Source organism: Coregonus lavaretus (assembly GCF_964263955.1).
Source record: "Coregonus lavaretus genome assembly, chromosome: 18".
Lineage (NCBI taxonomy): Eukaryota > Metazoa > Chordata > Actinopteri > Salmoniformes > Salmonidae > Coregonus > Coregonus lavaretus.
In genome coordinates this window covers 22,331,507-22,403,595 of record NC_140005.1, presented here as the reverse complement: position 1 = coordinate 22,403,595, position 72,089 = coordinate 22,331,507, and the positions used below count along the sequence as shown (strand labels likewise).

At 43.3% G+C, this 72,089-nt stretch overlaps 4 protein-coding genes across 5 annotated transcripts in view; all 4 read left to right on the top strand.

The window, feature by feature from the left end:
- Nucleotides 1–550, top strand: part of LOC311145698 (glutathione-specific gamma-glutamylcyclotransferase 1-like) — a gene marked incomplete at both ends in the record, with an annotated part of 1,502 nt that extends 952 nt beyond the window's left edge. Inside the window, one exon of the mRNA XM_084181959.1 lies at nucleotides 185–550. Within this exon, the coding sequence (XP_084038085.1) occupies nucleotides 185–550 (366 nt within the window). The remainder of the gene's footprint in view (nucleotides 1–184) is intronic.
- Nucleotides 551–26,367: 25,817 nt separating this feature from the next.
- On the top strand, nucleotides 26,368–29,669 carry LOC311145439 (rho-related GTP-binding protein RhoV-like; the record flags this gene model as incomplete). Its single annotated transcript, XM_084181677.1, has 3 exons — nucleotides 26,368–26,530; nucleotides 26,646–26,704; nucleotides 29,289–29,669. 3 exons carry the CDS (start codon nucleotides 26,368–26,370, stop codon nucleotides 29,667–29,669), a joined length of 603 nt encoding a protein of 200 aa, XP_084037803.1.
- Nucleotides 29,670–35,481: 5,812 nt separating this feature from the next.
- On the top strand, nucleotides 35,482–45,448 carry LOC311145496 (zinc finger FYVE domain-containing protein 1-like). The gene is made up of 11 exons (XM_084181749.1): nucleotides 35,482–37,330; nucleotides 37,461–37,965; nucleotides 39,671–39,885; nucleotides 40,104–40,210; nucleotides 40,292–40,400; nucleotides 40,521–40,618; nucleotides 41,891–42,008; nucleotides 42,147–42,317; nucleotides 42,541–42,721; nucleotides 42,895–43,008; nucleotides 43,247–45,448. The coding sequence occupies exons 1-11, from the start codon at nucleotides 36,641–36,643 to the stop codon at nucleotides 43,477–43,479; spliced, it is 2,541 nt and encodes an 846-aa protein (XP_084037875.1). The 5' UTR covers nucleotides 35,482–36,640; the 3' UTR covers nucleotides 43,480–45,448.
- Nucleotides 45,449–45,808: 360 nt separating this feature from the next.
- LOC311145839 (zinc finger protein DPF3-like) lies at nucleotides 45,809–68,285 on the top strand. Of its 2 annotated transcripts, XM_084182165.1 has the most exons (10): nucleotides 45,809–45,877; nucleotides 53,423–53,583; nucleotides 55,951–56,058; nucleotides 61,310–61,434; nucleotides 61,768–61,863; nucleotides 63,278–63,341; nucleotides 65,782–65,907; nucleotides 66,378–66,500; nucleotides 66,611–67,420; nucleotides 67,662–68,284. In XM_084182165.1, exons 1-9 carry the CDS (start codon nucleotides 45,846–45,848, stop codon nucleotides 66,772–66,774), a joined length of 999 nt encoding a protein of 332 aa, XP_084038291.1. In that variant the 5' UTR covers nucleotides 45,809–45,845; the 3' UTR covers nucleotides 66,775–67,420; nucleotides 67,662–68,284. The 2 variants fall into 2 exon arrangements, with proteins under 2 accessions (XP_084038291.1, XP_084038292.1); XM_084182166.1 differs by lacking the exon at nucleotides 55,951–56,058 and having other exon boundaries at nucleotides 67,662–68,285.
- The last annotated feature ends 3,804 nt before the right edge of the window (nucleotides 68,286–72,089 follow it).

Below are 72,089 nucleotides of genomic sequence, written 5' to 3'. Positions count from 1 at the left end.
ATGGGCTTTATAGTAAAGACATGTAATTTAACTTTTACCTTTTAATGTGTCATGAACACAACCAGCCATGATGTTGCTGGTATAGTCCTTCATGTTTATAAATTGAACTTTGTTGACTATTGACTTACTCCTTGAAGTTGAACTTCTCCTGTCCCAGTCTAACATCCATCTCTTCTCACTGCAGGCTTGCACCTGGGGGGTAGCGTATGAGGTCAGCGACTCCCAGATGGAGGAGTCTCTGCAGTACCTGAATGTGAGAGAGGCTGTGCTGGGGGGCTACGTCACCAAGATGGTGGAGTTCACTCCCAGAGAGAAGTGCCAAGGGTCTCTGCTCGCCCTGGTCTACATCGCCACCTCTGACAACCCCACATACCTCGGGCCTGCCACTCCCACAGAGATAGCTGCTCAGATTGCCATCTGCAGAGGCAACACGGGCCACAACATAGAGTACCTCCTCCGCCTGGCTGAGTTCATGAGGCTGTACTGTCCCGAGGTAGAGGATGACCATCTCTTCTCCATAGAGGCAGCCGCCCTGGCCCTGGTCATCTGAACAACCAGGGCCAGGGATACTCACATCAAACCAACGATACGACCACTCAATGCTACGACACGCGCTACCCTACTTGTTAATGTGATCAATGTGAAGACAATAACAATATGAAGACAGTGCGAGTCACTACACCTCATAAAAAAGGGTCAACATGTCATGATCACTGTTTCTGTTGTCCATTGTCTGTGAACGCCCATGACATTGAAATGTTTTAAGCTAAATGAGATTAGAAGTAAGGTAGTAATAGCCACCCTTTGCCTTGATGAAAGCTTTACACACAACCAGCTTCACCTGGAATGCTTTTCCAACAGTCTTGAAGAAGTTGGCAAAGGGTGGCTATTTGAAGAATCTCAAATATAAAATATATTTTGATTTGTTTAACACTTTTTGGTTACTTCATGATTCCATATGTGTTATTTCATAGTTTTGATGTCTTCACTATAAATAGTATATATAAAGAAAAACCCTTGAATGAGTAGGTGTTCTAAAACTTTTAACCGGTAGTGGGGGTTGGGAGCCTGTGGGCACCACGCCCCACGCCTTGCAGGGGCTGCGGAGGTGTATGATACGACATTGCTTTTTACCTGTTTCTGGTCTGACTGGTCTTGTTGTAGAAATCAAATCAAATAAAATATTATTTGTCACATGCGCCGAATACAACAGGTGTAGACCTTACGGTGAAATGCTTACTTACAAGCCCTTAACCAACAATGCAGTTTTAAGAAAAATAAGTGTTAAGTAAACAATAGATAAGTAAAAAAATAAAAGCAGTAAAATAACAGTAAAAATAACAGTAGAACATGCATGGATCATGTGTATCTCAGGATGAGTCTTTGCTTGAGTCATGCAAATACTTATCCTGTGATGAAATAAGATTATTGCATTGCTCAATGTACTGTATATACTGTAGCTGTTTCTATTTTTATATGAAGTCTATTTACCTTTGTTTTGTTGTAAAAGGAACAGGGATTTTTATGGTTTTGTTTTCTAATCAACTGAAATAAATAACATTGAACTTGAGATCTTGCCAAGACCCCTGGTTCTTTCCAATACACAGTGATAAGTAAAAATACTTTAAAGTACTACTTAAGTTTTTTTGGGGTGGTATCTGTAAGCAAAAATGCCCACAGTCATCAAGTTAGGTAAGATATCAATATTTAATATGTTTAAGTGATTAATAAGACTGAACATATTAACTAGATCAAAGGTAATTCAATAATAAATATTATGTTGCACCTTTAACCAATAGCCTAACAAATGAACCACTCTTGAAAAAAAAAATATTTTGAATGTCTTAATTAAGACATCCTCTATATCAAATTTCAGCCAGACTGACCAGTCAGCCCGAGCTGCCTGCACGCCCGACCCCCACCAGTCTAGTCAAGAACTAAACTCTCTCCCAACACAATTTCCTTCCCAGTTCACAGCTATATATTTTTGATTCCCAAGGGAAAGGTTTGGAAACAAAAAACAAAACAAAAAACCCCACATACACCTCAAAAATACATTAACACACACAAACAGCAAATACTCCATATAATTAATCTCATAGGACTAATATAACTGTAGAGCTCTTTTTACTTGCACACAATATAGCTGGGTCACCCAGTCCTGTCCCTAGGGGTCCACCACCCTGCAGCGCCCCAACCCAACATAGCCCACTCAGCTTTAGGATCTTAGTGAAACATTCATTATTGGTTTCGGGTGTTTTAGGCCAAGGCCAGAGTGACAACCCACAAGACGGCAGACCACCAGAGCCAGGACTGAGCAGCCCAGCAGCTAGGGATTGACTCCTTTAGTCATATTGTATTCCATATAAGGCATCCAGACCTTATGAAAGTTGCCCAGTGTACCCTTAATCTTGCAATAAATCAAATCTAGTGATACATGACTTGACATTGTTGGAGGATAACCAACCTTCCAATTAATGGCATTGCATTTCTTAGCCGCTATAAATGCTTGGTTAGACAGTTTCTTCAGATAACAGTCTCCAGCATCAACATTTCCAAGCAAACAAAAACAGGGAGAAGGGGAAATCTGAAGACATGCTGAGACAAAAGAACATACTCTTTGCCAGAATTCAGCCAGCCTTCACAAGACCATAACATATGCAAATATGTCCCCTTTTGTGTTTCTGAGTGCATGTAATACAGCTTCACTGGCGTATAGTATGTTCTATGGATGGCCTTAAACTGCAGTAATATATGTCTGAGTTGATATGAACATGATTTAAACATATCTGTATCCATTCATCATCATATCACCCATATACAAAAATGTATGCACGCATGACTGTAAGTCGCTTTGGATAAAAGCGTCAGCTAAATGGCATATTATTATTATTATTATTATTATCAACAGCTTCTACCAGGTCTTACTCACATGTTTGTGTCATCGGGAAAAGCCTCTATCAACCCTTGATACAGTTTGGAAATCAACTTTGAAGGTTTGTCAGACTGCCTTAAAATAGCATCTGGCTTGTCCAGTGTATGCTGCACAAAGAGAATAAAGTGTTGTATCTGCAAAAATTCACCTCACCTCCATCACAGACTGGTCTTGACTGGTCTTCCCTGGCTCCCTGACCCTGCTGAGACCCCTGTCAACATCTGATCCTCCTCAAATGAGGCATGACAAATAATTACCTTGGTGTACATATACATTATACTATCCAAGAATAGAATCAATGGTTCAATAATTGAAATGACCATTATTCCCAGATCCCAGACTGTAGCTTTAAGCTTAAGCTGCTGTCCTGTAGCTACTAATTCAAGATGGAACTTTGTATCATCACTGATATTGTTAATATAGGCCTACTGCAAAATTCACCTGAGCTCCGTAGACTGGTCTTCTCTGGCTGTCTGACCCTGCTGGGACCCCTGTCACTATCTGATCCTGCTAAGACTTGAGCATAGTGTTGTGTACTGACTGCACTAGAGGGCTGCGGGACCTGCGGGTCCTGACAGAGATCATTGCGGCGTGGTCGCATTTTTCATGCTGCGGCAGGAGCGGGCGGTCAGACAGACGACTTTGGGATGAAAATATTTTTGTTGTCCCACAGATTATTTGGAAACGGTCCTCTTTCTGCTTTGAATGTGTTAGCCTACTTATTGTATTGAAAGCACATATTTTTTTGCATTATTCACACAATTCGCTGCTTCAACTTCAGTAGCCTACCTCTCCTAGTTGGGTGTGAGAGTTCAGGTGCACCTAGTATGTGTGGTCTCATTGAAATAGAGTAGGTTGCCTACATGGGCAGAGAATCAGGTGGCATTTAACTTAAATATGAAATTAACTTAAATTTTATTAGACTGTAGTTTACTACTAAAAATGAAATCATAATTGAAAAGGAAAAGGCACGAAGCACACATAGGTTAGGCCACTATGGTGATTGAGCGTTGTCTCTGCCTGCAAAAAGGTAGGCTATATCCTATAGGCCAATGCAAAATGTAGCAAGTGTCGCTGTCATCATTCTTGCTGCTTCAAGTTCAGTAGCCATACCTGCGAGATCAGGTGCGTGTGTGTTCTCAAAATAGAGTAGGCTATAGCCTATGCATGGGCGGAGAAGCACGGGGCAGTTATCTTTTCAAGGAAATGTACTTCCTAAATAGGCCTATGATTAGGCTATAGTTTACTACATTGCCTAGAAATAGGCCTAAATATTGATCACCCATATCTCAAAGTCTGAAAATCTTCCCACTCCTTAAAGGTAGGCTATAAAAATAGCCCAAGAGAAAGTACAAGTCTCTCCAACTCTGCTCTCTTCAAACTACATTTAGCATATTGGCTGATATAGCCCAGTAATACAATATAAGGGCCATGTGAGAATCTCTGGTAATTTAACCTATTTCTTAAGTTATTTTTGCATATTTGATATTGCCTATATGGCGCAAAATTGCTGTGACCATGGCTGGCAAGTGAGCTGCGTCACATACGCCTAAAATAACATTGCGGGACTGCGGTTGGGTTTGGGACCAGTTCTTGCGGTGGGGTTTGGGACAAGCGGATGGGAGTCAGACAGAAAGCCAGCGGGTGCTGGCAGGAACGGGATGAAGAAATCGGTCCAGCGCAGATCTCTACTGTGCACCATGACAGTGAAGCCTGTAATGTTAGAGCTGTTTATTACAGTGTCAGTGTGAAAAGTAGGGAATTAGCTGGGGAAACTGACAGATCAATAACGTTATATTGCCAAACTGACTAATAAAACTAACATTGCCCTGAAAAACGTCAGAATATCAATCTTCAATCATTTGGCCGATGGTTTCATCATTTGATTCAGGTCTAGTGTGATTGAGGCAAAAAGAATAGCTAACATTAGCCAACATGACCCCCACGTCCCCAGTGAAAGTTGCGCCCCTGTTTAAAACCAAATACTTTTAGACTTTTACTCAAATAGTATTTTACTGGGTGACTTTCACTTTTACTTGAGTCATTTTCTATTAAGGTATTTTTAATTTTACTCAAGTATGACAATTGGGTGCTTGTTCCACCACTGCCAATACAGTAGAAGCATATGCTTGTGGCAGTCTAATGGTAAAGCTTACATAGTGTGCAGATAGAGCTATATAGAGGATTGGGTTTGAGGAAATAACCTGTTTTTCTCTAAGCGCTCCTGATTTTCAACACAGAAAGGCATCCTAATGCCTAAAAGTTTATGAACTCCTGAACATATGTTTCCTGGTTACGTGCCAAACCTCAAACTGTTTTACTCCTGCACACCCTCAAATCCCATGGCCATATACAGCTACACTATACACTCTGTGGTCAACAGTCTAGACTATTCTGTAGCAAAGGGGAGAAACGTGAGGTGCTGTAAACTTTATTTATAGAATTCCAGGAAATAGTAAGCTCACAAGACCACTAGAGTGCCTTTGGACTTTATTCAATCAAACCCGCAATGCACAACTAAATCAGACTGCCCCTGCATGGAGGAAAGGCACATTTTCACTCAAATCAAAATGAGTTTTCCCCACTGAACATGTTCTGTCAGTCACATATTGTTTTAATATATGGTATAGAAACCATGTGTTTTTTATATGTACAGTATATCAAAAATTGAAAAGACCAATGAACAGATTCCCAGATCACAGACTGGCTTTAACATTTGGAGCACAGCATTACTGTCACCAAAACAGATCTGCCCTTTGTCGTATGCACTAGCATTGGGAGGTGTCAGTGGCTATCAGGGTCCTATACAAATACACACCATGCCTGCAGTGTCAGTTAGTAAATCAAATCAAAGTTTATTGGTCGCTTACACAGATTTGCAGATGTTATCGTAGGTGCAGCAAAGTGCTTGTATTGAACAGTGCAGTAATACCTAGCAATACAAAACAATATACAACTAAACCAAAAAGTAAAAATAAAGACATTAAGGGGTTTTCATATATAGTCCTCTTTAATGTGAACTCTAGGGTATAAAAAAAGCTAAAGATCTCAGTTCTCTTTGTATTCTCCTGAGTGGCGCAGTGGTCTAAGGCACTGCATCGCAGTGCTAGCTGTGCCACTAGAGATCCTGGTTCGAATCCAGGCTCTGTCGTAGCTGGCCGCGACTGGGAGACCCATGGGGTGGCGCGCACAATTGGCCCAGCGTCGTCCAGGGTAGGGGAGGGATTTGGCCGGCAGGGGATGTAGCTCAGTTGGTAGAGCATGGCGTTTGCAACGCCAGGGTTGTGGGTTCGATAAAATAATGTATGCACTAACTGTAAGTCGCTCTGGATAAGAGCGTCTGCTAAATGACGTAAATGTATTCACACTGCCCTTGCCTTTGAATGAGGACTCAACTCTTTTGCCAGTTCACTTCAACTATTTTGTGGTCCGAGTCTTCTTTGCATTCACATTGCTATGTTTAGAAAGGAACCAAGATATTTTTCCAACATTCACTCAATGCACTCTGTTTTTTTACAAAGTGCAGGACAAGCCATTCCATCAGAACGTGTTATCGGACAGCTATATATACCTACTTACATTTTGGAAGCGAATAGATTGCATTTAGTTAAAATATGAGACATAATAATTGTAATCAGAAGATACTATTAACATGTAAATACTATTGGTAACCGAATAAATAGCAGAAGAATAACTGCAGATTAAATAATGCTGTCATTGAAAATTGTACACCCACCCACCCTTTAAGAACTATAATTGATTTTGTACCCTATGTTGTGATTCTCACTAAATATATTGTTGTCTTCTCACACTATTCAAACCCCACAAGTGAATAAACAGGTTATGAAGCTCTCTTTATAGATCACATATTACAAACAAATAATCTGAACTAAAAACTCCACACATATTTTGGAATTTCTGTGCATCCTTGACAATCGCTAATCAATATCCCAAAACAGCACACCTTTTTTTCTGCGAACCTGCACATCATCATCTCTCTCCAATGTGAGGGGTTATGGCAGGGGAAACTGTGTTGCAGTAGTCTTGTGTGTGGTGCGGGAATAATGACAAGTGAAGCTGGGGAGCTTTGTGTTCACATTGCCCTTAAAAAGGGAACCAGGAGGCCTCCCGAGTAGCGCAGCGGTCTAAGGCACTGCATTGCAGTGCTGCGGCGTCACTACAGCCTGGGGTTTGATCCCAGCCGGCCGTGACCAGGAGTCCCATAGGGCTGCGCACAATTGGCCCAGCGTCGTCTGGGTTAGGGGAGGGTTTGGCCGGGGGGGCTTTACTTGGCTCATCGCGCTCTAGCGACTCCTTGTGGCGGGCCGTGCACCTGCAGGCTGACTTCCGTTGTCAGTTGAACGGTGTTTCCTCCGACACAAGGTGCGGTTGGCTTCCGTGTTAAGAAGCGCGGTTTGGCGGGTATGTTTCGGAGGACGCATGACTCGACCTTCGCTTTTCCCGAGCCTGTTGGGGAGTTGCAGCAATGAGACAAAATCGTAATCACGAAAAAGGGGGGTAAAAAATTACAACTAAAAACATATAAAATAAAAGGGAACCGGACCAAGGATTTTAAGCGAACTGAACTCAGACCACCTCGAGGGTCTGAGTTATTTTGGAGTTTTCACACTGGACAAAAAATTAAGCAAACCGCACTGAGTTCACAAACATTGTCTGAAAGGGACCAAGTGTGACAACATCCTAAGAAATATCAGAACGAGCAATGTAAGAGTCCAGAATATATATATATATATATATATATATATATATATATATATATATATATATATATATATATATACACTGCGTGTACAAAACATTATGAACACCTGCTCTTTCCATGACATAGACTGACCAGGTGAATCCAGGTGAAAGCTATGATCCCTTATTGATATCACTTGTTAAATCCACTTCAATCAGTGTAGATGAAGGGGAGGAGACAGGTTAAAGAATGATTTTTAAGCCTTGAGACAATTGAGATATGGATTGTGTATGTGTGTGATTCAGAGGGTGAATGGGCAAGACAAAAGATTTAAGTGCCTATGAACGGGGTATGGTAGTAGGTGCCAGGCGAGCCGGTTTGTGTCAAGAACTGCAATGCTGCTGGATTTTTCACACTCAACAGTTTCCCGTGTGTATCAAGAATGGTCCACCACCCAAAGGACATCCAGCCAACTTGACACAACTGTGGGAAGCATAGACCATCATCACGCTTTCGACATACATACACTGAGTGTACAAAACATTAAGAACACCTTCCTAATATTTAAAATCCTTCTTTAACCTGTCTCCTCATAGCTTTCACATGGATTCACCTGTTCAGTCTATGTCATGGAAAGAGCAGGTGTTCTTAATGTTTGTACACTCAGTGTATAATGGTGTGTATAGACCAGTGGAGGTGGCTGAGGGGAGGATGGCTCATAATAATGGCTGGAACGGCGCGAATGGAATGGCATCAAACACATGGAAACCATCATTGATGTATTTGATACCATTCCATTTATTCCGCTCCATCATTACCACGAGCCCATTCTCCCCAATTAAGGTGCTACCAACCGCTGGTACAGACACTATGGACAGTATATCAAATAAAATCAAATTTTATTTGCCACATGCGCCGAATACAACAGGTGTAGACCTTACAGTGAAATGCTTACTTACAAGCCCTTAACCAATAATGGAACGAACTGCAAAAATCTCTGAAGCTGGAGACTCTTATCTCCCTCACTAACTTTAAGCATCAGTTGTCAGAGCAGCTTACCGATCACTGCACCTGTACACAGCCCATCTGTAATTAGCCCACCCAACTACCTCATCCCCATATTGTTATTTATTTTGCTCATTTGCACCCCAGTATTTCTATTTGTACATCATATTCTGCACATCTATCACTCCAGTGTTAATACTAAATTGTAATTATTTTGCACTATGGCCTATTTATTGCCTTACCTCCATAACTTACTACATTTGCGCACACTGTATATAGATTTTCTATTGTGTTATTGACTTTTGTTTTGTTTATTCTATATGTAACTCTGTGTTGTTGTTGTTTTTATCGCACTGCTTTGCTTTATCTTGGCCAGGTCGCAGTTGTAAATGAGAACTTGTTCTCAACTGGCTTACCTGGTCAAATAAAGGTGAAATAAATAAATAAATAAAAATGCAGTTTTTAAGAAAATAAGTAAAAGTTAAGTCAAAAAATAGATAAGTCAAAAAAAATAAAAAAAATAATTAAAGAGCAGCAGTAAAATAAATTAACAGTAGGGAGGCTATATACAGGGGGTACCGCACCAGTTAATCAAGGTAGTTGAGGTAATATGTACATGTGGGTAGAGTTAAAGTGACTATGCATAAATAATAAACAGAGTAGCAGCAGCGTAAAAGAGGGGGTTGGGGTGGGGTGGAGGGGGGCAATGCAAATAGTAGCCATTATTAGCTGTTCAGGAGTCTTATGGCTTGGGGGTACAAGCTGTTAAGAAGCCTTTTGGACCTAGACTTGGCGCTCCGGTACCGCTTGCCGTGCGGTAGCAGAGAGATTTTACTTTCTTTCTACTTGTCTTTGACAATTTTTAGGGCCTTCCTCTGACACCGCCTGGTATAGAGGTCCTGGATGGCAGGAAGCTTGGCCCCAGTGATGTACTGGGCCATACACACTACCCTCTGAATAGAAAAGGTGTGTACAGCAGTAGTTATATAGGGTGGCTGAGGTCCTTGATGATCTTCTTGGCCTTCCTGTGACACTGGGTGCTGTAGATGTCCTGGAGGGCATGCAGTGTGCTAGTACATTATGTTCCTGGGAGAGCCACTACACTGACTCACATGACAAGTGCTGTGTGTGTGTTTAGAGTGAGACACAGGGGGCAGAGGGGGTTCCCATTCCCTGCATGTGGAGTTTGATCACGTTGTGAGAACATGTGCACACCCGACAAAATTAGGTCTCAGCATTACATAAAAATGCATGCTTTTTGGGCTGAGAGCCTTCAGTGGCACATTGGTCCAGATTCCAAGAAAGCCCTCTCTAACTTGGTGAAAGGTTAAAGCCATAAAACAAATATGCTCTCTGCTAGGCAAGGCAAAGGCAGTTAAAATAGTATAAATGAAAGTGTAGGCCTGTATGATGAATTGGACGAATGGAAACTCAGTCAACAGAAGCGTCTGATGAGACCTTATGTGACTGGACCCCTCTGCGGGCCAATAGGCCTACACAATTCAATTAGAGGCCAACAGCATATTCATAACAGAGTATGAAATCCTCTGCACTATTATCAATCATAATGCATAGCTATCTGATGACTCAGGAAACAACAAAGCATGACCTGAAAACCATTTGGGCTCTATTTCAACTAAGTGCAAAATGCCGTTGATTTGACTCATAAATCCACACCATGGTTTTAGGCTGTCTTGAAAATATCCTCTGTAGTCAAAACACTTCGATTGGCTTTGGGAATAAAATAACATCATGATATGGTGGGGGTTAAAACCAGTTTGAAGACCTGGATGTATGTGATACTTCCAGGTTGTTATTGTAAAATAAGTGTCCTCAATAACCTAGGTGTGTACTCAATAACCTACTCCTCTACTGCTACACATGTATGTTCTACTAATGTGTACTTAATAACCTACGAAAGGCAATATAAACCACTACACTAAAGTCTGAGTGGTTGCTTCTAGCATTTTTTTAAACTAGGCAAGACAGTGAAGAACAAATTCTTATTTACAATGACGGCCTACCCCGGCCAATTGTGCGCCGCACTATGGGACTTCCAATCACGGCCAGATTGTGATACAGCCTGGAATCGAACCAGGGTCTGTAGTGACGCCTCTAGCACTGAGAAGCAGTGCCTTGGACCGCTGCGCCACTCGGGAGCCCTACAGTACCTTTAAAGTCAAAACAGGACAGTAATATGGCTAGTACAACAGGAATACAGTACACCATGAATGTGTACATGTACATTCTCATGGACAGTAAACAGAAAGCAACCGCTCTGTTAGATCACTGATTAATCATTACGTGATGTCCAGTTGGTTATCTTGAATTTAATGAACTGTCAAGCTAACACCTCTTAGATGAGCTGATAATAAGTGCTTACCAATCAATAGAGCTCTCACAAAGCCTCCATGAGGGTTCCTTGGAGGCATATAGGAGTGAAAACATGACCCAGGGGTCACTCAATTAGAGCATAGGGGTCAGGCACAGGCCATGTCATCATCCCTGACCATCTCCATTACATTACCACATGGCCTCAGCTCACTGTAAGTGGTCATTTAAGACAAAGTAAAAATGTAATTAAATCAAATGAAACATTTAATTGGTTAATGAGGGGCAGACATTTCTTAGCCTTGCAAAGCCGCCTGATCCCGCAAGCTTACATGAATGTTGCTGCACGGATATCAGCAAGAATCAGTCTTGTATTTACGAAGGCTAAACATTTCTAGCTCTGAAACCTTTGTCTATTTTGTTTTTCAATTGTTTCCCCTCTCACCCTCAATGACTCATGTTCTCCTTTCTGTGGTCATCTGTCATTGTGCTCTTACCTGCATGTGCATTGATTACAAGGAGCATGCGTAAACAATGCTGAGGAAGAACATAGAGCGAAGTCACACATCCTCATGATAATAGCAGTCTGTTGGGAATAGGAGGCACGCTCCAGAAACATTGTTCCTGGCTAATCATCCCCTTAGCCTCCACCTGCATGCTAATGTATACTCTGGCTGAACCCTGACCCTTGACCTTGTGTGGTCAGAAGGAGGTTGAAGATCACCCTGAGAGTGCGTTAAAAGAAAAAGTGATTTGGGCACTAATGGAGTCTGGGCACTTATGAGTTACTGGTCCTCAATACTGGGGGTAATCCCAAACCCCAAGGTCAGGCCTAGAGTCCACTGAGGATCAACTCACTGACCCCATCACAGCCTGGTTCCACTCGACATGAAACCATTACAGACATAAAAGGCTCCATGCAACAGAGAAAAAAGACTTCACACTAATCTAACACTAACAATAGCTAACGGGTTGGCAGTAAATCTGAAACCACATATCAAAGCTAAGTTGTTCATTCAAACTGAAATGCTATATTAACCTTTTAGCTCACAGTTCACTACGTGCCAGAGCACACCATAAAAGGTCTGGGAGTAGCTCTCCTTTGCAACAGGGTCTGAGTCAGAACTTACGTGTTCTGACTTACGTGCCTACGTGTTGATGTTGATGGTCTAGCTACCTGATTCTGCAAACAGAGACAACTACATAATATAACAATCATCCATCATCACATGATGATAAAACCCAAACTTCAATCCATCGCATCTATCATTCCCTACAGAGTGATGTGATTGCTGTGTTCCCCACCTCCATACAGAGCACAGCTAACAACCTCTGGATATTATAATCCAATCTATGGGCACCAGGGCTCTGGGGGCTGGGGCCTGAACCAGGACTGACCTGATTAGCCTCTCAGCCAGAGAGCTGCCCCCTGCTTCATTAGCCCAACCCACCTCTGTGGAATGGCACTTTTACTACTCTTAATTAAATTTCCCTAATCTAATTTTCACTTGGGCGCACCATGGTCCCCCGCGTCTGGTTGAGTGGTGTTTTTGGGGCCTTCTGGTAAACAGCATTGTGAGATCATCTCTGGGAGGACTTCTAGCTTTCACTGAAAGACAGGTGGGGGGGACGAGGGAATCAAATCAATGTGTAGTTATAAAACAGTCTGGAGAGAGGGCTGATTGTGTGTTGGTAAACACTGGCTCTCTGTTTGCATTTCAGCCCACGGTCACCTGCGTGGCAACACAACAAAGACGCCTGGACCATATGGTTCTCTCGCTGAGTGACGCTATCTCGCCCTATCATCAAGATTGCACAATGTTGGTTGTCAACACAAAGCAAACCATACTGACATGGAAAAAGTTTGAGTCTGCTTTTCCAGAACAGGGCTGCTTTGAGAGTTTTAATAGCAGACATCGGACAATGTAACTGATTGGGGGAGGGATGAGCAAACAGCTCCCCCTGTTGGCTGTGCCTGTGTGAGATACAGTAGCAAAGAGACATGAATAGGAGAAAAGAGGATGGGACAAGAAGAGAGGTTGACATAGGAAGTTGGCAGAATATACAATCAGTGTACAAAACATTAAGAACACCCCCTCTTTCCACAACAGACTGACCAGGTGAATCAAATCAAATCAAACGTTATTTGTCACATGCGTCGAATACAACAGGTGTAGACCTTCCAGTGAAATGCTTACTTACAAGCCCTTAACCAACAATGCAGTTTTGAGAAAAATAAGTGTTAAGTAAAAAATTGATAACAAAATATATATATATATAAACAAATTAAAGAACAGCAGTAAAATAACAGTAGCGAGGCTATATACAGGGGTACCGGTACAGAGTCAATATGCGGGGGCACAGGTTAGTCGAGGTAATTGAGGTAATATGTACATGTAGTTAGAGGTAAAGTGACTATGCAAAGATAATAAACAGAGAGTAGCAGCAGCGTAAATAGTCCGGGTAGCCATTTGATTAGCTGTTCATGAGTCTTATGGCTTGGGGGTAGAAGCTGTTAATCCAGGTGAAAGCTATGATCCCTTATTGATGCCACTTGTTAAATCCACTTCAATCAGTGTAGATGAAGGGGAGGAGACAGGTTAAAGAAGGATTTTTAAGCCTTGAGACAATTAAGACATGGATTGTGTGTGTGTGTGCCATTCAGAGGGAAAATGGGCAAGACAAAATATTTAAGTGCCTTTGATCAAGGTATAGTAGTAGATGCCAGGCGCACCGGTTTGTGTCAAGAACTGCAACACTGCTTGGTTATTCCACGCTCAACAGTTTCCTGTGTGTATCAAGAATGGGCCACCACCCAAAGGACATCCAGCCAACTTGACACAACTGTGGGAAGCATTGGAGTCAACATGGGCCAGCATCCCTTTGGAACTCTTTTGACACCTTGTAGAGTCTATGCCCTGACAGATTGAGGCTGTTCATGCTCCTACACATTATTTACAAGCAATAAGTAACGTGTAATAACTGATGTTGCTGTGTGTTTGACTTTCCTTTAATTATTTCCACCAAAGAGCAAAGATCCTTGTTATAGATAGAGACGGCCCTGACATATGCACACTGTGAACACTTATTTACCAAACTCACTTAGCAAATATCAAAAGGCCCTGGATGTTTCCTGCCATTTTTCTGGAGAGTGTTTTCTCTCAAAGAACAGGAAGCAGTGCCGAATTTTCCCACAGACTCACCGAGGTTGGATCTCAATGCCGTTCCACAGCAGTTCCATGTTGTATTTACAGAGGACAATAAAGGAGAAGCTAACTTATTGTGAGAGGGCCTCTGTGCCGGGGCTACTTGGCCTCCTAATTACAGTAAGGAACACAAAAGCCCTTCTAACTGTAACTCTGTCTGCACATTGTTTTATTCATACCATCGTTTCAGTTCATCAACAGCACATTGATTGGTTAGAAAGTGGAATTGATATAGGCCAGCATTCCTCTAATGCAAAAAAGGAAAGGCTTGGGAGTTGGGGAGCTTCTGACAGTTTGTTTCTCCGTAGCTGGCAGCCTTTCCATAGGTAATTTACATGAGGTGGGAAGTATTTGCTGCCTGCCAGGGGCATTGTCCTGGGTCATCTGTCACGTGTCATTGGCTAGTGATCCATCATGCTGTTTTTGAAGATAATGGGGTTGCTTTTTGACCCAACAGTTATAGGAACCGGGCCAGCCCTGGTGTGTTTTTCGAATAATATTTCAGCCAACCTGACAACTACAGCTTGTTGAAACATGTATAAAAAACTATGTGAAAAATGTGGCTTTCACTTTGAGGGTAATGGTTTGGCTTAACACTATGGGTTGTGTGGTGAGCCATGAGTGAAGCATCATTTGTCAGCATTTGTCAGTACTGTTTTGGTCCAACACCATCTTTTCATCACAGGTCAAACAGTGATGCTAGATAATGCTGCTAGGACAAATCCAGCTTTGGAATGTCCCAAAGGGGGCTGTGTGGACTCAGGAAACCTCACTTCACTTACGCTTTGAAATAACTGCCCCCCTTTGGGACAACTTGATACAATCTTGTATTAACTCAAATCAGCCGGTTTTCTATATAGATTTCCCTTTGATGTTCTGTGTTTGTGCTTGGGTTCCTTAATCTTCTGCCCATTCTCAGTCTCTGGAACCTTCTGATTCAGGTTCCTGATGCTTGCCATGACTTTCATTCTTCACTTTTACCTATCTGAAAAAACTGAGAGCCATGTCTGTGTCCAATGTTATCAGTTCTGTGAGCTAACGTGTGCTTGTTACAGACAAGACTGGTCTAAAGTACACTATATATACAAAAGTATGTGGACACCTCTACAAATTAGTGGATTCAGCTATTTCAGCCACACCCGTTGCTGACAGGTGTATAAAATCGAGCACACCGCCATGCAATCTCCGTAGACAAACACTGGCAGTAGAATGGCCCATACTGAAAAGCTCAGTGACTTTCAACATGGCACCGTCATGGGATGCCACATTTCCAACAAGTCAGTTTGTCATATTTCTGCCCTGCTAGAGCTGCCCTGGTCAACTGTAAGTGCTGTTATTGTGAAGTGGAAACGTCTAGGAGCAACAAAGGCTCAGCCACGAAGTGTTAGGCCACACAAGCTCACAGAACGGGACCGACGAGTGCTGAAGTGCGTAGCGGCTAAAAATCGTCTGTCCTCAGTTGCAACACTCACAACCGACTTCCAAACTGCCTCTGGAAGCAACGTCAGCACAAGAACTGTTCGTTGGGAGCTTCATGAAATGGGTTTCCATGGCCGAGCAGCCGCACACAAGCCTAAGATCACCATGCGCAATGCCAAGCGTCGGCTGGAGTGGTGTAAAGCTTGCCGCCATTGGACTCTGGAGCAGTGGAAACGCGTTCTCTGGATTGATGAATCACGCTTCACCATCTGGCAGTCCGACGGACGAATCTGGGTTTTCTGGGTTTGGCGGATGCCAGGAGAACGCTATCTGCCTGAATGCATAGTGCCAACTGTAAAGTTTGGTGGAGGAGGAATAATGGTCTGGGGCTGTTTTTCATGGTTCAGGCTAGGCCCCTTAGCTCCAGTGAAGGGAAATCTTAACGCTACAGCATACAATGACATTCTAGATGATTCTGTGCTTCCAACCTTGTGCCAATAGTTTGGGGAAGGCCCTTTCCTGTTTCAGCATGACAATGCCCCCATGCACAAAGCGAGGTCCATACAGAAATGGTTGGACGAGACTGGTGTGGAAGAACTTGACTGGCTGAATGGAAGCAAGTCCCTGCAGCAATGTTCCAACATCCCAGAAGAGTGGAGGCTTTTATAGCAGCAAAGGGTGGACCAACTACATATTAATGCCCATGATTTTAGAATGATATGTTCGACCAGCAGGTGTCCACATACTTTTGTTCATGTAGTGTATATAATATATCACCATCACAGCCCCAGAGCCCAAGGTGTCACCGTCATTTCCCTCTCTAGGTCCAAGGCCAAGACAAATATTCCTGACTCATTCTTGTTGAATTATAGGGAGCCATTTCCTGAAGTGATTAATGAAATCAGTCATCACTGCATGGCAGGAATCAATTATGCATATTATGTGTTTGTTTGGAGTTCTTTATTCCTTTGAAAAGGGCATGTTTTACAGTTTGAAGTTAATCAGCAAATCTTGCCAGATTTTTCCTTCTTTTTTATTGATGCTATCATGCTTCAAAAGACCACATGTTGGAGCTTGGACTGATCTGATAGGGACAAACATAGATGTTTCAAAGGCCAAAATGTCCAAGGCACTAATGTTGAGGCACTAATTCCATGAAAGACTATGGTCCCATGTGGATTTGTCATTATATTGTGGATTTGTCATCATATTGAGGCTAATGTCACAACATTACTTTAATAAACCCCTTTTTTAAACCAAGGTCACTCTCCCTCCAAATGCTGATATATACAAATGGCAATCTGACATGATGGGGTATGGTGGAGGGAAATATTAACCACATAAGGGAAGTGGAAGACTGAATAAAATTTTCTGGCACCAGGGGCCCTCTATTCTCCAGAGCTGACAGGCAGACAGACAGGGGTGGGATAGGGGATTCCTGGGGGATCGCAAAAAGAGCCGGACAGTCTGACCCACTGGGAGACAGGGATAAAGCCACACGGTCTGGATTTCCAACATAGGAAAAGTCAAGTGGAATTACATGGTCAGGCATGCATTATGGGGACAAATGCTGTGGTGGTGACAGGTAAGGACTATAGGCGCTTTCATGTATGAAACTGGTTCCTTCCTTAGTGTGGTTCCAAGAAATACAATTGTGTTTTATAATGGGCTGTACCACAAAAGCTCAGCTGAGTAGCACAATACAACCTTTAATGTGACTAGCACAGCAGACAGAGCAAACACCATCCTTGTTAGACTTGTGGTTGGAGAGGCGCTGACAGACTGAGGGAAGAGATTCAACTTCCTTTAGCTAGGAGAAGGAGCGCTCCAGCTGATCCAGCTGACCCATGGGCCCAGGGTTCGATTGGAGAGACGCTCTGAAGGTGTCATGTTCCAGGACATGGTAGGCTTGAGCTGGGAGACGCACCAACAGGAGGGAAACCAAGCCCCAGGACCCACTGAAGAAAAGACTAGAGTTACACCCCCTCAGCCCCCCCAAAAACTCACACCTCTCCACTCCCAATGTGCTGACAGAGGACTGACAATGTTGCGGTCCAGAGATACTATGCCTAACGTGGTTTTGTTTTATTTGTCCAGATACAGTTTCTTCTGTACAACAGTAGAGTATGTCTGAAGGGTGATGAGTCGTTTTTCATGAGCCCTCACTGGAAGCATATTAAGCAAGCGATACAACGTTTGAAACCTAACTCCACCAGCCTTAATCTATTACTGATGAGGCTAGCTATGATATGGACCAAGCATGTATGCAAATGAGTAGTTCATCCACTGACCTTGACTAAATATCCTATGGCCATCCAACAGGCAGTGATGAACATGAATCTTACTATCAGTTTTTGACCCTTTGTTTTGGAGCAGTGGTACTTGTCATCGGGGACAGACCTCCCGTGGCTTTCTTTTGAGGTCAAAGTGGGATTAGGGCTCCCCCTCCTCTTGGACCCCTACCAAGGCTTAATGGAGCAGGAATGAATGGATTGAAGGACGGATGGATGGATAGATACTGTAGATAAGTACATTAATGATCTGAGGATACATGCAGGGTTGGGTGACCCCCAAATCAGGGTGCACACAACACTAAATACTTCCTCCAGACAACACGAAGGGAGGAATAGGAATCGTACTCTGGTGTGTGTGATTTACTGTGAGTAGTTTCTGCCACCTCTGCCATAACTGGCAACAAGTCAAAAATGTGAGCAACAGGGGAGATTCACAGAGGGCTAAATGACTAAAATGTAAATGTAAATGTCTGAATTCCCATGAATCCACCCTGTTAATGAAGGAGCTATAGGCCAGGGAGGTGACCTGGGAAAGGGCTGTATCCTGTCTCCAGGGGGGGTGCAGAGACAGACTAAACCACTCTGGCCCTGTCAACATCTGGTTCCTCTCTGCCTAACCATACACGTAATAGGCCTGAGTAACCTACAGATAGAGACCAACAGAACTGCCTTTTTATATAATCTGGCTCTAAATATTCAGAACTAAATCAGAATTGTTTACTATTAAAGTCTACCTTGAGTTTGGGAATGAAAAGTCCTGCCAGGATCAAACACCCCTGGAGCAGCGCTATAGACTACAACACCCCTCCACTCACCCCCCTTGTTAGAAAGACACTAATGAAACACACAGAGAATCTCACTGTTGATAGACTGCCGATAGGTACTTAACACAGTGCAGTGGGAGGTCATTCCTTCTCTTGCTAGAGCAAAAGCATGCCGACCCGGTAGCGACAAACCTAACGATTGTACTTGTAGAATCACAATTCTCATCAGTGCACAACAACATGACTTTGAGCCAATCAAAGAGCACAACAAAAAATAGGGTATTTTTCCCTTACATCCGCAGATGAGCCAGTCACACTTCATACGCAATGTAGGCTATGGGATGGTAGCTAGCTAGGACGCAGTGCACACAACACTAAATACTTCCTCCAAGCTAGCTAACCACTGTAGCCATAATAATTCAATCACAATGGATTGCTAGCTAGCTAAACATTTGGCTATGGGCTGGAACTGGCAGTATGGGATTATGGAGAGTGAATTCAATTGTTTTTTCGTCATCTTGCTAGGTAGTTATCTAGCTGTGGCTATCTGGCTAGTATCAACAAGGGCTTTATACAAAATATCAACATTAGTGCAGATAGCTTGGAATCTATTCTAGACAACACTACTGCCACCTGGTTTGGAGCATTTTAACAAGACTAAGTGGCTGACGACTTCCAAGAGGAAAGAGGATCCGTAAAAGCATCATCACAGGGGGTCCCAGAGAAAGCTGTAACCTATCTCATTTGATGAAGGCATGCTCTGCAAATACTCAACTGATAGCGCAGGCTTGAAGGGAGCAGTTGCTTTCACTGGAAGATTATTCAGGAAAACATACCCCACATATGCAAAGAGCTTATTTTCTACCCCATTTGACCCTATCTATGCCAGTGGCTCGTTGATCTCCAGTTTACGATATATAATCCTTTAACACCTCTCACAGATTTTCTGTTGTGCTCCAATTCGGTCTAAGACATGAACTTCAGTTACTGTGTTTACTCTTTAACAGATGTTAAAGAATTGGTTCAGATGTATTTGGGTTGACTGACTGTTATATATATTCTGTAAAGCTGCTTCACAGACCAAAGGCCACAGCTTGGATAGCCTGTGAATGGAGCCCTGTACGCTAGTGCACTGTAGGCTCTGTTGTGGTGACCTGCAGATATCCATTCAGAGACCATTACTAAGCAGATTACTCCTCCAAATCTGTGTCAGGATATAGTTCTCATGTCTGGTGATGCTGATACAGAGATGTGGAATACTAATGGATTGCTATGTTTATTAACCACACAGGAGGAGTACAGTAAAGGTCAGTACAGTGCATCAAAAACATGTTTACAGTAACTGAGGCGTGGGAACTATAAAGACTAAGTAGCTGTGCAGTACAATGAAGCCTTCCAGTCAGATGATCCTGAAAACCGAGTGCTGCTGACCCCTACAGCACAGGTCAGGACATGCAGCAAATAGCAATAAATAGGTAGAGACTCCATTCATTTAATAACTGTTCTTTCACACTAACTGCATGCAAGTTATATAATCACACTAAGCATGCGGCCGGGTCAAACATTTTAAGAGCAGCTATTGAAGAAAAGGGAAATTGGAAATCCAACTATAACGGTCTGTTTCCTGTGTATGGCAGTGTTACCTTGGATGTGGGAACGAGTCCTGTGAATCATGGTGCCAAAGTGCAGTATGGGGACTGGTGATACCATGAAGACAGGGTCCAGATGTTGTCCTTCTACGGAGGGGGAATACATTCCCTATCACTCACACTGCAGGTGGGAGAAAGAGAGGGGGAGAGAATGAGAGAGAGAGGAACAACGGCAAACAGGAAGTAGGGGATTTACAACACAATGCTCCCAGAATTTCCTGCAGGCTTCAACAGATAAGGAAGTCCATCTAATTTTATATTTTCCCCCTAAATATATTCCCACTGTCCCAAGTCACATCTTGTGTTTTCTGCACAGTAGGCCTATACTAGGACATTGTGGTGAAATAACTTCACAAATACATAATTGTGTCCCTCAGGCTGAAAAGCCATCATAGATATTAATTTGAACAATGTACATTCAAAATATTTGTGATTAATTAACCAACTCTTCCTTATTAATAGATAAGAGCGACTTACAGTTAGTATGCATGCAATCATTCTCTCGATGAAAGACTACAATTCACATTTCTTAGTATTTTGATTTACCTGATTCACAGAAATTGCTAAATGAGTAAAATGTAAATGTAGTAAAATGTAATGCACAACCTTGAAGGCTCTAAAACACTGGGCACACACAGGTGTAGCCTAATATATCAGATGGTGATAGCTAGGTATTACAGTCTGAAACAAAGCAATACAACTGTTTGGAAATGTTCCTCCCACAACCTCTGCAAGACAGAATGTTCAATAAAATTACATTTGAACTACCGGTTGTCTGGGCGGTTGGTCCTTATGCAGCTGGAAGTTTGAGACAAAATATCCACAGGAAATCATTATTAAACCGACTTTTTAAAATGCTAGTGTAACCGGTGTGAAATGGCTAGCTAGTTAGCGGTGCGCACTAGTAGTGTTTCAATCGGTGACGTCACTCGCTCTGAGACCTTGAAGTAGTTGTTTCCCTTGCTCTGCAAGGGCCGCGGCTTTTGTGGAGCGACGGGTAACGGTGCTTCGAGTGTGACTGTTGTCAATGTGTGCAGAGGGTCCCTGGTTCAAGCCCAGGTAGGTGCGAGGAGAGGGACGGAAGCAACACTGTTACACTAGTACTGAGATTTCCATCACCTTGCACATGTTCAAGACCATGTAAACACCTGCAAGAGCTTGGTTAGTATGCATGCATCAGGTCTTGTATTTATGCTGAACAAAAATATAAACGCAACAAGTGCTGGTCCCATGTTTCATGAGCTGAAATAAAAGATCCCAGAAATGTTCCATATGCACAAAAAGCTTATTTCGCTCAAATTTTGTGCACACATTTCTTTGAATCCCTGTTAGTGAGAATTGTATCCTTTGTCAAGATAATCCATCCACCTGACAGGTTTGGCATATCAAGAAGCTGATTAAACAGCATTATCGTTACACAGGTGCACCTTGTGCTGGGGACAATAAAAGGCCACTCTAAAATGTGCAGTTTTGGCACACAACACAATGCCACAGATGTCTCAAGTTTTGAGCGAGCGTGCAATTGGCATGCTGACTGCAGGAATGTCCACCAGAGCTCTTGCTAGAGAATTTAATGTTAATTTCTCTACCATAAGCCGCCTCCAACGTCATTTTAGAGAATTTGGCAGTACGTCCAACCGGCCTCACAACCGCAGCCCACGTGTAACCACGCCAGCCCAGGACCTCCACATCCGGCTTCTTCACCTGCTGGATCGTTTTGGGGGGGGGGGGGGGGGATTTGTATTTCGGTCTGTAATAAAGTCATTTTGTGGGGAAAAACTAATTCTGATTGGCTGGGCCTGGCTCCCAAATGGGTGGACCTATGCCCTCCCAGGCCCACCCATAGCTGCGCCCCTGCCCAGTCACGTGAAATTCATAGATTAGGGCCTATTGAATTTATTTCAATTGAATGATTTCCTTATATGAACTGTAACTCAGCTAAATCTTTGAAATTGTTGCATGTTGTGTTTATATTTTTGTTCAGTATATGTTGTGTGCGTGTGCCTCAGGTGATGAACAGACAAACCATGAGAGCCACACACAGACATCCACGTTTTGAAGTTGCTTTTCTGTGGATATTCTGTCTCAAATTTAAGGACGAACTCAGTGGACAACCGGCAAAATTCAAATTAAGTTTATTCAACATTCTGACTTGTAAAGGGACTGTTTGGAATTCTGTAATCAATGTTAGAGACGAGTGTAGAGGCATGTCCATTCCACACTCAGATTCGTAGAGGCTAACGCAGGTGATCCTCTGTGTATCTGACTAGTAGGAAATCACACCAGAGAAAATTCCACCACTGAAATGGAACTTAGAACATGCTGCTGTAGCAGAGGATCCTGCTCCTGCATCTGATAGCTGAGCTGAGCAAAGAGCAACTATCCAGCTGTTGACAGAGCCACAATGCCCACTCAACTGAGCTATTTCAGAGGACAATCAGACCTGGGAGAGGAGAGGAAGCCACAGGCAGGTCTGGAATCACAGAGGGAGCTGGCCACACACACAGGGCTGGAGAGGCAGATATTGTGGCTGACAGTGGAACAACACTGCCTCCTAAAGAGAGGGTTCACAGTCACACATTATAGGCCTACATGAAGTAAATGGTATTGTTTATTAGTTATTAGTAACAGGGCATTACACAGCAGCTAAAGTACACCATTCTGGATACCTTTATCTTGGAAGGGAGAACATGCCTATAGGCCTATTGTAACAACACATGTTCATTGGTACTGGCCATTATTTCTGGATTACCTTATACATTGTAACAGTATAAATACAGATAGTTATAGGCCTACCACAGTAGGAACATTTCAAAAGTTGTTGACATTTTGATCACCATCTTGAATGGTGCAATCGAGCGATGTGAGTGCATTTCCAGTAAACTTTTAAACAGCATTTACTGGTCACTTAAAAAGTTGAATATGCTTAGGCTTGCATTGCAGTAAACCTGTAGGCCTATGTGGTGATTCTGACCTTGGTTGTCTAGGTTGTTGTTTTGATAGTTTTTTCATTACCTGTGTGGAATTTCATACAGTAGTGAAGTGGGAATTCAGCAACTCTTTTTTATTCTTAAAAGTAAAATCAACACATTTTGGACCAATTAGCATTCATTAGTGTATTAAATGTAATATACTTCTTCTTTGGTATCATGGCGTTCGCACATTTTGTTTGTGCATGCCGCCACCTACTGTGTGGTAGTGTGTGGTCAATCACGTTACATTTTGTGATACCAAATTAAAAAGGAAGGGGGAAAAGGAAATATTGCACTATCAACTAACCCTTACCCTCCACCTATATACCACTAGTTCATAAAAAAACACCACCCCATTCCACTACTTTGACCCCGACGGCCTGGGAGGATGGGCCTCTTTCATTCAACACACCTTGTAACTCTTCTGCAGTAAAACCTTGTACACCCAAGTACTTCTCGGCAGCTGCCATCACATCTATTTTCTGTGATTTACGTTACAGTTGATAACCATGGCAATGAATGCTAAGAAGACAACTTTACTGAAGCACAAATTCGTATCACTCTATTTTGGCCTAGTCCTACTACTCACCCTTGACCCATCATCCTCTACTCTCTTCAATGCCTCAGCATACAATACCTTCTGGCAACCACAACCTGTCTCTCACACACTGGGCACTTCTGATCCCCAGAAACATGGGCACCCCCACAATTGACCGTTTTTTCCACCGATACTACACATTCCTTTGTCCCATGCCCTCCTGCACACTTCTCCCATCTCAGAATCTCCCTCCTACACACTGCTGCAACATGACCAAAGCTTGGCATCTGAAACACCTTGGTTGGTTAGGCACAAAAGCTCTCGCTGGATAACTGATATCCTAACATGACTTTATAATAATATGCCATTTAGCAGCTTTTATCCAAAGCGACTTACAGTAATGTGTGCATACATTTTTACGTATGGGTGGTCCCGGGGATCGAACCCACTACCCTGGCATTACAAGCACCATGCTCTACCAATTGAGCTACAGAGGTAAAGACCCTGCTTCAAAACTCAAAAGGACAGAGAAAGTATTTTCAGTTTCACCACACTCGCCACCGGATCTGAGTCGCACCAAACAGTGGGCGTCACAGACACAGGGAATTTTCTATTTCAGTTGCTCCAACTCAACAATTAACACCACCACAGTAATCTCTCCTTTCAAAGGTGCCCTGCTCCGAGAGCAAATACAATTCACAGGTCATGTCCCTAGTCATGAGACGTGAAGTGCCCGCTCCCTCTGGATGGAAGAAACACAGAAAATCACCACAAGTCCACTTCGAGCTACCTTCACCGATTTAACAGTACCCAACTTCTTTTCTACCCAGCCTGAGACTACATATGGATCAGCCAAAAGGCAGCGATCCACTTTCTCCAAAATGTTCACTCCCACTGGGCCTGAATCATCCTTTGCATGACCATCGGGGCGAGGCTCGGACTCAGAGGTCTTCACCACACCTGCCACCACAGGTAATTCATCCTCACTCTTGTCAGGTTCAATTTCTGAGCCATCAGAGATAACAGAATGCGGTTTGTACTTGGCGCCATTCTTGCACTCAGCTCTTTTCCTTCTTACTCGCTGTCCATTACCACGTCTATCCGTTCACTACGCTCTTGCCGCGCCTTCATCCGCTGTATTGCTTGCAGAGCACACACTGATGGAGTTTCTCCAAAACCCAACTTCTGTTCCTTAGCCCAATTTACAAGTCTGGCTATCTCTGGCAACTCTTCTCTTCTATCGTTACCAGCTCACCATCTTGATTCAGCTTACTGCTACATTTAGTATAGAGACTTGAAGGAGGCTTTTATGTATTTCAAATTCCCCTTGGTGTTCAGGAACCCAATCACAATTGGGTTCCTGAATTGGAATACAAGACAAAACATGATGTGATTGGGAAATGAGTTCACCTAACCTTGCAACTAATTTACCAACCTTGCAACTAATTTACCAATCACAGCATAGTTTGTTTTGTATTTCTATTGTGATTGGTCCCTGAACCCACAGAACATCATTTTGAAATATAATAAAAACCTCCTTCATTTTTTGCTCTGTAAACCTTGAGGAAGGTCCAAAACAAGAGAGGCGCTTATCAATGGGGATCCATAATAAATACAAATACATTTACGTCATTTAGCAGACGCTCTTATCCAGAGCAACTTACAGTTAGTGAGTGCATACATTTTTTTATTTTTCATACTGGCCCCCTGTGGGAATCAAACCCACAACCCTGGCGTTGCAAACGCCATGCTCTACCAACTGAGCTACATCCCTGCTGGCCATTCCCTCCCCTACCCTGGACGACGCTGGGCCAATTGTGCGCCGCCCCATGGGTCTCCCGGTCACGGCCAGCTACGACAGAGCCTGGATTCGAACCAGAGCCTGGATTCGAACCAGGATCTCTAGTGGCACAGCTAGCACTGCGATGCAGTGCCTTAGACCAGTTTACTGCTCACTTCAGTTTACTGCTCAATTCATGCATCTTGGTTGGAGTGGTAGATAGGTAGCCCTTCCCTTTGCACTGAAATCAGTGGAGGCTGGTGGGAGGAGCTATAGAAGGAAGGGCTCGTTGTAATGACTGGAAAGGATTCAATGGAATGGAGTCAAACATGGTTTACATACATGTATGTTTGTTGTGTTTGATACCGTTCCATTGACTCCATTCCAGACATTACAATGACCCCGTCATCCTATAGTTCCTTCCGCCAGCCTCCACTGACTGAAATGCATACAGTAGCCAGGCCATCGATCTTCAATGGCCCATTTTTGGGCATTTTGTCAACTGGCTGACGGCCGCTGTGGGAGTTACTATGCAAATTCAAGCATGTGAAAATAAGTTCGTGTTGAATTGAGGGCTATAACTTGATTGGGTGGCATTGTTCGTTCAAACTGGAGGTGGCAAAGTACCTGCTAAATTTGTTTCCTCCATGTGCATTTTGATGTCCGTTTGCCGACACTGTAGCAATTGATGAAACAGTGCGCACTCACTTTGATTTAAACTTTTGCTGAAATGCCACCAGATAGGTGAAGTGAACGCAGTATCAGAGATAAGATGACGCTGTCCCCCGATGTTTTCCAAGAAAAGCACCAGGACCCAGTCATTAGTTGTATGTTGGTTGGTTATGGTGCTGTGGGGAAAGCCAGTATGATCATAGGTTATATATCCAATGGATATCCAAATGAATACCGTCAGATGGCCTTTGATGTCTTCACTGGTGAGTTAGCATCTTCTGCATCCTTTACTTACTGTAGGCTACAGTAACAATTTTCCTTTGGGCGAGTGAAAGGGGGTTTGATACTGCATGTGATGAATTGTGCTCTATCCTACAGGTTTGGTTCGAGTAGATGGGATTCCAGTACAAATCCAGTTGATGGACACAGCAGGACAGATAACTAGGCCTATAGCCTATACATAGATGTATAAATATAACCATGATGACACTTTATTTTTTACATTATCAATAATGCACGAGTAGGCCTACAAAATACAATATGGCAACAAATGTATTTGTCACGCCCTGGCTCGGGGGACTCTTAAATGTTGAGCCAGGGTGTGCAGTTTCTGTTACATTTTCTATGTTTTCGTTCTAGATCGTTTAGATCTATGTTGGCCAGGGTGGTTCCCAATCAGAGGCAGCTGTAGCTCGTTGTCTCTGATTGGGGACAATACTTAGGCAGCCTGTTTTCACTAGTTTAGTGTGGGATCTTGTTCCGTAGGGTGTTGTGTATAACCTAGGACTTCACGTATCGTTTGGTTTATTGTTTTGGTTCGTGTGTGTACACAAATAAAGAATGTACGCTTATCACGCTGCGCCTTGGTCCGCTTCATCTGTCGACGATCGTGACAGAAGATCCCACCACCAGAGGACCAAGCAGCGTGCCCAGGAGGAGAAGTTGGCGATGTCCCAGGTGGGAGAATGGTGGTCTTGGGAGGACACATTCGCGGGCAGAGGGCCATGGGCAAAAGTAAATGCCCAGGCAGGAGAGGAGAAACGGCGCCAACCGTGCCGACGTCGGACACGCGAGAGGCACCCCCAAGACATTTTTTTGGGGGGGCACACGGCGTGGACGACGGGGCTGCTGGAGGCAGCTACAGGACGAATCGGCGGACTAGGAGAGGAGGCCACCAGGTTTGGGGGGCTGGAAGGGTGGTTGGCGGAGCCTAGAGGTAGAGCAGAGCCAACTCCCCGTACTCAGGCTAGGCAGCGTGAGACTGGGCAGGTTCCGTGTTATGCGGAGCCACGTACTGTGCCGCGAGTGTTTCGGCACAGTCCTGTACGTCCTGTGCTAGCACCACGCACTTGTCGTGCTAAGGTGGGCATGCAGCCAGGACAGAGTGTGCCGGCTCAACGCTCGTGGCCTCCAGTACCCCTCCTCGGTCCCGGATATCCTGCGCCAGTGCCACGTGCTGTAGTGCCAGTACGAGTGCACAGCCCTGTACGTCCTGTGCTGATGCCTCACACAGATTGTGTGGAAATAGGCATTCAGCCAGGACGGGTTGTGTCAGCTCTCCGCTCCAGACCTCCAGTCCGTCTCCACAGTCCAGCCCGGCCTGTTCCTGTCCCTCGCACCAAGCCTGTGGTGCGCGTCGTCAGCCCGGTCCGGCCTGTTCCTGCTCCCCGCACCAAGCCTGTGGTGCACGTCACCAGCCCGGTCCAGCCTGTTCCTGCTCCCCGCACCAAGCCAGTGGTGCGCGTCGCCAGCCCGGTCCGGCCTGTTCCTGTCCCTCACACCAACCTGTGGTGCGCGTCGCCAGCCCGGTCCGGCCTGTTCCTGCTCCCCGCACCAAGCCTGTGGTGCGCGTCGCCAGCCCGGTCCGGCCTGTTCCTGCTCCCCGCACCAAGCCTGTGGTGCGCGTCGCCAGCCCGGTCCGGCCTGTTCCTGCTCCCCGCACCAAGCCTGTGGTGTGCGTCGCCAGCCCGGTCCGGCCTGTTCCTGCTCCCCGCACCAAGCCTGTGGTGCGCGTCGCCAGCCCGGTCCGGCCTGTTCCTGTCCCTCGCACCAGGCCTGTGGTGCGCGTCGTCAGCCCGGTCCGGCCTGTTCCTGCCCCTCGCACCAAGCCAGTGGTGCGCGTCGCCAGCCCGGTCCGGCCTGTTCCTGCTCCCCGCACCAAGCCAATGGTGCGCGTCGTCAGCCCGGTCCGGCCCCTTCCTGTCCCTCGCACCAAGCCAGTGGTGCGCGTCGCCAGCCCGGTCCAGCCCGTTCCTGCTCCCCGCACTAAGCCAGTGGTGCGCGTCGTCAGCCCGGTCCGGCCCGTTCCTGCTCCCCGCACCAAGCCAGTGGTGCGCGTCGTCAGCCCGGTCCGGCCCGTTCCTGCTCCCCGCACCAAGCCAGTGGTGCACGTCGTCAGTCCGGCACGGTCCGTGCCTGTTCCACCGGTGCCCTGTCACGCCCTGGCTCGGGGGACTCTTAAATGGTGTGGAGTTTCTGTTACATTTTCTATGTTTTCGTTCTAGATCGTTTAGATCTATGTTGGCCAGGGTGGTTCCCAATCAGAGGCAGCTGTAGCTTGTTGTCTCTGATTGGGGACCATACTTAGGCAGCCTGTTTTCACTAGTTTAGTGTGGGATCTTGTTCCGTAGGGTTTTGTGTATAACCTAGGACTTCACGTATCGTTTGGTTTATTGTTTTGGTTCGTGTGTGTACACAAATAAAGAATGTACGCTTATCTGTCGACGATCGTGACAGTATTAAATGTTGGCTACAGTGACTATGTAGTGAATACAGATGTAGGATCAGTATGTTATGTTTACAAATGCTTCTGAAGTTTCTAATTTCCACTTTGAAATTTCAGACTTGATTTTCCCTTGCAAAAAATGTATCAACCCGTACAAAAATGTCCATGAATTATAATCCACATAATTCACATTTCCTGTTGCTGCAGAATTATTTTCCTGCTGTATCATTCTGGCTCAAATTAAGATCCTACATCTGTACAGTGAATTCATCTGTCCTTTCCTTGTTTTTTTGCAGGAGGAGTTTGATCATTTTCACTCCATGTGTTACAATCAAATAGATGTCTTAATTCTTTGCTTCAGTATTGTCAACCCAGTGTCTTTCCAGAACACCACTTCAAAATGGATCCCCCAGATCCGCACCTTCAATCCTGCTTCACCCATAATTCTAGTAGGGACACAGTTGGCCCTCCGGCATGATGTTAACATCCTTATCCATCTGGACCAGCTGAGGGACAAGCCGGTGGTGAACTCCCAGGCCAGGGGGCTGGTAGAGAAGATCAGAACCCACGACTACGTGGAGTGTTCTGCACTGACCCAGAAGAACCTCAAAGAAGCATTTGGCCTGTCAGAAAGCAAAGAAGCTCAATCTCTTGGATCATGCAAAGACTTTCTCTAGTGGCAGGTGGAATAAGTTATTCTGCTTCATCTGACCAAATGGCAACACTACCTCAAATATAAACGCAACATGCAACAATTTCAAAGATTTTACTGAGTTACAGTTCATATAAGGAAATTAGTCAATGGAAATACATTAATTAGGCCCTAATCTATGGATTTCACATGACTGGGCAGGGGTGCAGCCATGGGTGGGCCTTGGAGGGCATAGGCCCACCCAATTGGCAGCCAGGCCCACCCACTCGGGAGCCAGGCCCAGCCAATCAGATCCCGCAGGTGAAGAAGCCAGTTGTGGAGGTCCTGGGCTGGCATGGTTACACGTGGTCTGTGGTTGTGAGGCCAGTTGGACGTACTGCCAAATTCTCTAAAACGACGTTGGAGGCAGCTTATGGTAGAAAAATGAACATTCAAATATCTGGCAAGAGCTCTGGTGGACATTCCTGCAGTCAGCATGCCAATTGCACGCTCCCTTAAAACTTGAGAAATCAAATCAAATCACATTTTATTGGTCACATACACATATTTAGCAGATGATCTTGCGGGTGTAGCGAAATGCTTGTGTTCCTAGCTCCAACAGTGCAGTAGTATCTAACAATTCACAACAATACACAAATCTAAAAGTATAAGAATGGAATTAAGAAATATATCAATATTAGGATGAGCAACGTCGGAGTGGCATTGACTAAAATACAGTAGAATAGAATACAGCATATACATATGAGATGAGTAAAGCAGTATGTAAACATTATTAAAGTAACTAGTGTTCCATTATTAAAGTGGAAAGCGATTCCATGTCGATATCTGTGGCAATGTGTTATGTGACAATACTGCACATTTTAAAGTGACCTTTTATTGTCCCAAGCAAAAGGTGCACCTGTGTAATGATCATGCTGTGTAATCAGCTTCTTGATATGCCAAACCTGTCAGGTGGATGGATTATCTTGGCAAAGGATAATTGCTCACTAACAGGGATGTAAACAAATTTGTGCACAACATTTGAGATAAATAAGCTTTTTGTGCGTATGGAACATTTCTGGGATTTTCTATTTCAGCTCATGAAACATGGGACCAACACTTTACATGTTGCGTTTATATTTTTGTTCAGTGTAGGACATGATAGTATTCTGGCGTTGAATACTAGGGGGTTGCACTAGCAGCTATGTGGAATGGATTATGCACCTTGAAAACTGGAACTAGATGAAGAGTTGCATGGATTACAAAGGGTTACAGAATATTCTGAACAAAAGTCGTCATATATTGTGCCTATTGAAGCTCAAAAGCCAAAGGTTCACCCATCAACCTGTGACAGCCTTCCACCATTGTCTGAAGTGTGGCAAGTCTTTTTTATTCACAGGATGGGTTCAGCTAGCATTGTATTGCAGTTTGTGTCACAGCCTATTTGAGACCTGACAATCACTTTTCTCTCACAGAGACACTATGCATGGTCAAGTATTTTGTTCCTAAACTCTATAAAATGTGAATATCTTCTAGCCATATATTTCTGTGCTTCTTGTGGAAGCCACATGTTTTTAACCGATGTTTGCTTTGTCATTTTATGTCACGTTTACTTGTCTCTTTACAAATCTCTTACGTTTTCTGTTTTTTTTAAATGTTTATTTTAATGAATTACACTACCAGTCAAAAGTTTGGACACACCTACTCATTCAAGGGTTTTTCTTTATTTTTACTATTTTCTACATTGTAGAATAATTGTGAAGACATCAAAACTATGAAATAACAGTCATGTAGTAACCAATTTTTTTTTAAACAAATCTAAATATATTTTATATTTGAGATTCTTCAAAGTAGCCACCCTTTGCCTTGATGACAGCTTTGCACCCTCTTGGCATTCTCTCAACCAGCTTCATGAGGAATGCTTTTCCAACAGTCTTGAAGGAGTTCCCACATATGCTGAGCACTTGTTGGCTGCTTTTCCTTCACTCTGCGGTCCGACTCATCCCAAACCATCTCAATTGGGTTGAGGTCGGGGGATTGTGGAGGCCAGGTCATCTGATGCAGCACTCCATCACTCTCCTTCTTGGTAAAATAGCCCTTACACAGCCTGGAGGTGTGTTGGGTCATTGTCCTGTTGAAAAAACAATGATAGTCCCACTAAGCCCAAACCAGATGGGATGGCGCATCGCTGCAGAATGCTGTGGTAGCCATGCTGGTTAAGTGTGCCTTGAATTCTAAATAAATCACAGACCGTGTCACCAGCAAAGCCCCCCACACCATAACACCTCCTCCTCCATGCTTTACGGTGGGAACTACACATGCGGAGATCATCTGTTCACCCACACCGCGTCTCACAAAGACACAGCGGTTGGAACCAAAAATCTCCAATTTGGACTCCAGACCAAAGGACACATTTCCACCAGTCTAATGTCCATTGCTCGTGTTTCTTGGCCCAAGCAGGTCTCTTCTTATTATTGGTGTCCTTTAGTAATGGTTTCTTTGCAGCAATTCGACCATAAAGGCCTGATTCACACAGTCCCCTCTGAACAGTTGATGTTGAGATGTGTCTGTTACTTGAACTCTGTGAAGCATTTATTTGGGCTGCAATTTCTGAGGCTGGTAACTCTATTGAACGTATCCTCTGCAGCAGAGGTAACTCTGGGTCTTCCATTCCTGTGACGGTCCTCATGAGAGCCAGTTTCATCATAGCGCTTGATGGCTTTTGCGATTGCACTTGAAGAAACTTTCAAAGTTCTTGACATTTTCTGTATTGACTGACCTTCATGTCTTAAAGTAATGATGGACTGTCGTATCTCTGAATGTGTATTTCCCACCGTAAAGCATGGAGGAGGAGGTGTTATGGTGTGGGGGTGCTTTGCTGGTGACACTGTCTGTGATTTATTTAGAATTCAAGGCACACTTAACCAGCATGGCTACCACAACATTCTGCAGCGATATGCCATCCCATCTGGTTTGGGCTTAGTGGGACTATCATTTGTTTTTCAACAGGACAATGACCCAACACACCTCCAGGCTGTGTAAGGGCTATTTTACCAAAAAGGAGAGTGATGGAGTGCTGCATCAGATGACCTGGCCTCCACAATCCCCCGACCTCAACCCAATTGAGATGGTTTGGGATGAGTCGGACCGCAGAGTGAAGGAAAAGCAGCCAACAAGTGCTCAGCATTTGTGGGAACTCCTTCAAGACTGTTGGAAAAGCATTCCAGGTGAAGCTGGTAGAGAGAATGCCAAGAGTGTGCAAAGCTGTCATCAAGGCGTAGGGTGGCTATTTGAAGAATCTCAAATATAAAAAATATTTTGATTTGTTTAACACTTTTTTGGTTACCACATGATTCCATATGTGTTATTTCATAGTTTTGATGTCTTCACTATTATTCTACAATGTAAAAAATAGTAAAAATAAAGAAAAACCCTTGAATGGGTAGGTGTGTCCAAACTTTTGACTGGTAGTGTAGAAGTAAAGAAATGTGTGAAAATGACAGATTGCAGAATGCATTCTCATTGACTAGAGAATCATCTGGTATAGATCAGATGTTGACCCTCAGAGTAGTTGTAGAAAAAATTATATTCATTAATGCATTTGGACCTTATATTCCGGTAGGCGGTACTCCATAATTTAATATTATCTTGTGAGTTTTTTGGTAAGGTCTGTTGATCACTGAGGGAGGCCAACAGCCAGGGAGGCCAACAGTCAGGGAGGTAAATCCTCTGAAAATAATAGAGGGAAAGACTGAGAGCTGAGAATACTCGCACCACAGGGTTTTGTTACTCAGCTCAAAGACAAGGGACTATGGTCACCTGCTGTCAAATTGAGGCTCCAATTTACAAGACAAAGACCATTTAAATTAGTAACTAGATTTTTTTTTTACCTCTCCATTAGAAATGTTCCCTTTGCTTTTGTTATAATAGCAAATTGGTTTAAGCCTTGGAAAGAGGAAAGTCATAATGGATATAAATCTATTGCTGAGTACTACATCCATGTCCACAGTCATTGGGTATTGGAAACCTTAAACTTTGCATAAGAAAGAGGAGAACACTGTTTTTAAGTGTACGATAAATCAATGGTAAAATGTAAAGGCCTACATGTGATATAAAGGAGACAACAATTTAAAAACGGATTATACTATATAGTGTGCATACAGGCCCTAATGCCTGAAGCCCTAATCCTCTGAATTTTGTATTTCCTGGGCCTGCTGTGTTGGAGACTTCTTCTCATTTATCCAATCTCTGGAGCCTGTCAAACTAGCCTAGATCCTACTATCCCAGCACACTGCTGAGATCTGCTGAGCTTCTTCTAAACAGTTTTCTGTTCAATAAAGTAATCTGCCAATTCCTAAACCACTTCAAAGAGACCATTAACATTTATAAAGTGGGGTGAATCCCTGCTTTCTCTCCCAGGTGGTAATTAGCATTCTGATTACTATGGTTTCCTCACAAAGGCTTTTCTAGTGGACAACATAATGTGGTGACTAAACACTGTATCTGCACAAGGAAAAACTATTATTTGGAATATTAGTTACCAGTAAATATATATTCGATTATGGGAGATACACTGCCCACACATCTGTTCTCTTTTAGGACATGTTGCACACAAATCCAAATTATTCTGGTGGAATTTACTTGAAGGAGTGGTAAAAGAGAATAATCTTCCAAATGTCACTGTGCTGAAATTCCCATTTCCAGGATAAACAAATAAACTATTAAAAACAGCAAATCAAATGACACCTCCATATAAGAAAGAAAATACAGCCTACTTTATTGTGGAGGGCAGGGATCATCAACTACTGTAGATTCAGCCGCGCGCTGTTTTTTCTTTCATTTTCTTGAGCTGAGGCTCACGGGCTGGGACATAATTACACATACTTTGTAGACTGCAAATTAACCGCAAGAAGCCCAGACAGATACAGTATATTTGACTAAAACATAATCATTTCAAACTTTGCTTACATTTGTATACGATCACATATATCTCTTTATCATGGGTGGGAATACTTCGGAACAGATTACCAAAATTAAAATCACTTGGAGCTGATTTGCTAGTGTTTTTACAGTCTTATGCCCAACAATGTAAACATAAAAAACACTTGTGGGGCAAGCAAAGGATGAAGACATCAAATAAAATCAATCATCTACTGGCCGACAGTTGTGGAACCCTGGTGTAGGGAAACACGGGTACTAAGGTTAAGTACATTGAGATTGAGACCCTGTTTTAGACATTTTGCATAATAATTTGTCACATTCACACCACCACAATTACATTGTGTCCACTTAAGGACATTTTCATTCTGGGAAGGTCTCATATCAAACCCACTGACATGATCAAACCATAGAGAAATAGGAATTTGTTGTCAGGTAGTCGTTTACCCAAGGATTCGAACTATGAGTTATATACTGCCCTCTACTGGTGTACTGAATCTTAAAAAGCTGAGCTTTCAGTTGTTTAAAGAATACTACAAATTGTATAGAAAATCTATATTTGGTAATTCTGTCAGGAAAACAAATTATTCATAATGATCAAATTCAAAGTCTTGCAATATTAGTGGTAGTTTCAGAGTTCCCTTTCACAATTTCATCACACAATCAAATCAGGTTGTACAATCCAATATCTTTCTGATAAAATGTCAAATTTTACTAGACAATCCATCATCCATGTCTGTGTGTGTCTTTATGTAGAAGTACACATAATATCAAAGACAATTTGATAGATTTCTGACTACAACGTCTACTTTTTTTATTCAAAACAACTGCATTTCCCAGCATGCGTCCTCGTTTGCCTTTATAATCTGATCAGCTGATCTGACCTGGCTAGGAACAACAACAATCATAGCGCACAGAAATCCGCCAGAGAAGGGGGCTGATGAACAAAACAATGACAAAGCTAGGAAGGATTTCAATGCAATAATATATTTTAAAGACTCCCGAAACGGATTGTGCTATTTTTCTTCGTATGCTTTCTTTTATTGTTGACCGACCCGCTGTTATCCTAGCATTCGGCTATGATATTATTGACAACCGAGTTTACCAAAACTGTCTAGCTTGGATAACACAGAGCTAGCTAGATAGCCAGCTAACGTTAGCTGTTTCAGACAGGGGCGATTGTGATTTGTTGTGTAAACATAATCTTTGTCGATTTTGTCCATCGGAACTCGTTATAGTTTGTGTCACATTGACATTGGAATAACGTTATTTTAAACTAGCTAACTACGTTTGTTGGCTAACTATTGTTTAAATGTCAAGCTACAGGCAGCTAACTTACTAGCTAGCTTTTTTAGGCAGCTGTCAGCTAGGTCATTTTATTTTCGAGTTAGGTAGCAATTAGGAAACTAGCTAACAAGGGAAGTGATTTATTTTTTATTCTAAACAGCTGGCTAGTTCTTCCAACTGTGGTTTGAAGTTGGTGCCAGTTTGCACATATTCACGTTAGTGTAGCTAGCTATATGTTTCAGGGAAGTTGTCTTGCCAAACACTTGTTTTATTGCATACATTGAGTTTCCAGCTATACTTTGCTGACCTTATTGTAACGTATCTATTCTGGCAGCGTTTTACTGTTCATGAAGCCAGTTATAAAGGTAATGTATTTTATTGTCAAGAGCAGGTTGACTTAAAATAGCCAGAACAAACATATTCAACCAGATTGCCTCACTGTACTATATTTGCAATTTGTCACATATTGACATTATTTTTGTAATATATGAAATGCTGCAGTAATTGTTTGCTAATAAGCTGTACATTTTTTTGTGGTGGATCCTGAATCTTTAGAGGTCAATTGGAGCACATGCAACCCTGTTAAGTCTACTTACATAAAGTTGTCTATGTTCAAGGTGTTGTGCAGGTGTAGCCTATAAAGCATACCATATTTAACACTAAAGTCATGTGTGTTATCACTAAAACTACTTGATTGATATTTATTCACTCTGCTTTTGGGACTATTTGACGTTATAGTCAAATTACTCCAGCTAGCATAAAACTGTGTTCAGATTTGACTTGTGAGAAAAAATGAGTGGCCATGGTTCATCATCAGAAAAGGAAATTAACACCAGTCTAATTTGTCAAGAGAACTATGCTTGTGGGGGCTCAGAAGAGGCTGCTTTTGAATGTGACAAATGTAGAAGCTTGCAGTGTGTTCGCTGTGAGAAGGAACTCCATAGTCAAGAGTGCCTGCAGAACCATGAACGGGTCGAGATCGGCCCAGGGCATGTACCCTACTGTGACAACTGCAAAGGAGGGAAGGAAGGGACAGTGAATGGCCGCCGCCACAGGTCTGTTGTCCGCTGCCAGAACTGCAAAGTCAACTTGTGCCAACAGTGTCGGAGAAGCACCCATAATGGAGGTAACAAGAAGAAGCACCAACTCACCGCCTATCCTCCTCCACCCAAAACTGCAGAGCTCAACTCAACCCCTCCACACAAATCTACAGAGGACAACTCAAATCCTCCACCAAAACCTGTACATGTCAACTCAACCCCTCCACCCAAACCTGCAGAGATCAACTCAACCCTTCCACCTAAACCTGTTGAGGTCAAATTAACCCCTCCACCCAAACCTCCACAGGTTAATTCAACCCCTCCACTCAAACCTGCAGAGATGAACTTAAGCTCAGTGGTTGATGAGGCAGAAGTCCAGAAGGCAAAACTTCTGGAGAAAGTCTGCAGTTTTCTTCTGGTTGATGTGAATGAGGAGATGCAGGTGGGTAGTTAAGGGACTAAAAAAGGCCTTTTGAGTTTATGCATTCTGTCAGTTTTGTTTCCAAACTAAATTGAGTTTTGTGAAATGGAATTACCTCTCATCTGCCAACTCTACTCTTTTTTTTCTGCAGATAAAGGACGAAGGTGCGTTTGTGAAGGAATTGAACTGCAAGCCTGACAAGCTGATCAAGGTGGTGTCAATCTTTGGCAACACAGGAGAGGGTAAATCCCACACTCTGAACCACACTTTCTTCATGGGCAGGGAGGTGTTCAAGACCTCCCCCACACAGGAGTCCTGCACAGTGGGGGTGTGGGCGGCATTCGATCCCATCCACAAGGTGGTGGTCATCGACACAGAGGGCCTGCTGGGTAACAGCTCCAACCAGGGCCAAAGAACACGCCTCCTGCTCAAGGTGCTAGCTATCTCCGACCTCATAATCTACCGTACCCACGCCGACCGCCTCCATGACGACCTCTTCAAGTTTCTGTGCGACGCGTCGGACGCCTACCTGAAGCATTTCACCAAGGAGCTGAAGGCCACTACGGCCCGCTGTGGCCTGGACGTGCCTCTGTCCACCCTGGGCCCGGCCGTCATCATCTTCCATGAGACCGTCCACACCAAGCTGCTGGGCTCAGGTCAGTGCTGAGAAATACTGTAGTCAACACTTACCATAGTGTACTGTACACAAATCGAAGATTGTTACTTGCTGCACTCATCAGTCTCATTGTTATTTCACCTTCCTTGACAGAGTGGAAACATTAGGGATACAGTAGATTCATGTATATGAGTGCTGCTATAGAAGATCATAAAACATGTAATTTGGTGATTACGGGTGCAGAATCTCTACTCACCCCTCTCTCCCTTTGACACGCTAAGACTAGTAATTGTCATTCCAACAGAGCTGTTTTGAAACAGTGTGAGCAGGTAACTGGCCAGTCAAGCAGTTTGAGTAATCTAGAGACCTTTTCCTTTTAAAGTATGTGGCTGTTGAACTGTAAAAAAATATTTTCTATCCCTTAAAATATACTGAACAAAAATATAAACGCAACAATTTCAAAGATTTTACTGAGTTACAGTTCATATAAGGAAATCAGTCAATTGAAATAAATAAATTAGGCCCTAATCTATGGATTTCACATGACTGGGAATACAAATATGCATCTGTTGGTCACAGATACAGTACCTTAAAAAAAAAAAGGTAGGGGCGTGGATCAGAAAACCAGTTTGCCTCGAGCAGCGCGACACATCACTTTTGCATAGAGTTGATCAGGCTGTTGAATGTGGCCTGTGGAATGTTGTCCCACTCCTCTTCAATGGGTGTGTGAATTTGCTGGATATTGGCGGGAACTGGAACACGCTGTTGTGCATGTAGATCCAGAGCATCCCAAACATGCTCAATGGGTGACATGTCTGGTGAGTATGCAGGCCATGGAAGAACTGGGACATTTTCAGCTTCCAGGAATTGTGTATAGGTCCTTGCGACATGGGGCAGTGCGTTATCATGCAACATGAGGTGATGGCGGCGGATGAATGGCACGACAATGGGCCTCAGGATCTCGTCACGGTATCTCTGTGCATTCAAATTGCCATCGTTAAAAAGCATTTGTGTTCGTTGTCCGTAGCTTATGCCTGCCCATACCATAACCCCACCACCACCATGGGGCACTCTGTTCACAACGGTGACATCAGCAAACAGCTCACCCACATGACGCCATACACGTGGTCTACAGTTGTGAAGCCGGTTGGATGTACGTTGGAGGCGTTTTGTGGTAGAGAAATGAACATTCAATTCTCTGGCAATAGTTCTGGAGTCAGCGTGCCAATTCCACGCTCCCTCAAAACTTGAGACATTTGTGGCATTGTGTTGTGTGACAACATTTTAGTGGCCTTTTATTGTCCCCAGTACAAGGTGCACCTGTGTAATGATCATGCTGTTTAATCAGCTTCTTGATATGCCACACCTGTCAGGTGGATGGATTATCTTGGCAAAGGAGAAATGCTCACTAACATGGATGTAAACAAATTTGGCCACAACATTTGAGAAATAAGCTTTTTGTGCATATGGAACATTTCTGGGATCTTTTATTTCAGCTCATGAAACATGGGACCATCACTTTACATGTTGCGTTTCTATTTTTGTTCAGTGTATGTTTCTTGTCTTTAGAGTAGAATTTGACTTCTTTTACTTAGATTTTTCTTTTTGTGTAAGGCACCTTCCATCTCCGTTTTGATTGATCAATGTAATCTGAAGTGAAATGTCCTTTTTATGAAGGGTTATATACCAACTCCAAGTTAAGTCTGTCTTCTCATCCTGTTCTTTGTTCTCTCTCATTATAACAGACAACTCATCAGAGTCTGTAGATCGGATGCTACTTGAGCGTTTCAGGAAGCTGGGCCGTTTCCCAGAGGCCTTCAGCTCCATCCAGTACCGAGGCACGCGTACCTGTAGCCCCCCAACAGACTTTGGTGGCCTGCAGCGTACCCTGGAGCAGCTGCTGGACAACAACGCCACCCGCTCCCCTCGCTCCCCAGTCGTCATCTTCAAAGCCTTGCAGGTAGTATACATGCTTATAACTCAGTCAGTAGTCACCTGGCTCCAGAACAGTTTCAAACAGGCTCACATTTACATAAGGCAAACTGAAACAAGAACAGGATGTTTTAGCAAGTTACAAACATTGCTATTCAATAGTGACAGGTTTACTTTCACACTGTTTGAACAATCTAGTCAGACTATGTGTATGTCATTTCTGATGTGTTGTTTCTCTCTGTCTAGGCCCTGAGTGAGCGCTTCAATGGGGAGATTTCTGATGAGCTCATAGCCCAAAATTGCTTCTTCCCCGATGAGTACTTCACCTGCTCCTGCCTCTGCCTCAGTTGCGGGTAATTTATTTAATTTTCTCCATCTCATGCCACTGACTACAGCGAGGGTTTTAACAAGTCACATTGTTGTTGCCATTTTAGCTCTGGCTGCAAGAACAGCATGAACCACCTTGGGGAGGGGGTGTGTCATGAGGCCAAACACCGCTGCCGTTACTCACCCCAATACGACAATCGCATCTACACCTGCAAGGTTAGTCCTGTGGATATCCACCTAAATCTTGTACTACCTGAACCCAATGTTGCCATACGACATTCTGAAGATCTCTGACTCTGTATCAGGTTGACCGCAATGCCTCTGTTGTCCCGCTAGGCCTGTTACGAAGGGGGAAAGGAGGTGGTGGTTGTTCCCAAGACCTCTGCGTCCTCAGACTCTCCATGGCTGGGCCTTGCCAGATACGCCTGGTCAGGGTGAGTGACACTAGAGGTCATGGGTTGGGGTTGGATTTCTACCAGTGTCTCTAATTTTAAGTCATGGTGCTTTTTGATCTAGAATCACCAATCCATTCATTGCTAACCCTTAGCCGTTTACTAGCTTATCTGGTGCACTCCAGATATGTCTCCAGATATGTAGTTGTTTGTCTTGAGGTACATTGCATTCGTAAAGTATTCAGACCCCTTCCCTTTCTACACATTTTGTTACATTACAGCCTTATTCTAAAATGGATTAAATTAAACATTTTCCTCATCAATCTACACACAATATCCCATAATTACAAAGTGAAAAAACAAAACAGAAATACCTTATTTACACAAGTATTCAGACCCTTTGCTATGAGACTCGAAATTGAGCTCAGGTGCATCCTGTTTCCATTGATCTTCCTTGAGATGTTTCTACAACTTGTTTGGAGTCCACCTGTGGTAAATTCAATTGATTGGACATGATTTGGAAAGGCACACACCTGTCTATATAAGGTCCCACAGTTGACAGTGCATGTCAGAGCAAAAACCAAGCCATGAGGTCGAAGGAATTGCCCGTAGAGCTCCGAGACAGGATTGTGTCGAGGCACAGATCTGGGGAAGGGTACCAAAAAATGTCTGCAGCATTGAATGTCCCCAAGAACACTGTGGCCTCCATCATTCTTAAATGGAAGAAGTTTGGAACCACCAAGACTCTTCCTAGAGCTGGCCGCACTGCCAAACTGAGCAATCGGGGGGAGAAGGGCCTTGGTCAGGGAGGTGACCAAGAACCCAATGGTCACTCTGACAGAGCTCCTCTATGGAGATGGGATAATCTTCCAGAAGGACAACCATCACTGCAGCAGTCCACCAATCAGGCCTTTATGGTAGAGTGGCCAGACCGAAGCCACTCCTCAGTAAAAGGTACATGACAGATACAGGTCTGCCAAGCTTGTAGCATCATACCGAAGAAGACTTGAGGCTGTAATCGCTGCCAAAGGTGCTTCAACAAAGTACTGAGTAAAGCGTCTGAATACTTATGAAAAATGTTATATTTCAGTTTATTTTTTATAAATTTGCAAAAAAAATAAAAAAATCTGTTTTTGCTTTGTCATTATGGGGTATTGTGTGTAGATTGATGAGGGAAAAAATTACTATTTAATCCATTTTAGAATAAGGCTGTAACAAAATGTGGAAAAAGTCAAGGGGTCTGAATACTTTCTGAATACACTGTACAGTATATGGTTATAACTGCTCTGTAAGATTGAACTTTTTTCTCTGCAGGTACGTGATTGAATGTCCAAACTGTGGGGTGATCTATCGGAGCCGGCAGTACTGGTATGGGAACCAGGACCCAGTAGAAACGGTGGTCCGCACTGAAATCCAGCATATATGGCCTGGGGTAAGAGAACTACCACACCACATACCTACTAAAATAACTCTAAAGCAAACTGGTATTATTTCCCCATTCTCAACATAGTCTTATATGTAAACAAAAGAACATGTTAACTTCTTGTAACTCAATGTTCACTTTCCACAGGCAGATGGATTCCTGAAGGACAATAGCAATGCAGCGCAGCGTCTGCTGGATGGTGTTAACTTCATGGCCCAGTCTGTGTCAGAGCTCAGTGTGAAGCCTGCTAAGGCAGTCACCTCCTGGCTAACGGATCAGATCGCCCCGACCTACTGGAAACCCAACTCCCTCATCCTGGTGAGTGACAGAGGACCAGCCACACATATCATACGTGGAACAGCAGAGTCAACACTTTCTTGTCCGGGAACCTGTTTACTGCCCTTCACTGCTTTTTAGCTGGGGGCCAATGTTACACAACCCATGTTTGCGGGTCACAAGATAAGGCTCAGATCGACCCCTCGTCCTAGAGGCCCTGGTCAATAACTGCCTCTTGTTTTTGTTTTCCCCCTGTAATGTCCAGACATGCCTTAAGTGCCAAGAGGTCTTCCAAGACAACGACACCAAGCATCACTGCCGTGCCTGTGGGGAAGGGTTCTGTGACGCATGCTCTTCCAAAGCCACGCCCGTCCCTGAGAAAGGCTGGGGTCTGGCCCCCGTGAGAGTCTGTGACACCTGTTATGAGCAGAGGGCCACACATACAGGTACCAACACTACAGAGCCAAAATTAGCCTGTATGTATTTGTTTTTAGCCATGCTGTACAGTGGTAACTTAGTATACTTAGCCTGTAAATCTGTTTATAGCCATACTTAGTCTGCATACGTGTTTATTTTAGCCATACTGTACAGTGGTAACATAGTTGTATACTTTGTACAGAGCTGTTGCATGCAGAGGTTGAAGATGAGGAAGGTGGAAACCTAGCCAGGAAGGTTGGAGAAGCAGTTTCAAACACACTGGGCGCCGTGGTTACTGCTATTGACATCCCACTGGGTGAGTGTTATGTAACACAAGAGCCAGATAGAATTGTGTAATGGGCAACATGACTGCAGTAATTTAAACCAATGGACAGGCTGCCATCTGGTGGCATATGAAAAATGTCACAAATAAAATGATTTTTAGATACTGCAGTATTAGGATACTTTTATTGTTCAACATGTTATTGGGAGTGCAATGCTAAACCATTATATTCTAGCAGTCGTTTTTTACTGTGTGTCCGCTCTTTCTTCAGGTCTGGTGAAGGATGCTGCGCGTCCCACCTACTGGGTGCCTGACCAGGATATCCTCTCCTGCCACAACTGCCAGTGCAACTTCACTGCCAAGCTGTCCAAGCACCACTGTCGCTCCTGCGGGCAAGGCGTGTGTGACGAGTGCTCGCTGGAGCGTCGGCCGGTCCCGTCGCGGGGCTGGGACCACCCCGTCCGTGTTTGTGCTAACTGCAACCAGAAACCTGGAGACCTTTAACGGGGCTGGCCCTCTACGCTCACAACACTGGACTGAACCACACTCTTGACCCTCCACGCACCCACCCCTTATATACCTCCATTAAATGGTTCTGTCCTGTGTCTGTGGCAAGGATGTTTTTAGTAAATCTAGTTTTAGGGTTTCTGATGCCTTGTAGAACAACAGGAACATCTATGTAATTTGTCCTTATCGAAAGAGTGAGACAGGAGGATATTTTGAGCTCCTCATTCACCCAAATCACAGCTTTTTAAAAATGGTTTTAAAATATTTTTCTACCATGGAAAAAAAGTACATTTGTAGCATGTTACCAATGTTATTTTGTTGAGAACCCTGTGGGGGGTTTAGTTTTAATCTATACTCTCCACAAGGCATTGTTTACTGATGTCATGTTGAGGGGATAATGGCGTCAGTGAAGTCACCGCTGCAGGTTAATTGCATGCTCTACTACACTATTTTAGGTTTGCACTAAGTCTGTTGCAGCTTTACAAAGCTGCTGCTTATCATGGCCAGAAAAATAAAAAAAAACAAAGGTTTGACTTAGATTTGAGTATGCATGAACACCCATATATCCCATTTTTCAACCAGTCGGTTTGTCAAGAGTTAGTTAACCTCAGATGTAGGTTTAGATTTAGGATATTTCATCTGCAAATAGCCTTTCAGGTTACTGTTTCTGTGTTGACGTTACCTTCATATTTACTTCAGAGGTTATGGTAGTATGAAGACATGGAATTATGCTAGAAGAATGTGAATTCAGGATTTTAGAAACGTTGTTTTGTAGAAAACATTTGTTCAGCTTGGGAGTCTGAAAGATACATTGCCTTTGAGATGTTCAGAGGGTCCTGTGATCTCTGAATAAATCAATACCTAACCTCATTGTTATATTTTAACGTATCTGACCATTTCTGTTACTTGAGTGTATACACATGACGTGCATTATGCACCTAGAATTTGAATGGAGTGTCAGTTACTTCCATTTGTTTGAATCTTGTTTGATCACCATAAGCATAGGCTGATGGGACAATGAACTCAGCATTTGAGTTTCAGCACATTTTGTTTTGTTTTCAGCCCTCTGCTTCTGTGGCATTGTTTGTCATCCATGTGAAAGACTGCAGTGTCAAATAGATTGCATGCTAATTCTTTCATATTATTTTGTGCTTTTTAATAATTGAGAGATTAAATGCTGTATGTAGACAGTACACCGTTAAGTTTGTTTAATGTGGTTTTATTTCTGAATAACTGTTATTGGTCTATTTGAGTTCACTTGCTTTCTTGACTGGAATCTGTTGTCCTTCATTCATTCATTCATTCATTCGTACAACACTTGGCTATGCACAGTCAGCTGGCATTTTTACCTGAACCATTTCACATCTTTGATGGTTAGATGAATAAGTGGCTGAAATGTAAAAACCCAGGGAACAGTATTACCTGGATACATGCCAACCAAGCACATTGAAATTATATTGCCTTTACATTGGTGTTTGTTAAAAAGAATATAGAAAAAAATTGTTTTCCTGTAAGCATTTAAGAGATAATTGTCATTTTTGTTATTTTAATTTTATTTTTGCCCTTTTGTCTAAGCTGTAACCCTAGATAGTGATGTATAGAACTTACGATGAAATCGGCCTTGTCTGCTGTCAAAATGTTTATCTGATTGAATGATGTCATTGTATGAAACTAAGTAATGTCTGTGTTGCTAGTATTGCACAAAGTAATAGCCAGGAATGTCAGCTATGTATCCATCTAGTCCTTTGTTTTCAAAACCCATTGCTTGAGAGAGACACACCTTTGTGACCGAAATGAGGATAGACTGAATTCTCGTATCAAATGCACAGACAAGAAAGAGGTATGAAACACTATGTTATGCTGATATTGAACATAAGATCGTGAGAAAGTGTGGATGTCTGCATATTTACAATGTCCATAAGTGGTGGAATAACTGACTACGTATTATTAAAGTCATATCAGCTCATGGCTGTTTATGATTATTTGGTCGGGGAGGGCGGCTATGGCTATTTAGTCTGAGGTTCTATTTCACATTTCTAATAAGATGTGTCCATCGAACCCTGGAAACATTAGTTGTATTGCATTGGTGGGAAGAAAGCTAAAGTTGTCAGAAACTATCTCTTTAAGAAGTCGGTATCATAGATATATGGTCGGTATTCTGTTTTCTACAATATAAAGTCAGGGAGAACCCTTTAAAATCGTTTTGACAGTTTACCCATTGAGTTTACCACATAGGCCACGCCTTATTTACGTATACTGTGGATGCATTGGCCAACGATTTCACCCAGAGCCCTGATTGGCTGCTTTTTCGTAGGTTTCCCTCAGAACTGCAAGACGCTGATATTGCGTTACAGTATAGCAAAATGGCGGCTGTCATTCAGAACCCACTAAAAGCGTAAGTAATTTTGACAAATTGATGAAATTCTATTTTGTTACTTTATTGCCAATACTTGAATTACAAGGATCCGTCCTTTCAAGCAAGTACAAGACGCGTGCAAATTAGAAAGAATGCTGTCTTAGCATTTTGTGTATGTCTACTTGCATAATGTGCCACTGCTTTCACCAAAGTAGCTACCTACTTAGTTTTTTATTAGACATTTCTGCTTATGATTTACAGTATTCTAGCTATAATATAGGCTATGATTTGCGAATTATATATGAATTACACATTAGGCCTATAGCCTAAACATGCAAATTTATTGACTCCCATCCAGAGACGCTTTGACCGACACTTTTAATCCTACTTCAAAATTAAGCACAAAAGTGTTTCAACATGCATTGTGCTGTGACGAGGACGAGTAAAATACAATATTTCATTAATGTTGGATATTTACGTAATAACATAGACATTCCGATTCTGAGAGTCGTTTATAGTTGGTGTGAATTGTCGACATATCAACTTTGGCGCTGAGCGCAGATGTGGTCAGGACCAGGACCCGGTAGAGCAAGGGAGGGGGCATTTTACATTTGCGTGCCTTTCCTTCCGAAAGCTAAGTGACAGCAACGTGAGCCCCGAAATTTTAGTTGGAGATAGTAGGCCTATGTATTTTGTAAAGCCTGTGCCATAATTTCAGTTTTATCCTATGCTCTGTGTGCACCACTTTGAGTCTCTACAGTATTTGTCCATGACTCCATATATGTTTTGTATTTACATTTGTATTGTCAAATATCTATTAGCCTATATAAGTTGAGAAAAAACAATTGTCAATTTAGAAGTTTCAAGGTACATTTGTATGTATTGAGTGGTATTGCCACCTCTTGCATGTAAAATTTCTCAGAGAAAGACATGGCCTATTGGTAGGCCATTTCTTTGTTGCTGTCCATGTTTGGGCACAGACAGACTGTTGTTGTAGTGCAGCAGGACAGTTGAGGTATAACCAGACCTTTTGGACTGTGCAGTACAGATGGTGAGACTGTCTGGAGGTGAAGAACGAGACATTCTTTTTTAAACGGAGGAGTGGTGCAGATTAGCCTGGTCCAGGATCCTGGGCCCATCGGTCAATGTGTGTGGGCAAATTGTATTTTATTTCTGGGGGGGGCTAAATTCCTGCAATTCTACACATTTTGCTATGGGGCAAAGATAAAATGTAGCTGTTTTTAAAGCAAATTTCCTGCAATTCTACATATTTTGCCATGAGGCTGAGAGAATTTTGCATTTTTAAAGCTAATTAAAGCTAAACTATAGGTGTGTTGACTGTGATAAATGCACTGGATTATAAATAAATAAATAAATAATATGCCATTTAGCAGACGCTTTTATCCAAAGCGACTTACAGTCATGCGTGCATACATTTTTTTTTGTGTATGGGTGATCCCGGGGATCGAACCCACTACCTTAGCGTTACAAGCGCCGTGCTCTACCAGCTGAGCTACAGAGGACCACATTATGAGCTGTCTTGTTTGCTAAAGGTACAAATAAAGTAGGCATGGTGCATATAGTCATAGAAATACAGTGACATCCCTCAATGCGGTCATATTTGTGGCTTATTTGGGGTGTGGCTTTCAGTTAGTTATTTTTGGCCAACCATCCTATGAGAGTGAATGTCATTCCAGTTAATATGAATGTCATTCCAGTGCGCTGCTTGCTCTGAATTCTGAGGTTGTTTGCATGTTTAGGTAAAAAGACTAATGTCCTGTTTGGAACAAATAGAGAGCATATCTGCTCAATCTGAATGGGTGGGCCCAGGCCCACCTGTGCCTACGCTGCTGGGCAGAAGACCCATCTGCTCCTCAGAAGTACCCTGGCACCCCCATGGGGCCTACAGGATCAAGGGAGTGTGCACTTGGCCTACACCCGATATTTACGTATGGATGCCATTGTTATTATATGTTCATGACTGCATAACTGAGAGGGAAGAGCTCTACCACTGACAAGCATAAAGGATAGTCTTGTTTCATCATTTCATGGCTGTGGTTCCCAGTTGGTACAATGTAGCCTACTTTGAGCATGTGCCATTTTTGTGCTCATTTCCTCCAAACCACTTTATCCTTGCATCCAACAAGATCAATCTACTCATTCTATTGTGCCTGAAGCTGCTGCTTCTTAATCTCGTAGAGAGATTTTAACATTCAAATGTGGAATGTCTCCTCGCTATAAGCTATGCTTAATGAAGTGTTTCAATCTGCTATAATTAGCCACACGTCGTTTTTCCGATTATAATTAGTCACACTTGACACTAATTGGATGTTGCGCTTGTGGACCAGTTAGAATTTTTTTGGTATCAAGAGTATTCTCATTTGAGATGAGGCTAATTTAATTAGGGAGTCTTGCTGGCTTTGTTATAGAGAAGGATGTGGTGGGTGTAGCTTAAGTGTTGCTCCTCCCACACTGTGTGTGTGTGTGTGTGTGTGTGTGTGTGTGTGTGTGTGTGTGTGTGTGTGTTAATTCCTGTATGCATGAGAGGGAGGTAGAGGGTGAGAAGAAGAGATGAGGAGAGGGAGAAGGGCCTCTACAAGCTACTGATAAAATGGAGCCTGTGTGTGCACAGGCCATGTGTGTTATCTTTAAAGATGACTCGGTGAACTGGCTATCTTAGCTACAGGGTCGACGTGTTCGATAGGAAATCTTGTATGACACTATGCCATTACTCTGCGGTTGGCTTTGAGTGAGTCATGCTGTATGTGTGTTGGTACTGCAGTGAGATGTAGGCCTATCGTCAGGTTTTCCTCTAGCCCTCACCCTGGCTCTGTTGGCTAATGGTTGTAATCAGGGGCCTGTTGTCAGGATGCAGTCTCTCTCTAGACCCTCCCCTCTTGCTATGCTTGCAGCTCTGACTTCCTGTAAAGCTGAGATGTACCTGCAAAACCTAAACGGATCACAAAAGGCAGCAGTTGGTGGAGAAAATGTTTATTCTGAAAAATGTGTATTGTATGCCCATTTTCAGCCTGTTGGAGAATGTAGGGCTATAACAGAGTATCAAGGTCTAGGCGACAACATTGTTTCTAACTGTAACTCCAGCCCTCATAGGCCCTAAACTATACTGAACAAAAATATAAACGCAACAATTTCAACGATTTTACTGAGTTACAGTTCATATAAGGAAATTCATAAACTGAAATAAATTCATTAGGCCCTAATCTATGGATTTCACATGACTGGGCAGGGGCACAGCTATAGGTGGGCCTGGCAGGGCATAGGCCACCCACTGGGGAGCCAGGCCCAGCCAATCAGAATGGGTTTTCCCCCACAAAAGGGCTTTATTACTGACAGAAATACTCCTCAGTTTCATCAGTTGTCTGGGTGGCTGGTCTCAGACAATCCCGCAGGTGAAGAAGCCGGATGTGGAGGTCCTGGGCTGGCGTGGTTACACGTGGTCTGCGGTTGTGAGGCCGATTGGACATACTGCCAAATTCTCTAAAACGACATTATGGTAGAGAAATTAACGTTCAATTCTCTGGCAACAGCTCTGGTGGACATTCCTGCAGTCAGCATGCCAATTCCATGCTCCCTCAAAACTTGAGACATCTGAGGCATTGTGTTGTGTGGCAAAACTGCACATTTTAGAGTAGCCTTTTATTTTACTCCTGAGTGGCGCAGTGGTCTAAGGCGCCGCATCGCAGTGCTAACTGTGCCACTAGAGATCCTGGTTCGAATCCAGGCTCTGTCGCAGCCGGCCGCGACCGGGAGACTCATGGCCGGCAGGGATGTAGCTCAGTTGATAGAGCATGGTGTTTGCAACGCCAGGGTTGTGGGTTCGATTCCCACGGGGGGCCAGTATAAAAAAAATAAAAAATATATATGTATTCACTAACTGTAAGTCGCTCTGGATAAGAGCGTCTGCTAAATGACTAAAATGTAAATGTAAATGTAATTGCACAAGGTGCATCTGTGTAATGATCATGGATTATCTTGGCAAAGGAGAAATGCTTACTAACAGGGATGTGAACAAATGTGTGCACAAAGTTTGAGAGAAATAAGCTTTTTCTGTGTATGGAACATTTCTGGGATCTTTTATTTCAGCTCATGAAACATGGGACCAACACTTTACATGTTGTGTTTTATATTTTCATTCTGTATAAAACTCTTGGGGTTCCTCAAATGTAGTGTAAAAAGCAATGGAATTAATGTTCCAAATTAGGCTACTGCAGATCATTTGGCTTGCCTGGCCTCATGGAAACTGAGTTATCGTTCTCTATTATGCAAAATGTGTGTTCATGTAATGCTCAAACTAAGGGCTGGGCACAGACATGCGACGCCCAAACCGTTGAAAGGAGCACACTGCTAGAGGAGGCCCCAGCAGCCACAAGATTTTATTTTATTTTCCCCCTCACTCACATCTGTAAGATCGTTTTTGAGCTAGGCCTACCCTTACTGTAGCTAAGTCGCACACAGTGTATGTGTCTGGTTAGCTCTGGTATTTATTTTTACCGTTGGAACAACCTTCCAACCACTTCAATGTCACACAAAGGCGGTAAATAACAGACAGTGGGGAAAAACGTAGAGAGAGCAGAGACATGAGTGAGTGTGAGCAGGGCCTCTCTCACCTTCTGTGCTCTCAGACGCTGAGGCTTGTCACTCATAATGAGTGTTGGAGATGTCTCTCACCTAGGCCACCGCACCTGCTGCTCAGGGCAATGCACTAGTAGGATGAATGACATACAGCAGCCTCTGAGACAGTTGACACCTCAAAACAGAGAGAGCTTTCAACATGACTTTCGCGGCTTGTTTGTTTTCTATCCTCCTGGATGTTTTTGGTCAGACACTGAAGCTTGACTGAAGTGATCTAGGTACAGCATTCAGATTCACATTACATGATAATGGGTACTGTATGTGTGGTGTAGTTTAAGCCCATTTAGGGCCTGTGTTCTTTAAGTAGGTTAGTAGCCTAATGACTGAATTGTTAACAGGTACAACGCATGTAACTGTTGTATGGCGTACAATCTTGAAACATGATTGAGGTGCTATGACATGTTAGTAATTTCTGGTTTTAGTTTGGACAGGCATAATAGTCATCATTATCATTCGTAGTCTAGTCTTGAGGTGTATTTAAAGTTCAATAAACTCTGTCACTCACTGCTCAAACACCTTTTCAGATAGACTATTTTATATTAAACCTTAAAGCGAGCCCTTACCAGTTGGCCACTCTGCCTGTGCATAAACCCCAGTCTGTGATTTGTTCCTGTACAAATTCCTGTGCTGCTCAGAGGCTAGTTTTATGAAATGCCCATGTGTGTGCTCATTGCTCTATGAAATTTCCACAAGGCAAATAATAACATTGGCATTACTATCTAGCCTACTACTCACTTGCTTTGTTCGTTTATAACACGAGGAAGGAAAACAATGCAGCCTGTTAGTTATCGTGCCATCCTTTCTGATGATTTGTCTTTAACCTCTCTGTCTCTGAGCTTCACGCACTCCGTCTCGCTCTCTCTTCTTTCTCTTCCCTCTTTCTCTCTATTTTTCCTATCCTTGCCTTGTGTACCTGGGACTGTTTACTCTTCACATCCACACTGACATGCAGCCTCATTCCAAAGAATCCTCAAACACTGTGGCTTTGTCTCTCACCGCAGCGCCTTCGTCTATGTGAGGGACAACATTCCAAGCATGTCTGTTTATCTGTTGGAAGTTGTCTAATCAGAGAGTTAGGCAGAAAGAGAGGATATGCTCGTAGGACAAGGAGGAGAGGTAGAAAGTGGATTTGGGCTTCTTTGCTTGGCCCAAGCGTGCCAATGCCTCCTCTCTTCTCACAGACATCCGTATCTCTAATTGAGACTGGGAGAGCTGCGACTACAGCGCCTCATTAAGTGTGTCTTTTCAAAATGGCTGCTTGTGCATTTTCTAATTGAGAACGTGTGGTGAAAATGAATTACTGCTATATGTGTTGCCATGTTCAAGAGGCTGTCTGTGGCTGCTTTCTTATGGGTAGGCTATACCAGTGGCAGGCCCAGCTAGGTAGAACTTTACACAGGCATACGTTGCTGCCTTTTGTGTTAGATTCAGCATTTATCCTCATCTTTGTTGTTGTCAAATTAAAACCTGTCTGTGTGCTAGCGGCTCTGCTGAGATTAATTAAGCAGACTAATTAGCATATGAGCCGTGTGGCAGGGACTGAAGGTTTGAATGTGAAATCTCCTCCTCCTTTCACAGCGAATATTAACTTTTATACCCTAAGGGGCTGCCAAACTATCACTGGCATTGGAAAAAGCTCCACAAACTATAGGATCATTGAGATAATGTTAGTAGTAGTAGTGTCTGTATATCTTTATACGTTAGTCATGAGACTCTTTGAACACGTTCCATATTGTGATGCCCTAGCCTATGCCCATCATCCTCCCCATTGATTCATCACCCTAAATAGAAACCAATGCTCACTACTGTGTAGAATCAGTCATGTCCCAGCGACCCAGAGGTCATGATCAAATCAAACGTATTTATAAAGCCCTTTTTACATCAGCACATGTCACAACGTGCTTATACAGAAACCCAGCCTAAAACCCCAAACAGCAAGCAATGCAGATGTAGAAGCACGGTGGCTAGGAAAAACTCCCCAGAAAGGCAAGGGCCTAAGAAGAAACCTAGAGAGGAACCAGGCTCTGAGGGGTGGCCAGTCTTCATCTGGCTGTGCTGGGTGGAGGTTAAAAGAGTACATGGCTGTTAAGGCCAGATTGTTCTTCCAGATGATGATCGGCTAGGCCAGGGATCATCAACTAGATTCAGCGGCGGGCCAACTCTTTTAATTTTTTTCTATTGAGCGGATGGTCAGGGGGTCGGAACATAATTACAAATAATTTGTAGACTGCGAATTGACCACAAGAAGCCCAAACGGATATACTATTTAACTAAAACATAATAATTTCTAACCTCACTTGGAGCTGATTTTTCTGGTGTTTTTACAGTCTTAGTCACGTTGGTTCTCCATGGTAGATCCACTCCAATCAGTGGGGGAAGAACCTGGGAATACTGGTTGTTTGATTATTTGATTGACCCTGGTGATAAACATGATTTTAAAGACTGTAATCATCATTTACATTTCTGCTGGTCGCTAGGGAACGACCCATGACCCTCCATCCCTGATTGTATGCCGACAGAGCAGTACAGAAGGTGAAGAGGTGAAAATATGCTTCCAGAATGTCGCCGATACCAACCCTGTAATGTTTACATGGTTTATAATCTGTCAGATCAGGAAAACCATTATACACGTCATTCCTCCCTCATCTTATAGTTTGTTTGGGGCTGGGTTTAGGTCTACGTGATCTACATGGCTTAATGTATATGACAGTCGCATGGAAACTTCTCTTCCCCCTGAAGATATACGGTCTGTAGTGATGTTTCCAGTGGTCTATGGTGGTCAGTGAGTCATGGCTTAAATGAATTGTCTGGTTAGCCACTAATCTGGCCATTGGGCCTATTTCAGTGTCTTTACCAGCCACGTAACCAAATGCATGTCCGTGCCAACCACGTGTGGTGTTGACCTCTGTCTGAATGGTCTCCCTGCTGCAGGTTGGGTGACCAGTTCTACAAGGATGCCATTGAGCAGTGCCGCAGCTACAATGCCCGCCTGTGTGCTGAGCGCAGCGTGCGCCTGCCCTTCCTGGACTCCCAGACCGGCGTGGCACAGAACAACTGCTACATCTGGATGGAGCGCCACCACCGCAGCCCTGGTGGGTAGAGAAGCACTACTCTGTCTGTTGGGGGATATGATGGCTGGCTCTGTGGTTTACTAAAGGGCAATTCCACGCCAACAGTGATGCTGAGACTCCGATTTTTCACTTTGAAATGTATGTCAAATAAAAACAATGATTGCGGCTTATATAACGGTGCGGCTAATCTATGGATTTTTACAGCTAACGGCCACTAGAAGACCTCCTAGGTATTAAACATTAAAACACCTGCGGCTTATAGTCCAGTGCGGCTTATATATGTACACATCATTCAATTTAGCTGCTGCGGCTTATACTCCGGTGCGCCTTATAGTGCGGAAAATACGGTAGTCCTTGTGCATACTACAGTTGTGTGGTTTGTTTAACTTTGCAATCATTGGTTTTTGTTTGACATACATTTTTTAAAGTAAAAAATCTGAGTCTCAGCATCATTCTGTTAGCGTGGAATTGCCTTAACTATCATTCAGTTGTTGAGGTTTAGTGGATAATGTCATCTGTCTAAATATGTCCCTCTGGCCACTACAGCTACAAACATGTCTATATAATGATATCCAATAGTGTTAATGTTACCTCAAGGGAGAACCCTTCAAATACAGTGCATTTGGAAAGTAATCAGACCCCTTTACTTTTCCACATTGTGTTACGTTACAGCCTTATTCTGAAATGGATTAAATTACTTTTTCCTTCATCAATCTACACACAATAACCCATACTGCCAAAGCAAAAACAGGTTTTTAGAAATCTTTGCTAATTTTATAACAAATTAAAAACCGACATGACATTTACATAAGTATTCAGACCCTTTACTCAGTTGAGTCTTGAGTCTTCTTGGGTATGGCGCTACAAGCTTGGCACACTTGTATTTGGGGAGTTTCTCCCATTCTTCTCTGCAGATCCTCTCAAGCTCTGTCAGGTTTGATAGGGAGCGTCGCTGCACAGCTATTTTCAGGTCTCTCCAGAGATGTTAGATCGGGTTCAAGTCCGGGCTCTGGCTGGGCCAATCAAGGACATTCAGAGACTAGTCCCGAAGCCACTCCTGTGTTGTCTTGGCTGTGAGCTTAGGGTCGTTGTCCTGTTAGAAGGTGAACCTTCGCCCCAGTCTGATGTCCTGAGCACTCTGGAGCAGGTTTTCATCAAGGATCTCTCTGTACTTTGCTCCGTTCATCTTTCCCTCGATCCTGACTAGTCTCCCAGTCCCTGCCGCTGAAAAACATCCCCACAGCATGATGCTGCCACCACCATGCTTCACCGTAGGGATGGTGCCAGGTGTCCTCCAGACGTGACGCTTGGCATTCAGGCCAAAGAGTTCAATCTTGGTTTCATCAGACCAAAGAATCTTGTTTCTCAATGTCTGAGAGTCCTTTAGATGCCTTTTGGCAAACTCCAAGCGGGCTGTCATGTGCCTTTTACTGAGGAGTGGCTTCTGTCTGGCCACTCTACCATAAAGGCCTGATTGGTGGTGCTGCAGAGATGGTTGTCCTTCTGGAAGGTTTTCCCATCTCCACAGAGGAAGTCTGGAGCTCTGTCAGAGTGACCATCGGGTTCTTGGTCACCTCTCTAACCAAGGCCCTTCTCCCCCGATTGCTCAGTTTGGCTGTGCGGCATGCTCTAGGAAGAGTCTTGGTGGTTCCAAATTTCTTCCATTTAAGAATGATGGAGGCCACTGTGTTCTTGGGGACCTTCAATGCTGCAGAAATGTTTTGGTACCCTTCCCCAGATCTGTGCCTCGACACAATCCTGTCTCTGAGCTCTACGGGCAATTCCTTCGACCTCATGGCTTGGTTCTTGCTCTGACATGCACTGTCAACTGTGGGACCTTATATAGACCGGTGTGTGCCTTTCCAAATAATGTCCAATCAATTGAATTTACCACAGGTGGACTCCAATCAAGTTATAGAAACATCTCAAGGATGATCAATGGAAACAGGATGCACCAGAGCTCAATTTCGTGTCTCATAGCAAAGGGTCTGAATACTTATGTAAATAAGGTATTTCTGTTTATTTTATTTTATAAATTTGCAAAGATTTCTAAAAACCTGTTTTCACTTATGTTATTATGAGGTATTGTGTGTAGATTGTTGTGGAAATGTTCTTTAATCAATTTTAGAATAAGGCTGTAACGTAACAAAATGTGTTAAAAGGGAAGGCATCTGAATATTTTCCCAATGCACTGTATACAATTGTGTAAGGATATTTAGGGTCAGTAAGCAACACATTATGTATGAGGGTGGGGGGCAGTGAGATGTGAGGGGTGTATTCTTTAGTCCCTGTTCCTGTCTCTGTGTGTCTGTCTATAGCGCTTTGAGATTGTAATGAAAAGCGTAATACAAGTTTAATGTATTATTATTATTATTATTATTATTATAGGGGTGGCTGCAGGTCAGATGTACACATACCCCGCCCGCTGCTGGAGGAAGAAGAGACGGCTACACACTTCCATGGACCCTCGGCTGCGCCTCTGTGGCCTACAGCTAGGTAATAGAAATACCAGTGTACATCCACCTCCCCCCCTCCACTCCAGTGTCTCTGCTATGTCTCATCACCCACTCTTTTGTCTTATTACTTACGATCTGGGATCATCTAACTGAAAGCACATTATTCCATTTCAGTGTGGAAAGCAAACAGCCTGCTAGTCACTTTTTATAAAATGTAAAGTCCTCCTCTCAGTAATCCAGTAAACTTGTTTTGTGACAACTAGAACATGTAACAAAAGGAGTGGGACAGGAATCACAACACAGGGCATTTCATAAATGTTATGAAATGTCGCTGCTCCTCAGATAAGTTCCTGACCATTTACTCGCTCACTCTATCTATCACCCACTTCCATTTATTTTTAGCCGTTCACTCCTTCACTCCCACACATTAACGCGGCTGTCACACCAAATTGGTTTGGAGCGGTTTTTACGAACTCTGGTGTGTTTTACCCCTTAGTTCGGTTCGTTTGGACTGGTGTGAACACTATACGCACTCGGGAGCGCACCAAACAACGCACCGTGGTTCTCTCAAAAAGGGTGGTCTCGGTCCGATTCCATTCGTACCATGGTGCGGTTCGCTGCAGGTGAGAACGCAGTCCGAACCAAACACAGGAAAAGAACCAGAGGTGCACAGTATTATTGGTGGTTTGACTGCGAGTGTTTTGATGAAATGCACACAGTAGCCTCCCAAAACTGATATCATTTACATTTACATTTTTGTCATTTAGCAGACGCTCTTATCCAGAGCGACTTACAGGAGCAATTAGGGTTAAGTGCCTTGCTCAAGGGCACATCGACAGATTTTTCACCTAGTCGGCTATATATCTCTGAAACATTTGAGCGCATCCGATGCAGATTAGAGGAGACGAGGCTATACCGGGGATATACACATACATGACCAAAAGTATATGGACACCTGCTTGTCGAACATCTCATTCCAAAATCATGGGCATTAATATGGAGTTGGTCCCCCCTTTGCTGTTATAACAGCCTCCACTCTTCTGGAAAGGCTTTCCACTAGATGTTGGAACATTGCTGCGGGCACCTGCTTCCATTCAGCCACGAGCATTAGTGCGGTCGGGCACTGATGTTGGGCGATTAGGCCTGGCTCGCAGTCTGCGTTCCAATTCATCCCAAAGGTGTTCGATTGGGTTGAGGCCAGGGCTTTGTGCAGGCCAGTCAAGTTCTTCCCCTCCAATCTCGACAAACCATGTCTGTATGGCCCCGTGTAGCTCAGTTGGTAGAGCATGGTGTTTGCAAAGCCAGGGTTGTGGGTTCGAATTCCCACGGGGGGCCAGTATGAAAATGTATGCACTCACTAAACTGTAAGTCGCTCTGGATAAGAGCATCTGCTAAATGTAAAACAATTTAAAATAATAATACAAAAAAAAAAGAACAAAAAAAATAAATAAATAAATAAAATGTATGGACCTCGCTTTGTGCACCGGGGCATTGTCATGCTGAAACAGGAAATGGCCTTCCCAAACTGTTGCCACAAAGTTGTGGACTCCCGAGTGGCGCAGTGGTCTAAGGCACTGCATCGCAGTGCTAGCTGTGCCACTAGAGATCCTGGTTAGAATCCAGGCTCTGTCGTAGCCGGCCGCGACTGGGAGACCCATGGGGCGGCGCACAATTGGCCCAGCGTCGTCCAGGGTAGGGGAGGGAATGGCCGGCAGGGATGTAGCTCAGTAGAGCATGGTGTTTGCAATGCCAGGGTTGTGGGTTCGATTCCCACCTGGGGCCAGTATGAAAAACATAAAAAAATGATGTATGCACTAACTGTAAGTCGCTCTGGATAAGAGCGTCTGCTAAATGACTAAAATGTAAATGTAATGTAAGCACAGAATCGTCTAGAATGTCATTGTATGCTGTAGTGTTAAGATTTCCTTTCACTGGAACTAAGGGGCCTTGGTCCGAACTATGAAAAACAGCCCCAGACCATTATTCCTCCTCCACCAAACATTACAGTTGGCACTATGCATTGGGGCAGGTAGTGTTCTCCTGGCATCCACCAAACCCAGATTTGTCCGTCGGACTGCCAGATGGTGAAGCGTGATTCATCACTCCAGTTTCCACTGCTTCAGAGTCCAATGCCGACGAGCTTTACACCACTCCAGCATTGCGCATGGTGATGTAAGGCTTGTGTGCGGCTGCTTAGCCATGGAAACCCATTTCGTGAAGCTCCTGACGAACAGTTATTGTGCTGATGTTGCTTCCAGAAGCAGTTTGGGGGAGAGAGAGAGAGAGAGAGAGAGAGAGAGAGAGAGAGAGAGAGAGAGAGAGAGAGAGAGAGAGAGAGAGAGAGAGAAAAATATATATATATGTTTTCACTAAGCTTTGCCTGTCACTAACAGTAACACTGCAACAGACCAGTGTATGTGATCTGTGTCCAGTAGAGGACCACTAGCTGGCTTTGCCTAGTGTCTCCAGACTCTCCACTGAGAGAGGGCCTTCTCCTGTAGCTGGGCAGAGGTAGTTAACGCTGCAGCAATCCGGAGTAAGTTGCTGGCTGTCTGACTGGCGGTGGTAGAGGGAGACTCGGGCTGCATGCAGAATCAGCTCCCTGCTACAGGCTGCCTGCTCTATTTTTAGCCTGCAGCTCCAAGGGGGGAAAGGCTGTCTAGTCGTGGAGAGTTGAAAGTCAACGTGTGCAGACACATTGGTGAGGGGCTTCGGTGTGGAAGAGCCCTCAGAGTAGCTAGCATATGGTAGTTCGCTAGTCATAGAATAACCACTGGGCTTTATTTTTTAAAACATTGAACAATATGTTGATAACTGGTAGAACAAATAAAAGAACATTTAAATTTTTTTTTATGACTTTTATTATTTCAATCCAAGTCATCTCATCTCTACAGAGCTGCTGTCTGACAAAATCACTATTTTAGTAGTTCTTCAAAGTAAACAAGGCATACTTTTATGACTGATGAACTATCAATCACTTAGATCATGTATTTTCAGGTAGAGATGCCTCGCGAAGCAACAGCTCACCATCGTGCATTCTTCTCTCTTCAGTAGCAGACGTTAAAGAAACTGACCGGACAAGTAGATGTGCAATAGATTATGGTCATTGTAGCTAATTACCAAGTTTTATGCGCTAAACTATGTCGAATATTGGCCTGTTAGAAACTACAACTCCCTACAATATCGCACAGTTCAGGCTCGATCTGATTTTATCTCTATAGGAACTGTGCCATGTGTGGATTGGGCTCACAGAAAGAAAAAAAAAAACGAAATGGAATTCAAATAATTGAACCAATATCCGTCAATTAGTTAGAAAATATCTGAAATTTAGATTAATCTCTCAGCACTACTTAAAGCAAACAAAATAATTTTACAATGACATCTAAACTGTTTTAAATGTAATTTGATACATGTCAGGGTTAATTTGCTCATCTATGGCCATAATATTGGGTCAAATGACATTCCATAGACATATTATTCATTACAGCTAAATATTGTAATTTATTAAATGATTTAGTTCCAAACCTACATAAACACTTTGAATCGAATTTCTGAAGCTTCTATATTGCCATAGTCTACGCACCATAGAAAGACAATGGATTTTATACAGCATACTATGATTCCCATAGTGCATTTCACTTCCCAGGGTGCAATTATCTGCCCAGGGCTGCTGGCTGGCTACTGCTAGCAAGCCCAGACATACGCGAAGTAGTCTAAAATATATTGCTGTCAAGTGTATTTCACATTACTTTTGGGTTGTAATCATATTATAATGCTCACATGAATGTCATGCTGAATAGATGTTCATGCCATTGTCACTCAAATAATTCAAATGTAGTTGCTCGTAGAATAACGACAACGTTACAATGCAAATGTCATGGTTAAAATAGTTTTTATGTCGTTTTGGAACTAAACCTCCCTTGCACTGCACTGCTTTGTAACTCCTTTTGCTCAAAGATATTAATAACTAACCCAAGATAGTTCATCTGTATCGTTTACAGTGGGAGCAAATGAAGCATAGTGGGCAGAACAAGCAAGGAGGTAGGCAAAGCCAAGCACGAGCTAGTGAGATCCTATTGGCGCGTTGTAGAATGTATTTGCGTATTTCTGTTAGGAAACGGCTCCTCTGTGAAGTGCACTTGTGGACAAACTCAATTCAACCTTGCACTCCTAAGCAACACAATTTTTTACAACTCTGGCAAAGCGTCAAGTCTCTAAAATGTAGTGCACGGTGTTCGTAACAGATTCTAGTTTTGAGAACAGAAACATTTATTAAGATCAGATGTTTCATCAATGAGAAAATGTGTGGAATGTCGGACCAGTTTAACCTAGTTCCATCCTCTCCCACTACACCCGCGACTGGACTTCCTCTCACTACCATATTTGGTGGTGAGAAACCGTTCTAAACGAATGCTTCAGCTTTATATCCCTTGTGACGTGTCTGGGTTACCCCTTCTGTCTGTGTTTTGCTTAGTTGTTTTGGCGGGATGGTCCTCATCTGCTCTGTAATCAAAGTATTCCCATAGTTCACTTCTGCAGACAGTTTTGTCAACAAGCTGTGGGCATGGAGGTATGATGTTTTCATTAGAAGAAGCCATGCTGTCTCTCTCCTCTCGCTTGCTTCTCAAAGTGGCTCACGCTCTGTCGATTGCATGCGCAAGCGCAAGTATCCTGGCTAGCTAGTGCCCCCTTGAGAAGATTCAGACAAATTACTAGACACTCGATCCTCTTAATCCGTATATGACGTGAGACACATTTGACAGAAGTAACAAAAAAGTAAAAAAAAATTATAGTACCAAACTGTTTTTCATGTTCTAGTGCCAAAGTATTTCCAAAGTTTCGGTGTACCGTGCAACACTATCTCCACCTCTTACTACTCAGATCCTCACCTCTTATCAACTGCTGCATGTTAGCATTCAGCTCAGGGAGCGAGACTGCTAGGTGATTTTACTTGGGGAGATGAGGGTCTGTGAAGGTATGATATAAAGCTTGAGTCACGGCCGGTTGTGATACAGCCTGGAATCGAACCAGGGGGTCTGTAGTGATGCCTCAAGCACTGAGATGCAGTGCCTTAGACCGCTGCGCCACTCGGGAGCCCAATGAAGGGATTTGGCATTTATAGTGATGCTTTGTAAAAGCAAGCCATTCGTATCTTCCTGGGAAAGACTGCCTGTCAGTGTCTTTAGAGTTACTGGTATACATATCAACTTTGAATGATGTGACAGGCGGCTCCCGGGTTTGTTTTATGGTTTGTTTGATTTATTTGTGTGTGTTTGTTCCTCTGTATCCAGATGGAGGACTCACAGGCAAGGATACGCTTCCCACACAGGGCACCACGCTGGAGGCTCTTCTCAGAGGGGAGGGCCTAGACCAGAGGAACAACTCTAAGGATGAGGAGAGTCTCCTAGAAATCCAGGTGGATCCTAATGAAGTTTTATCCCAATGGCTTAAAGGGAGAGGGAGTACTCTGATCTAGGATCAGCTTACCTGACCTCTGCCATGACTATAACCAGTCTGAGCCTAATAACATAACTGCCTGGAACAGTATATAAGGGCACACTGTTATAATGCACTTTAAATATGCAAATAGCTAGTGTCAGAGGTTTATGGCCTTATCAGAGTTTATTACAACCATCTTTTCTGAACATGTTTTATTACCTAATTTTGTAGTTCCTCAGACTGAGAGTCAGGCAGTGTCTTTGACCTCCAGACGAGATTGATCTCTCTATTCACTTTTCTCCCACCACAGAGGGTGTTGGAGGCTGACGCAGCTGAAGGTGCATACCATGACGATGAGGACTATGAAGTGGACACGCCCAAAAAAAGACACAGAGGAAAAGGCAGAGTAAGTGATCCACAGAGACATACTGTTCTGTAGTAAACTGCTGCTAATGCATATGACTGCCCTAGTTCATAACTCATTCATGGATTCAGTCCACTGGTACTATCAAAGATGGTTTAGTATGAAGATATGTAGAATCTGCTTCTCCATTAGAAATCCCATTGGCTAGAAACACATAATCTAATGGTGGTTTTGCGCCAAACTGCGCATGTGCATGCCATCAAATCAAAGGCACTCTTTCGATATAAAGTTTTGACGAAAATGAAAACGTGTCAGTTTGTCACTCTCACGAGGTTGGAGTAATGACATGTTCAGCTACTTAAGACATTGGCTTGAATCTAGGTTGTGAATTTTAGAAATAGAGAAAAATGTTAACTAAGGATACATTTTCACTCATTGTCTCCTCAAACCCCGGTCTGGTCTGCCAAGTCTGCTTCGCAAGCGTTCTTGGAAGTCTCGTGATGTTGGGTCTCTGGGTTTAGAAATTCTGTGGTACTATATTTGCATCATTACCTGTGCTGCGAGCACTTCCTGTTGTCTGAATACCACTCAGTGCTAGAGACTGATCTGAAAAAATTAATTATAATATGTATTCATATTGGTACTGTAGTTTAAGTGCTCTTATATTTTAATACTGACAGAATTATATTATACACTGAGTATACCAAACATTAGGAACACCTTCCTAATATTGAGTTGCACCCCCCCTCCTCTTTTGCCCACAGAATAGTCTCAATTTGTTGGGGCATGGACTACAAGGTGTTGAACGTTTTCCACAGGGATGCTGCCCCATGTGGACTCCAGTGCTTCTCACAGTTGTGTCAAGTTGGCTGGATGTCCTTTGGGTGGTGGACCGTTCTTGATACACACAGGAAACTGTTGAGCGTGAAAAACCCAGCAGCGTTGCAGTTCTTGACACATACCAGTGCGCCTGGCACCTGCTACCATACCCCATTCATAGGCACTTAAATATTTTGTCTTGCCCATTCACCCTCTGAATGGCACACATACACAATCCATGTCTCAACTGTCTCAAGGCTTAAATCCTTCTTTAACCTGTCTCCTCCCCTTCATCTACAATGATTGAAGTGGATTTAACAAGTGACATCAATAAGGGATCATAGCTTTCACCTGGTCAGTCTGTCATGGAAAGAGAAGGTGTTTGCTACTTTGGTTATTGATGCACTCTATTTAGTGTGCTTTATTTGCCTTTCCAAGGTGGTCTTTTATCAGTTGGACATTTTAGTTTAGTATGATATGGGCTTGTACTGTAGGTTTCTGTTTAATTTGCATGACACTTTGTTGTCATATACTTCTACTTTCAACTTCCAATGGGTCACTGAATAACTGGAGCCTCTGTAGGACTAGAGCTGTGGTGTCATTGGTCACCATGGTGATGGTGGTTTTGTCCCAACAGGGTCGGGGTTCAGGCCGCAGGAGGACAGAGATGGATGACCAGGACAAGCCATACAGCTGTAACAGTAAGTAGAAAAGTCATGAAATAATCAACCTTCCTCACATATCGGATCAATTATTATATCATCCAGTTATGAGACATTTGATCTCCACTTCAAGGGGTTGGTTTTGTTAAGGACATTCTCCTGAAGAGAGATTATGTACAACCATGCCTCAATAAGCTAGTTATTCAAAAGTTATATTGATTTCTCAGGTCTGTTCTGGAAGTCTTTCTACAAAGGGATTAGGTGCTCTCAAATGAAATCCCAAGTTCAATAACATTGGGAAATGGCAGCACTCCAAAATGTAAAAAAAAAAAAAAAAAAAGAGATCACCTCATTTTACCTTTTTATTTTCGGCTGTGCAGGCTAACGCTTTTCGGCAGTTATGCCTTCATCAGAGCACCAAGAGATGTGCCAAACCATAGTTTTTTATGCAAGTGCCTAGGTGATAATTACAGTTGGCCACACCTGTGTGAGGGTGGTGCATAGTAGTATTCAAAACATTAGTCAACAAACACAGGGACGCTGGCTCATGTTGACTCCAATGCTTCCCAGAGTTGTCAAGTTGGCTGGATGTCCTTTGGGTGGTGGACCATTCTTGATACACACAGGAAACTGTTGAGCGTGAAAAACCCAGCAGCGTTGCAGTTCTTGACACAAACCGGTGCGCCTGGCACCTACTACCATACCCCGTTCAAAGGCACTTAAATATTTTTGTCTTAAGGGCCTCCCGAGTGGCGCAGCAGTCTAAGGCACTGCATCGCAGTGCTAGAGGCGTCATTACAGATCCGGGTTCGATCCCGGGCTGTGTCGCAGCTGGCCGTGACCGGGAGACCCATGAGGCGGCGCACAATTGGCCCAGCGTCGTCCGGGTTAGGGGAGGCTTTGGCCGGCTGGGATGTCCTTATCCCATCGCGCACTAGCGACTCCTTGTGGCGGCCAGGTGCATGCACGCTAACTTCGGTCACCAGATGTACAGTGTTTCCTCCGACACGTTGGTGCGGCTGGCTTCCAGGTTAAGCGGGCAGTGTGTCAAGAAGCAGTGCGGCTTGGCAGGGCTCTCGACCTTCGCCTCTCCCGTGTCCTTACGGGAGTTGCAGCGATGGGACAAGACTCTAACTACCAATTGGATATCATGACAAGGGGTAAAAAAATATAATAATACAAAAAAAAAAATGTGTCTTGCCCATTCACCCTCTGAATGGCACACATACACAATCCATGTCTCAGTTGTCTCAAAGCTTAAAAATCCTTCTTTAACCCGTCTCCTCCCCTTCATCTACACTGATTGAAGTGGATTTAACAGGTGACATCAATAAGGGATCATAGCTTTCACCTGGATTAATCTGGTCAGTCTGTCATGGAAAGAGCAGGTGTCCTTAATGTTTTGTACACTCAGTGTATATACATAAATACATATACACAGATCAGTAGAATAAACTCGACAAATAGCATTTGGGGATTAGGTGCTGTGGTTCCCCGTGGACGGCATGTCAACAAGCTAGACCACAGGCGTTAACTCAAACTAAATGAAACCCTAACATATCAACATGATATAGATAATAGTCATTCAAATCCCCCTTGGAGAACATTTATCAGAGGCATGTGTTTCCTCATGAATGAGAAGCACAGAGAAGAGACAAGTGTTGTCACTGTACCGTCTCAAGTAGTCTAGTAGGCATACCATTTGCATGTGGAAAACCTAGGCAGGGGTATTGGATGTTCTTTTGTTGTGGTGACTCTTTCTGAGTGACACATATTCATACCAATTTCTTTCCTTTCTTTTTTTGTTTTGCTTTGTGTTTTCTCTGTTTCAGACAGATGCAAACAAAAGCATAAGTCAAAAACTGCAGCCTGCGGTATCTGGACTTGTTGCCTTTTTTACTGGTATTGTGTACTGTACATCTGTTCTCTAAACAATGAGTCCATCTTGTGTGACTCTTACATTTCTCCCTCACTGTCCCTATGTTCCCACATCAGGGTTATGCTTTCTCCTGATAGTGTTCCATATTACTGAGTAGTGAGCCATTTCCCTGTATTTTCATTCCTTTCTCCAACAGATAAGCTAAGCTCCACCATTTTGATCCTATCAGTCTATTTACAGAATTCAACTTGGTTAATTTCTCAAGGCGTGTTTTGTTAGTCTACAGATATGACCTTATTTGGCAACCTTATTGGGCACACTTGAAGATGCAATAAAGCCATGTTGCAACAATAATGACATGAAGGCTTAAAGGTTGAAAACTACCTGACACTGTGTCGGTGGGTATTTGACCTAATGTTGAAATGGATCGGAATGTTTTCAGGGCAGTGACGAAAACATTGTGATGTAAGGGTCTTTTTGAATTTTCACAATCCCCAATGTGTCTAGCTCTGAAGAAAGGTGACACATAAATGCAATTTGTCTCAGACACATTCTAAGAAGGGAAGAAGTGAATGTTTTGTCTCTGTTTTGTGCTCTCAGTCTGTGGGAAGCGCTACAGGAACCGTACAGGGCTGAGTTACCACTACACCCATTCCCACCTGGCAGAAGAGAGGGGGTCCGAGTCCTCCCGATTACCCTCCACACAACGCTCCAACAGACACAAACGTAAGACACTCAAAACCATATTCAAGGCCTCTAAAATGTATCTCTTCTGGTGTCACCATCAGCAACAGGAATGTACAAAGAGTAATGTGGGTGTGTTTTTAAACGTCATTTCTATTCCTAGTATGTGATTTGCATATTTGTTCGAGCTTTGTTGCAGTCAATTAGCTAAAGTAGGGATAGCCATACCTCTGCAGGTGTAACACTGCACCAGGTTTAGGAATCCTGAGCTTACGGTTTCACCTGCACCTCATGGCTGACCACGTCCACTGGGCTCTCAACATGTGATTTCTGTCTTCAGTGCAAGTTCACTAGCTCCTTTTTAACTAACGATGCACATTAATCATTGTAAGGTCAGCCCTGTCTAATGAGGTCTTTTGAAAACATTATTTTTTCATAAATTATTAAAATGTCTGAATGCTTGGTTCAGGGCTCAGTATTTGATCCAGCCTTCTTCTGTTCATCTTCTGCAGGTCAGAAGGGCCCAGGTGGGACTGCCAGTACCAATAACTACTGTAACTTGTGCCAGTGCACCCCAGGCTCCAACAGGGGTAAATCTGGGGAGAGGGTACCCTGCTCAGTCTGCCGGCGCTCCAGTGAGTACACTGCTCTGCTACACAGCATCCAAACCATGATTATTACTAAGCTGTACTGATTTCTGTACTGTAGCTGAAATGCCATCCTCATCCTGTCATCTTGTTGCCAGCTGGCCGCCCAGAAGAGAAGGAGGACAGCAGGCCGTTTGCCGGGGCAGAGGAAATGTTTGGCACCACCTCAGAGAGCGACACGTCCACATTTCATGGCTTTGAGGACGATGAGCTTGAAGAGCCCTCGTCAAACGGCAAGGGGACGTTCAACCGATACAGATAGAGAAGAACTTACTAGGTTTAAATACTATTTTTAATATGGATAACCTCTAGCAAAAGTCTGCTGCTTCTTTTTAAATGTTTTTTGTTGTTGTGGAAAGCACAAGTGATTATTTCAGGAGAGAAATACAAGAAGTGTTATTTTATTATCTACTGAACCTTGTTTAATAATTTATGAACATGTTTTTTATATTAACTTTGAAAGCAACTGACAGCGTTTCTTGACAAGTGACTTGCTCTCCATGTGAAACGGAAGGAAGAATCATTTCTTGGATTTTTTCCCCCCGGAACAGAATAGGCAATTATGTTATGAACAAACACTGGAATGTGGATATAATTGTATTGCTCTTTTTGGGATGATTTGCCAGAGAAAATGAAATTCAATAATTTATCTGAAATTAAACAACTTAAATGATAAACTTGAGTTTGGATGAGGAATGAATGTCAACACCAACCCATCCCTCGGCTTGTTGATGTCACTGGACTCACCAGGCAGTTTGGAAAGAGGAGCCTTTAGATGACACCTCCACTGCTTCATTCTCTGGATTATAATAATGTAAAAATGAAGGAGGGAAGTGAAGGATTGACGTGTGTGGATGAAGCGGAGGGCTGGGAAGACATATCAGAAGCAGGGCATGGCTAGCTGAAAGGTAAGCACCTAGGTCCTATTCACACATTATAGTAGTACAGCGCTTTCTCATTGAAATACAAGGTGTATCCTTATTCCATCAGATCATGCTAGAGGGCTTTGCACTTTGAAGAACATTGAATGTAAAACTGCTCATGTTAATCTCGATCACCATCAACAAAGAAAGATCAAAACGACTGCTGCTGGTTTTATGCCAGCTATCTTGGAGAGGGGTGAGTCTGACCCATTTCTCTCTGTTGTAGGAGTACCATGGCATGAGGATCCAGAGGGCTGTGCAGCAAGTGAGGGGTGAGGTTCAGGACCCTCAACACTGGGCCTCAACACACCCCTCTACTGGACCTGAAGAACCTATCAGGCTGACAGTCAGACACCAAACAGCCATCCAACAGCTATCCAGCCAGCCTGCCAGCAACCACATAACCCCATACTCCCCAACTCAGACCTTTTCTCTATTTGAAGTAATTTCCCCCTGAGAATATGTATTGCTTATACCAGATGGAACGTATAAAATGAGTGGCTCCACATACAGTGAGTCTCTCCTGTGCTGCAATGCACTGTGCTGTACGGTACCTATCCTGTATAAGGATAGGTCAGGGCTGTGGGTTCTGTGCCCACCGGGTGTGTTTGGACCCTGTGTCCCTCGCCCTGTGTGTTACTTCTCTATGGCTGTGTCCACCATGCCCATGGGATCCAATGTGACACTGAGACGTCATCACTGTGCCAGCCTGCGACCCAGGTGGGAAACCAGCTCTGACGGCCATGATGACCCAGTGACCTGACTGAACACATTTACATTTTAGCCATTTAGCAGACGCTCTTATCCAGAGCGACTTACAGTTAGTGATTACATATATTTTTTTTTATACTGGCCCCCCGTGGGAATCGAACCCACAACCCTGGCGTTGCAAACGCCATGCTCTATCAACTGAGCTACATCCCTGCCGGCCATTCCCTCCCCTACCCTGGACGACGCTGGGCCAATTGTGCGCTGCCCATGAGTCTCCCGGTCGCGGCCGGCTGCGACAGAGCCTGGATTCGAACCAGGATCTCTAGTGGCACAGTTAGCACTGCGATGTAGTGCCTTAGACCACTGCGCCACTCAGGAGTGAACCACTCTGACCTCTAACTTCTGACCCCTGCCATAGCGACAGTGCTGAACTCCCTCGTCACTAATACAACAAAACCTCTGGACTACTTAGACATGCTGTTTTCTTCTCTTGCTCTCTTTAATGTTTCTTGAACGGGTCAAACAAAAGTAGTTCGCTCTAATCCCTTCCATCTTCAAGGAATTGTGCTATATTCCTTTGTTTTGAACAAAATATTGACAGATTGGTTTCATAGTGTAATTTAAGTGTATCTGCTGATTATTCTGATGTCTTCTGTTTGTTCCGGCTTTGTTGATACCTCTGTCTTTCTACAATACCTACTATTATTACTACTACTACTATTACTACTACAGTACTACTACTCAGGCGTATGATTTGTACTGCTGTTGATTGTTCTAGTCTCTGCATAATGATGCAGTCAGTATCAAGCCACTCTCCCCTGCCTGCCTCGTGATGTATTCTATTGGTCAAAAGGATAGAAATACCTGATGAGGGTGTTGACAAGGAATCAGAAAGGGCAATAGAATAAAATGGATGCCCATGGTTTAGTCATCAGACTAACACATGTCTATTTAGCCCAGCTTTAACAAACCATTGCAATAACAAAACATTCTGAACTGTGCCCAACCAAGTTCTTGGGCACATTACTCCATGTTCTCTCCTTCCTCTGACTCACTTGTCAAACACTTTTGTCCAGAATCACTTTTAAGTAACTGCCAAAATAAAGGAAACACTTGTAAATGAGCGATACAAAGTATATTGAAAGCAAGTGCTTTCTGAGTTAATTAAGCAATTAAAACATCCCATCATGCGTAGGGTGATGTATAAAAATGCCCAGTTGCCCATTCTTTTGGCTATCATGGCTAGAAGAGCTCAGTGATTTGGAAAGAGGGGTCTCAAAAGAGCATAGTGGGTTAAAAGTGTGTGGGTGTGCGTGCTTGCACTTTAATGGATGGGGATAAGAAATTGAACACTTATGGGAGATTCTGGAGCGGCGCCTGAGATAGCGTTTTACACCAACATCAACAAAGCACCAAATGATGGAATTTCTCATGGAAGAATGGTCTTGCATCCCTCCAATAGAGTTCCAGACACTTGTAGAATCTATGCCATGGGGCATTTTAGCTGTTCTGGCTCGTGGTGGCCCAACGCCCTATTAAGATAGTTTATGTTGGTGTTTCCTTTATTTTGGCAGTTACCTGTACATGGCAAGTGTACATAATGCAAGGAGATTTATGTACAATTGCAGAAGAGCTGTAAAACAATGTAATGTGACATTTTGATTTGAGTGCTATATTAGGCATAGATACTTTATGAAGTGCAAAGGGTGCTTGGGATATTGAGCCAAAAACGTGTTGGATGTACTGTATATCTGTCACATGGTCATATGAGCAAGTTGTTGTTCCATTAGCTAAAATAACCCAAAAATGCAAGATGGCATTGAAATAGAAAGGAAAGTCTTAAATGTTGACACATTAGACACTCACTTACAATACACATTCTAAACACTGAATTCCCTCAGGGACACTTTCATCCACAGTTTCTATTTATTTTTTATGGAGAATTATTTTGGTAATCAGCAACCTCCCCATCAATTACATGGTAACCTCTGAAAGGTCTTGAGTAAGTCATGTTGGAATAACAACCTGGTACTGATAGGATCTTAATTTGACCTGTATTGTCACAGAAAAATAATTCTACAGCAACAGGATTTGAATGTTTAGTCTATAATGTTTGCTTGATGGGTGGTCAGGCTATTAGCTAGTCAAAATGAGGCTACATGAAAAGTGGAATATTGTTAATATAACTGTTAGTGCAGGTTTTCAATGAATTTATGACAAAGCTCATCTGCAAATTCTCAGCAGCAAAAGAGTGATCAAATTAAGGTCTCACTGTATTAACCCCCCTGGAGTCAGCTGTGTGGTTTATGGTTAACGTTTTCTTTCACTGGTGACTTCCTCTAACAAACGGGTCTAGCATGGTACACTTCCAAACAACACTCATTAAAGTCAGTGATGTCTGTATAGAAACAAGTGTCATCATCACCAATCATATAATATTGCATAGCCTGTATACCTCGTCAAAGACTGCAATAACCCAAGAGCTCTCAGCAAGCCTTTCTGAGTTAGCGGGGAGAGCAGGGGTTGGAATGGAGCCAAGAACAGATGAAATGGACTTGACCAGTCATTTTATCTTAAACTGTAAATAACTAAAATCGAGAGAATGACGTCTTTGTTTGTTAAACTATTTTTATTGTAATGAAAGAAAATAAAGAATGAGACTCCGCCCACTCCGGATGTTTGGGGATGTTTTCCTGCGGTCCTATTTAACACCATTGCTGCTATTGTAGCAATTACGTTATTACCCAGTTATAAGTGTAACTGGTTACCAATATACTACTAACTGGTTACCAATATGCTACTAACTGGGTACCACATATGCTACTAACTGGATACCAATATGTTACTAACTGGTTACCAATATCCTACTAACTGGTTACCAATATGCTACTAACTGGTTACCAATATGCTATTAACTGGGTACCACATATGCTACTGTAAATGAGAGGCGGACACCATGTAGACGGAGGTCCCAAGGTTTTATTATTTAGTGCACACAAGATATCAGGTGCATGGGTCTTTTAGAGTGATAATAGTCATTTTGCTGATTGAGAAACTAGAAGCACAAATGCCCTGGATATGTTACATGCATAGTACTGTAAATGTGCTTTTAGATAATGAAAATCTATATAGCCAATTGATATACAATGCACTCTGTACACACACACTGCTATTGTGTTTGTGCAGACAATATTATTTAAAGGGATAGTTCACCCAAATTACTAAATGACACATTGGTTTCCTTACGCTGCAAGCAGTCTATGGACAAGGTATGACAGCAATCCATGCTTTGGTTTAGTTTCCCTGGCAGTGGTGGCACGGTTTCCAAATGCTGGCCTAGCCAGTGGAAATTGCTCCATTCTGCTTCCAGGGCAAGATTCATGACAATAAATGTCAACCTGTGGGATTTCTGCCTCAAATGCGAAAATGTTAGCATTTGGAAACAGTGCCAGGGAAACTAAACCAAAGCATGTATTTCTGTCATACCTTGTCTGCTTACAGGGTAAGGAAACCAATATGTCATTTTGTAATTTGGGTGAACTATCCCTCAATACATTAAGCATTTCTACCTTATAGTCAAGAGGTTTCGTTTATGATAATCATATAAATATCAACCTGTACATTGCATGGCAGCAACTATAAATTAATTTGGACTTAAATAATTTAAATTCTGTAATTCTCTCAGTATTTGTCTTTAGTAATATTGACTCTGGCAGTTGATCATATGCCACCCTTACCACACGAGGGAGCTGTTGTGCTGTGAATGATACCCTCCTCTATCTCAGGACTGGGAGAGCAGAAGAGCAATGTTCCAGTTCCAGGGGTGGATGTGGATGTGGATGTGGATGCCATATGATATCAGTCAGGTGCATCCTGTGGGTTTATGTCCTTTCAGCAGGGATGCTCCTGTTCTGTTCAGTGGTGGAGATCGAGGTCATTTCCC

Bases quoted from the DNA above. Each gene is read 5' to 3' on its own strand.
- LOC311145496 (XM_084181749.1), top strand. From the start codon at position 36,641: ATGAGTGGCCATGGTTCATCATCAGAAAAGGAAATTAACACCAGTCTA. The intron at 40,619-41,890 runs GTGAGTGACACT...TTTTCTCTGCAG, and splicing joins GCCAGATACGCCTGGTCAGG to GTACGTGATTGAATGTCCAA. The intron at 43,009-43,246 runs GTGAGTGTTATG...CTCTTTCTTCAG, and splicing joins TGCTATTGACATCCCACTGG to GTCTGGTGAAGGATGCTGCG.
- LOC311145839 (XM_084182165.1), top strand. From the start codon at position 45,846: ATGGCGGCTGTCATTCAGAACCCACTAAAAGC. The intron at 63,342-65,781 runs GTAAGTAGAAAA...TTGTGCTCTCAG, and splicing joins CAAGCCATACAGCTGTAACA to TCTGTGGGAAGCGCTACAGG. The intron at 65,908-66,377 runs GTAAGACACTCA...CATCTTCTGCAG, and splicing joins ACGCTCCAACAGACACAAAC to GTCAGAAGGGCCCAGGTGGG.